The sequence below is a fragment of the Panthera pardus genome, unplaced genomic scaffold (genome assembly GCF_024362965.1).
Source record: "Panthera pardus isolate Hobbes unplaced genomic scaffold, ASM2436296v1 HiC_scaffold_3, whole genome shotgun sequence".
Classification (NCBI taxonomy): Eukaryota; Metazoa; Chordata; class Mammalia; order Carnivora; family Felidae; genus Panthera; species Panthera pardus.
The window spans coordinates 45,478,354-45,541,813 of record NW_026526876.1 but is presented as its reverse complement, the minus strand read 5'-3'; the positions used below and the strand labels follow the sequence as shown (position 1 = coordinate 45,541,813).

Sequence of the window (63,460 nt, the reverse complement as noted above, 5' to 3'; positions counted from 1 at the left end):
AAGAGGGAATTAGTGAATAATACTGGTACTTCATATACTAGTACATAGTACTTCATACAAAATATTATGCAGATATACAAATGGACTGAGTCTATATTTATTGACATAGAGAGATGTCCAGGCTAAATTGTTAGGTACTAAAACTAGGTTGTAAGACAAAATTTAGAGTATGCTCTTATCACATTTTAAAATACATATTATATCTAGGAGCAGCTGGTTAGCTCAGTTGATTGAGTGTCTGCCTCTTGATTTCAGCTCAGGTTATGATCCCAGGGTCGTGAGATCAAGCCCTGTGTCGGGGTCCATGCTAAATGTGGAAACTGCTTAAGATTCTCTCTCTCAGGGTGCCCGGGTGGCTCAGTCAGTTGAGTGTCCAACTTTGGCTCAGGTCATGAGTTTGACTCAGGCTGGTGAGTTTGAGCCCCGCATTGGGCTCTGGGCTGGCAGCTCGGAGCCTGGAGCCTGCTTTGGATTCTGTGTCTCCCTCTCTGTCTGCTCCTCCCCCATTCATGCTCTGTCTCTCTCTCTCTCTCTCTCTCTCTTTCTCTCAAAAATAAATAAACATTTAAAAAAAGAAGATTCTCTCTCTCTCCCTCTGCCCTTCTTCCCTGCTCTCTCTCTCTCTCCAAAAAAAAAAAAAAAATACATATTATATCTACATATAGGATATCAAATTGTTAAATGGGGTTATTTACGAGTAGTGGGATTATGAGGAATTATTTTCTTCCTGCTTATTTGTATGAAAAATGACAAGCCTGGAAAGAAAAAATTTACCCATAACCTCACTTGATTATAAGTGATTTTGACTTATTTTTATTTTTGCTTGTGTTCTCTAAATTCTCATGAGTGGAAATATATTACTTGTAGGATTAAAAAAGTATTTTCGGGGGGCGCCTGGGTGGCTCAGTCGGTTAAGCGTCCGACTTTGGCTCAGGTCACGATCTCGCGGTCTGCGGGTTCGAGCCCTGCGTCGGGCTCTGGGCTGATGGCTCGGAGCCTGGAGCTTGCTTCCGATTCTGTGTCTCCCTCTCTCTCTGCCCCTCCCCCGTTCATGCTGTGTCTCTCTCTGTCTCAAAAATAAATAAACGTTAAAAAAAAATTTAAAAAAAAAAAAGTATTTTCGGGGCACCTGGGTGGCTCAGTCGGTTGGCATCTGACTTCAGCTCAGGTCATGATCTCACGGTTCCTGAGTTCGAGCCCTGCGTCGGGCTCTGTGCTGACAGCTCAGAGCCTGGAGCCTGCTTCGGATTCTGTGTCTCCCTCTCTCTCTGCCCCTCCCCCACTTGTGCTCTCTTTCTCTCTCTCTCTCTCAATAATAAATAAACATTAAAAAAGTATTTTCAAAAGTATAAAATTCTAGAATCTGATGCACAAGGAGCCACTTGTCCAAGTTCACACATAATAAGTTGTTGGCAGAGCCAGGCTGGAAGAATGGCCTCCTCCTTCATGGGCTCCACTGGGCTCCACTTCCCTCAAGTGACAGGATCTGTGGGCATACCAGGAGGGTGTTCTGGATGTGTTGCTGTCCTTTGTTCCTCGGTCAAGATGTGGTCTGAGCACAGATGACAAGGGTGAGGGCAGGAAGGTGGCCGGGGTAGGAGGTGTGGCTAGACCAAATAACAGGGGAGCCTAACAAGGGCCCAAGGAGATGGACAAACAGCCATTAGTCATGGGGTACTTGTCCTGCCTGAGAATGGCAGCTGCATTGCCAGCGTTCTTCAGGGGAAGCACTATCTCATTCTATTCCAGAGCTATCCTACAGTTTAGCCCCAGTCCTCTTAACTGCACTGACCTGATCCCAGAGAGGCCCTGGGCTGTGTCACCTAACTGACCATTAACCACATCCAGCTCTGCTGTTTCCTGGTTCCTGAAATCCAGGAGCAGGTGGCAGGAGTGCTGAAGATAGCCGGCTACCCAGAGCCCAGAAGAAAGGGGAGGAGGAGAGGGATAGAGGAAGTTACCTTGGTCCTGAGCCTGTAGCCCCCAGGCTTTCCTGTGAAATCCAACGGTCTTCAGCCAGATTTCCTGTCCCTTTAGCCTTCGCCAAGAATGGGGGGGCTGCCAAGGGCCAGCGTACTGCTGGGGGTGGGGGACAACCCCCCGAGGCTGATCAGATTGTTACTCCAAGAGTCCCCTACACCTTCCCTCCTCCTCTGGGGTCACTCTATTTCCCATAGTTCCTTAGGCTCTTGGTTCCTGACTTTTGTCCCTTTCCAAGGATCCCTGGACACTAAATTTAAACAGAACTTTGGGGGCACCTGGGTGGCTCAGTCGGTTGAGCGTCGGACTTCAGCTCAGGTCACGATCTCACGGTTTGTGAGTTCGAGCCCCGCGTCAGGCTCTGGGCTGATGGCTCAGAGCCTGGAGCCTGCTTCCGATTCTGTGTCTCCCTCTCTCTCTACCCCTCCCCCATTCATGCTCTGTCTCTCTCTGTCTCAAAAATAAATAAACATTAAAAAAATAAATAAATAAACAGAATTTTGGAGGGGGGTTAGTTGCCTATACACCTGGGGACAACAATTGTCCAGGCACACAATGGGAGCTGAGAAACTCGGGTGGAATGCTAAGTTCAAAGGCTGGGCACAGTTCTGGTCTCTCCTTTCCTGTCCCTCTCTCCCATAGAAGCGATCACCTTCTGGGCACCCCAACCCCAGTGGGGGAGGAGAGAGCGTTTAGTCTCCAGGGGCGGGTTTTGTCTGCCCCCCCACTCCCCCACCCCCCACCCCCCCACTGAGCCTAGAGGACATAAAGGCCTGGATTCAGCTGAACCGCATGGCCAATGCCAGGTGAACTTCAGAGGTGAGGTCCTGAGGGGCTGAGAGACTGAAGCTGGTGAAAGAGGCGTGCTGTGAACCCCTCCGTCCAGGAGGTAGGCAGGACCCATGGAGGTTGGACAGGGGTATGAAGGTGGGAGTGAAGGGCCAGAAGGAGAGGGATGGTGGGGCTCTCTTCTCCCGAATGCACTGTGGGCTTTGGACTTACTGGGCTTGGGGTCTTGTTGCAGAGATGAAGCTGCTGCTGGCGCTTGCAGGGCTCCTCCTGGCCATTCTGGCGGTGCCCCAGCCCTCTGAGGGTGCCGGTCCAGGTAACAGGGCAGAAAGAAGGGGAAAAGGTGGTGTGTTGGGGGTGGTTGTGAGTCCCAAGGATCCCTTTCCTCAGCGCAGGCCACCCCGGCTCTGGGGCCCATTCCTGACTTATGTGACTCCTGTTCTGGACAGCTGTCCCGGAGGTGGTGGAGACCTCTGTGGTGCTGACCTGCATGGAGGAGGCCAAGCGGCTAGTGGACACGGCCTACAAGGAACAGCGGGAGAGGTGGGTTACTGGGCACTTCCCAGCTCTGGGCAAGGCTGCCCCAGGTCTTTCGGAGAAGGAACTTGATGCAGGGACTTCGTGGGTACGGATGGGACCCTCTGTCTGCCTGTCAGTCTTTGTGTCTTTGGGTTTGAGAACATCACTCCCCATGGCCTTGCCTCTGTCTGGATACCCAGGTCCGTAGTCCGTTTATAAACAGAAACCTGCTTCCTGTCCGTGGGTCTGTCTCCACTGTCCTGCGGGCTCTGCTGAGTGTCTCTGCCCCCACCTTCTGTGGCCTCACTCCTCCCTTCTGCAAACAGCATCAAGCAGCAGCTTCGCAGTGGCCTGGCCAGCCCCATGGATCTCCTGTCCTACTTCAAGCAGCCGGTGGCAGCCACCAGGACAGCCGTGAGGGCTGCTGACTATCTGCATGTGGCCCTAAGCCTGCTGGAGAGGAAGCTGCGGCCTCTGCGGCCAGGGCCCCTCAACATCACCGGTACCGTTGCCCCTACAACCTCAGTCTCCTGCTCTACTCGGGACCTCAGGCATCTCCCAGTGCCCCCCTCCGTCCCCCCCCCCCCACCCCGTCTTTCCGGGGGGAGGCTCAGGCACATCGGAATCTCCTCTCTGTGCCCCCAAATCAAGGCTCCCCAGCTTAGGATAGGAAATGGGGGGGAGGGACTCAATTCCCACATCCCTCTTTCCCCGGCCTCAGACGTGCTGACACCCGCGCAGCTGAATCTGCTGTCCAAGTCCAGCGGCTGCGCCTACCAGGACGTGGGGGTGACGTGCCCCGAGAACGACAAGTACCGCACCATCACCGGGCAGTGCAACAACAGGTGCTGCTGGCTGGGGGCGGCCCCGGGGCGGGCGGCGGACGCGGGGGTCGCGTCCGGGTCCCCCACCGGCCCGTGGCGCTATGTCGTGTCAGCGCCCCGTCCGATCCCTGCAGACGCAGTCCCACGCTGGGGGCCTCCAACCGCGCCTTCGCGCGCTGGCTGCCGGCCGAGTACGAGGACGGCTTCTCGCTGCCCTTCGGCTGGACGCGCGGGGTCAAGCGCGGCGGCTTCCGGGTCCCCCTGGTGAGCACCGGCCGACAGAGGGGGCGAGGCCGGGCCCAGAGGCGCGCGGGGCCCCAGGCGGCCCCTGACGCCCCGTGTCCCGCAGGCGCGCGCCGTCTCCAACGCCATCGTGCGCTTCCCCACGGAGCAGCTGACCCCGGACCAGGAGCGCTCGCTGCTGTTCGTGCAGTGGGGCCAGCTGATCGACCACGACCTCGACTTGAGCCCGGATCCCGGCGCCCTGGCGTCCTTCATCACTAGTGTCGACTGCAAGACCAGCTGCGAGCAGGAGCCTCCCTGCTTCCCGCTCAAGGTGCTTCCTCCTTCCTGCCCCGCCGCTGCCTGCCCGGTGGGGATAGGGGCCATGATTCCTGCAAGCGGCCATCTCCCTCTGTGCTGAACCCCTTCCCCAGCTCCTGAGTAAGGTTCACCCTGCTCACCCACTCCCCTCCGCCTCCCTGGCGCAGGACCTTCCTGCCTCCCTCCAACCTCCGCGTGTAGGTGCCGCGTGTTCAGTCCCCCTTTCCTCTGACCAGAGAGGGGCACCTTCCCGCATCCGGGCACATTGCACAGAGCCTGGGCTGTCCATTGCTGGAGGGCTGGAGGGCTGGAGGGGAGTGGGAGAGGAGAGAAAGGAAGGAGAATGGCAGAGAGAGAGAGAGAGAGAGAAGAGGAGAGATAGGCAGGGGCCAGAGTGAAAGACAGGAAAAGGACGACGGGGAAGGGTGGGGGGGGGGCAGGAAAAGAAAAGGAAGAAAAAGCCAACTGCGAGTGTAGGGACTGCATCCAGAGAACAGGGGAGGGAGGGGCAGACTGGGGGAGAGAAAGAGGGAGAGAAAGTTAAGGTGAGGACTGGCTGGCTCTTCTTCCGGGGGTGCACATCCCCCATTCCAGAGTCCTGGTCATCACCCCTTAGCTCAGAAGCACTCTGCAGGTGCAACCGCAGACGGGGATCGTCCGTGGGACTTGAGAGGCCTCCCTGCCAGCTGAGGGCGGCCAGAAGTCCTGAGGAACCCGTTGTGGTGTCTGGGTCTCCCTGTCTGGTCCTGGGTTCCAGGCTGCTTTGGAGGTGGGATCAAGGCCTTGGGGTGGGGGGTGGACCGGGGGAGAGCCACTCTGTCCCTGCCCTTGGTGAGCGGGGCTTGTCTATGTGTCACAGATCCCACCAGATGACCCCCGCATCAGGAACCAGCGTGACTGCCTCCCCTTCTTCCGCTCCTCCCCAGCCTGCACAGAGAGCAACATCACCATCCGCAACCAGATCAATGCGCTCACCTCTTTCATGGACGCCAGCATGGTGTATGGCAGTGAGGACCCTTTGGCCACTAAGCTTCGAAACCTGACCAACCAGCTGGGGCTGCTGGCCGTCAACACCCGCTTCAGTGACAATGGTCGGGCCCTGCTGCCCTTTGACAACCTGCATGATGACCCCTGCCTCCTCACCAACCGCTCTGCGCGCATCCCCTGCTTCCTGGCAGGTCAGCCACGAGTAGGAACTTGGGCTGGTGCATGGGCACACCCTGCTGGGGGCGGGGGTGCTGTTTGTGACTCTGTCCTCATCAACTTCATGATACTAATCCAGTTGCCTTGGTAACAAGTTGGGTGGAGCAAAAACCAAAACCAAAAAGCAGACCAACCCCCACCCCCAAACCAAAACCAACAAAAAACAAAAACAAAAACAGAACAAACCTAAGAAGGAGACCCAGGGATAGCCAAGGAGCTTCTTTTCCATCTGTCCATCCCTTTCTACATCTCTCCCTTTCCCTCTGGACTCTGCCAGAGAGTTGAGTCCCTAGGGACAGGCAACTAAGGAGACATGGCACCCTCACTCTCTAGAACTGCATCATCCACTATGGTAGCCACTGGCCACACATGGCTATTTGTATTTACATTTAAGTTAATTAAAATGAACTTAAGTTAAATTAACTTAAAAGTAAAATTCAGTTCCTCTGCTGTACTAGCCACATTTCAAGCATTCAATAACTTCATAGGCTAGTGGCTCCCATATAGGGCAGCACAGATGTAGAACATTTTCATCAATTCAGAAAGTTCTATGGGACAGTGCTGCTCCAGAATATCACCTCCTGCCATCTTGATTCCCTGTAATTAGAGAAGGTGAGATTTTAAATTTAAATACCTGGAAGCCCTGGGGATATGGTTGGAGCATTAATGGTGCCCATGCCCAGAAACTTCCAATGTTTTTTAATGTAAATCCAATAGTGGATCAAAAAAGGTCCTGAGGCCCTTCCCTCTGGCCTCCCAACTTCTTCTCCTGATGGCTGGCTCCCCATGGCCTCTCCCCCACTGGTCCTGGGCAGGAGGATCCAGGTCGGCTCCTGTGAGACTTTTCTGGGCTAGTGAAGGAAGAGCAGCACTCCTCAGCAACCTATGGCTGCCTCCATCCTGGTGTTGAGCCACATGTCCTGGGTCTGGATCATCGTGCCCTCTGGCAGCTCATGGGATGGTAAAGCTGCTCCCAGAGTTTCTTTCCCACCAGCCTCTAGAACTTATAAAGACTGAACCCAGTGTCCTGCTAAACGGGCCTGGTCCTAACTCTGGCCCTTCCAGAGAAGGCTTGGGGAGGACTGGAGGGATTAGGGGTCTCACTTGGTTTTCTTTTTTTTTTTTTCTAACAGTCTCAGATGTGGACTGTAAAAATCTACCCTCCACCCCGTTCTCTGGAGCCCGAGCAGGCTGCAAATTAGCATGTAGTAAGGGCGAGGATGGCAACTCTGATCAGGTGGCTAGTGGCTTTCTAGAGTCCTGTGTTAAGAAGGATTCTGAGGTTGCTTCCAATTTTAGCAGGAGAGAGTGCTGTGATCATTAGCTATGTCTGACATGGGCATGGAAGTAAGGAGTGCTAACATGCATGCTACTTTTTGGTCTGGCCTGAAGCAAGAGAATAAGTCAACCAAGCAATGTTTATGGATCTCCTGCTTTGTAGAAGGCACTGTGTTAAACTCCATGTGTCTGTGTGTGAGTTGGGTGGAGGGTCAGATACAAAAAGGGACAAGCCATGGTCTTCGTCTTCAAGGAGCTCCCAGTCTCAGGCATTAGAAGGTGGCAAGTCATGAGGCAGATCTGATGCCTATTGAATGAGCATCTCCAAGCAGCAGTGCCCCTAAACAGAGGAAGAATTTATCATGGTGGACCAGGGCATCAAGGGGGAACCTCCTGGAGGAGGTGTAAACTGAACATGGTGTGGAAAGATGGATGGAACAAAGTCTGGGTTTCAGATCTTGGCTGGGGAGGGGGTCTTTGTGGAGCAAGTCCTTTCTGATGGGGTCTTAGGAATGACAGTAGCTTTTGCTTCCCCAAGGGGACCCCCGCTCAAGTGAGATGCCCGAGCTCGCCTCCATGCACACACTCTTTTTGCGGGAGCACAACCGGCTGGCCACACAACTCAAGCGCCTGAACCCAGGCTGGGATGGAGAGAGGCTCTACCAAGAAGCTCGCAAGATCGTGGGAGCCATGGTCCAGGTATGCCGTCCTGAGTATTGATGATGCCAGGGATGTGGCAGGCTTGGGATGCAGATGTGCCTCTGCCACATCCTAGCTGTGTGACTTTGGGCCAGTGTTTTGAGCCTCAACATATTCATCCACGACACTGTAAAGATTAAATGATATATATGAAAACACCTGGCAATACTGAGTGCCTGATGAAGGTTACTTGCCTTCCATCCTCTCTCTCCTAGGCTTGCTCCTATTTCTTCTTTCCTGTCCATTGGGATGGTTTTGGGAGAATTAAAGGGGCGGGTCTGAAGTGCCTGGTGTGTAGCAGCTGGTCAATAAATGCCTCTCCTTTTCTCTCCGTGCCCCCGCCCCCCCCCGCCCCCCTCGCCCCCCCCCCCCCCCCCCCCCGTCTCCTGGCTCCTTCACCCACTCACCTCTTCATTTGGCTCTATCATAGCTCACCCAATCTCCTCACCTTTATTTACCCCTGCAAAATGTTCCTGGTTCTCTCTCCCAACTTTTGATACTTCAATACCCCCATCCTCTCCCCAAGACATAAACACACACACACACACACACACACACCTGCGTGCATGCACGCACACACCTTTTCAATACTCTCAGACTCCAGAGAGGGAGAGAGTTGCAGGTGCTGAGGGTAAGTTTTTGCTTTGCACCAAGAACTTAAGTGAGATTCATTTAAGCCTCACAGAAAATTCCAGACTCTAGAATCAAGAGTGAGACTGTTCCATATCTTCTCTTTTCACTGAGGAAATCATCTAGGGTGGCCCTTTTCTTTTTTGCCTCCCCCACCTCCACAAACGTATGGAACCTTACTGTGAGCCAAGTGCTTGCTGGGCACTGAGTAATTTCCAGAGAAATGAGCTACAACCCTTGTCCTCAGGAGCTTATAAATTAGGAGAAGCAAAACATTAATAACTCAAGGGCAAAGGAGCTATTGACTAAGAAAGCCCTTTGTTATTTAATCCTTTAAGTCAGAGGGCAGCATAATTATCCTTAATTTACATTTGAGTAACAGTGGCTCACAGAGGTTAATAACAGGCCCAAGGTCACACAGAAGGTAAGCAGTAGAGCTCTGTTTATAAGCCACCACTCAGAAGCCACTCTGTTGGACCCAGGTCCAGTGCTGTGGGAGACAACCCTGGCCATAGTCAATGGAGGGGCTCCCCAAGCCAGGAGTGCAGGTGGAGACTCTGTAGAGAAGGTGGCGTGGAGAGGCCACTCTGAGCGTGACTTTTCTTTAGATCATCACTTACCGGGACTACCTGCCCCTGGTGCTGGGACCACAGGCCCTGAGGAAGTACCTGCCGCGCTACAAATGCTACAATGACTCGGTGGACCCTCGAATCTCCAATGTCTTCACCAATGCCTTCCGCTATGGCCACGCCCTCATCCAACCTTTCATGTTCCGCCTGAATAACCAGTACCAGCCCATGGGGCCCAACCCCCGCGTTCCACTCAGCAAGGTCTTTTTTGCTACCTGGAGAGTAGTGCTGGAAGGTGAGCAGGACCTAGGCCAGGAGACAGTGGGCTGGCAGCCGAGGATGTGGTGGGGTGGGCTTGGCTGCAGGAAGCTAGGACAGGAGAAATACTCTGCCTTCCATCCTTGGGGATCCTATCTGACTTTCCAGCCTCGGTTCACCTGACTGCTTCTGTATATAATAACAAAGGGTGGGGTGGCTTGTAGGGAACTGGCTTCTTCTCGGGGACCCAGGAGACCAGGGCCTGAGTGCATCCCAACTTGCAAGTCTGAATGGCATTATACCTTGAGACCTTGATTCCCTGGTGAAGACCTGCCCACTGGGGTGACCTTGGCACCAGGAGCTGCATGTGCCCAGCCCTCTTCTGCCATCCCCCAACTGCACCCGGGACTTAACCCTGAGTCCAGTCTGAGCTCTGGATATGGAGCCAGATCCTTCCTCAAGTCTTGCTCCTCTTGTCCCAGGTGGTATTGATCCCATCCTTCGGGGCCTCATGGCCACCCCTGCCAAGCTGAATCGCCAGAACCAAATCGCGGTGGATGAGATCCGGGACCGGTTGTTTGAGCAGGTCATGAGGATCGGGCTGGACCTGCCTGCCCTGAACATGCAGCGCAGCCGGGACCACGGCCTCCCAGGTGAGGGGGCTGCAGGAGCCTCCCTGCCCCCCACCACTCTCTAGCCCTGCCCTCTCCAGTGCCCCGCAGCTGCCCAAGCTTCCCCACTGGCTGGAAAACTGTCTACATCACATTTCATTTTGCTTCATTTTACATGAACTTTGAGGGGAAGAGGTTATCATCACTTCCATTTTACTGATGAGCGAACTGAGGCTTGGAGAGCTTCAGAACCTGCCCAGGCTCTTCTCCAGCCAAATCAGGGATAGAGCTTGAATTTGAACCCAGGTCAGCCTAACCCCAAAGCCTGTGCCTACATTATGGGACAGCTAGTGTGGCTGAACCTTCTAGACACACTTCAAGCCTCAGATCTGAGATCTTCAGAGGGGGACAATGAGATGTCCCTATTCTTGGACCCCGCGGGAGTTCCGGGCAGTTTTGGGTTTTCCTCACAGTGGGAGGGCAAGGGAAAGAGAAGAGTCTTGGCCCCTCAGTTCAGGGTTCTCTCGGGGCTTAGAGCCTGGGAGAAGCCCCTCCGTGGCCTCTCCCTCACGTCCCTCTGTATGTGGCCACGGCGTGTTGGGGAGGTGAGTTTTGCGGAACCCACCCACAGCCCCCGCTCCCCGCCCCCGCAGGGTACAATGCCTGGCGGCGCTTCTGTGGGCTCCCGCAGCCCGGCTCGGTGGGCGAGCTGGCCACAGTGCTGAGGAACCTGGGCCTGGCCGAGAAGCTGATGCAGCAGTACGGCACCCCCGACAACATTGACATCTGGCTGGGTGGTGTGGCCGAGCCTCTGGAGCCCAACGGCCGCGTGGGCCCGCTCCTTGCCTGCCTCATTGGGACCCAGTTCAGGAAGCTCCGAGACGGTGACCGGTGAGGCATGGCGAGCAGTTCAGGCCCACCGTGTGGTTGCAGGCCTATTCCCCAACCTCTTGGGGCCCTGACTTTCTCCTGTGAAGTGAGGGGCAGGAAGGAATCCGTGACTTTCCAGTGTGTTCCGGGGCCTCCAGGTCATCCCTAAATGCGCCCTGAACTTGCTGGGGTACAGCAAGGAGGGGCCTGGAGCCATGGGTGTGAAGGGAGACATAGAAACTGCAAGTCTTACCGATGCCTTCCCTGGTTTCAGGGTGCCACCATACAGCAGTCACTCACTGCTGAACGGTCTCCAAGCCTCTCCTACTAGTGTCGTTTCATCGTGGCCCTGACATGTGTCATACCCGGTTCTTACCTAGCCTGTATTGTGCCCTTGGGAAGATTAGAGAAAGGTGTCCCTCTCTGGGTGGACACATTATAAACCAACCCCAAGATTCTTTCCACCCCCATGGTCACAGCCCTGGGCCAGGGCACAGGGGTCCGTGAGTGTGGGCCCAGCTCCCTGTGTAGCGGGGGGGCCTCCGAGGCCACGGGGTGGGGGGTGGAGGCAGAGGGGAGGCAGCCGGGCAGCTGTGCTTTGTACTGTGAGGAGGGCACCACTCCTTTGAAAACCCCTGGGCTGCCTGAGGGCCTGGAGCCATCTCCTGCTGTGGAGCGGGTGTGTGTGCTGGTCCTCTTCCATCCAGGGAGCAGCTCAAGCCCGCTGATGCCTTCCCAGCCAAGGACAGCCTCGGGTGCAATGTCCCTGGGTATCACCATGCAGGTTTTGGTGGGAGAACCAGGGCGTGTTCACCAGGCAGCAGCAGCAGGCGCTGGCCAAGATCTCCTTGTCCCGCATCATCTGTGACAACACGGGCATCACCACCGTGTCCAGGAACAACATCTTCATGTCCAACATGTTCCCCCGGGACTTTGTCAGCTGCAATACGCTCCCTGCATTGGACCTGACTCCCTGGAGGCAGAGTGACTAGAGGCTGAGTAAGGGGGTATGGTGGTGAGGTGAAGCTTGGGCGTCCCTGGGCTGGCCCACTGGGACCACAGGGATTTCCCTTCCCTAGGTGAGCCCGTCCCTGTTCTGACCAAGAACATGAATGACTAGACATTCATTCGTGTGTGTGTGTGTGCGCATGCATATGCAACGTATATAAATTGCATTTCATATGTGTGTGTTTCCTGTGAATGTGGGTAGTGTTTTGTGTGCTGCGTATATATGTCATTTATGTGAGTGTGTGTTTGCTGTTTATGTATTAAGTATAGGGAAGATACTAGAATGGATACAAGCTCAGGAGCCAGATTGCTTACGCGAAAATCCTGACTTCGCAGCTCTCCACTGTGTGACTTGAACAAATTACTCGACCTCGCTAAGCTTGAGTTTTCTTCTTTGCTAATAAAAGCTGTCTTGGCTCGTTAGTGGCCCCACTTACATCCTCTAGTTGTTTACCAAACACTTACTGACGGGCACTGTGTAGGCCTGAGAAACATTCAGGGAAAGTCGGACACTTTCTGTCCTCGGGGAGCTTACACTTGACAGTGAACCAGTGACCCCTGGAGGAACGGCCATTAGCAGTTAGGGTGTGCGTGGTGGGTGAGGTGTGGGCCCAGGTGAGCAGGACTCAGTTGGTGGCTCCCCGTTTGCTTCCTCACACTGTTCTCTTGCTTATTCACAGGAGCCCACCTGGAGAGGAACTGGGACGCACTGGCCCTTTTGTGCCATTTGTTTGTACCTGACGTCTATGATAATAAAACACCACTGATGGGAACCTTTACTCTGTCCATGTCTGCTGTGGGGCTGGAGCCTCAGCATGAGGCTTGCTCCGGGATCTCAGTTTGAACCAGTGTGGTCTGTGCCCGTAAACTGGGGGTGAGGTATCGAGGAGCTGTCCTTTGACCCACACATGGAAGGCAGTCAATTCTCAGAAGCCTCCGGGCCAGGTCAGACCATCCTGCCTCTCACCTTCCACCCACGCCACCCCGGAGAACAGAAACAGTGGTCCCCAGGCCCTTATGTTCATTTATTGCTCTGGCAAATACTTGCTACGTGCTCACTCTGTGTCAGGAACAAAACACTGTGTCCCGCGGGAGAGAAAGAACAGAGGTGTCATGGGAAAGGAGGTCCTTCCCAGATGATGGGGCGCCTCTGGATCCTGCACCCCTGCAGCCTGGCACGGTGGTTCAGAGGCCCTCAAGACAGTAGACTCCCTCTCAGTCTTGGCTTCATGTAGCCAGTTTCCAAGAGCAGAGACATCAGATGGCTGGGCCCAGGAGGACAGGGCCAGAGCTGAGGGAAGGGAAGGAGCGTATTTCTCAAATAATCTTGCCTGGAACTTGAGCCCTATGTCTGAGACTGGTTGATTCTCCCCTGCCTCTCTGGCTCCCTTTCCCTGGCAGCTGGGAGCCTGAAGGTGTGCAGGATGCTGAGGCTTATGTACCCATAGGAGCCCCAGGCCACAATAGGACCTCCCATAGCAGGAGAAATACTTCTCTCCATTTCACTGATGATGAGAGGGGCGCTCAGAGAAGAAAGAGACTCATCCAAAGGCTTGAAGAAGTGAGTGCCAGAGCCAGGACTGCAGCCAAGTCTTCGGGGTCCTGGGCTCCTCCCACAGGGTGGCTCCATCCACTCCACCAGTCAGGGGATCTGGAGGTGCTGACTGGGCTGACCTTACCCGGAGGGTCATTTTAAAAGAACACATGAATATGTATTGGGCAGCAGTACAAGGAACATTCTGGCCATGCCCCTTCAGAGATCTCACAGGCTCCAAGGACTGCCCTAGAAGAAGGAGGTATTTCCCAGAAGGATTTCTGGAAGAAAAATCAACTTTAGCTGTAGGATTATCCAGGCTGGGACAACCTTTCTGTTTGACCCCTTGATGGCACTTCAAACCCTCTCCCTCAATCTACGGCCATTGTTTCTTTCCCCAGGAGCCCCTTGCCTTCCACTTTTCTTAGAGAACTCTGAAATTTCACCAAACCATGCCTTCTTGCCCCACAGACCCATGCACACATCTTAGTGGTAAGACGTGTCTGCAGTGTAAACATCTAGTTACTTATTTGGCAGTGGTCCCAAGGCCTGCTTTTGGAAGGGAACAGTGTCACTGCCACCATCATCAGTCAATCATCAGATGTTTATTGAGCCCTTGCTGTGTGCTGAGCATCATGCTTGATGGCACGGGGGACACTGGGAAGCAGACAGAAGTCTCTGGCTCAAGGAGCTCACAATCTAGTTTGAAAGGAGAGGAAGAAAGTTAAGAGTGCAAAGACCATGGCCTCAGTCAAGACTTGCTGCGGGGAGAGGATGGGTGACATCCCACAGACAGAGCAGATGGCATGGAAACAGTGGGATTCAGGTGGAAGAGCTGGAAAGGCAGAGGTGCTGGCCTTGGGTTTGAGCGAGGTGTGCATCTGGTGAGTGTCAAGAAACCCAGTTGAATAGAAGGCCCTGGATGGGGTGTGCAGCTCTAAGGGACGGGGTCACTGAACTTGCCTGAAATGGCATCATGGACCAAAGGGAGCAAAACTGCACAGTGTGGGAGGCTGGAAAATCTGGGCCCCTAATTCTCTACTGAGGCCCAGGGTGAAAGGTCCAGCTTGTCAATGGCTGAGCAATCCACAAAGCCTTGAGGGTAGTTGTTGGCCTGGAATGGGTGCCGTGGGACCTTGGTGATGTGGGTGTTGTCACAAACAAGGCGTGAGAAGGACATTTTCTGTAGAGAGTCCTGCTGCTTCTCAGTGAAGACCCCAGGGTTCTCCCACCAGAATCTGCAGAGACAGAAGCAGGGTCTGTCCACACAGCTCAGGCGGTGGCCCCTCCCTCCCCACTGTGCCAAAGGGGAAGGAAGGAGGTCACTGGGAACACTCTGAGGTCTGGACTAGTCCTCACACAGGACTTGTCCACATCGCAGAAGGGTCTGCTCACCCCTGCCTTCCTCACAAGGTTTCACTTGCCTGTCTCCATCACGAATCTGCTGGAACTGCTTCCCCAGGAGGCAGGCCAGGAGAGACCCCACTCGGCCCCTCTTTACCAGGGGCTCAGCAATTGCCCCAACCCAGATGTCGATGTTGGCAGGGGTCCCGTAGAGATCCAGTAACTTCTTAGCCAGCCTCTTGTTCTTCAGCACAGCATCCAGCTCCTTGAGTGTCCGGGGCTGTGAGAGGTCACAGAAGCCTCTCCAGGAGTTGTACCCTAGGCAGAGGGGCTGACGCTGTCTCATCCCAGGAGCTTCTCACCACAGCCCCCCTTGGGGACATACCTGCCCCAGCTCCATCAGCCCCAGAAAGTCTGGACTCCTAGCCTTTGGGACGGGGTGAGCAGGGATCCATTGTTTTACACTCGCGGTACTTCAGGCATGAGACGGCTAGCAGGTTATGTGGTGCTTACTATGGGTCCAGGCACTATTCTAAGCGCCATAAAAATATGTAAATTGAAGAACAGAGATGTTCAGTAACTTGCCTAAGGTCACATAACTAGAAATGGCACAGCTGGGACTTGAACCCAGGCAGTTTGGCTCTTAATTACTACATTAAATTGCCTTTCATGGGTATAAAAGAAAGGTCCGATAGTCATTGGTTTCTCTCTATTGTCCTCTCTCTCTCTCTTTCTCCGTCTCTCTATTTTAAGTTTATTTATTTTGAGAGAGAGAGCTAGCATGAATGGGGGAGGGGCAGAGAGAGAGAATCCCAAGCAGGCTCCACACTGCCAGCATAGAGCCCAATGCGGAAGTTGAACCCATGAAGCCATGAAATCATGACCTCAGCCAAAACTGCAAGTTGGATGCTGAACCGACTGAGCTACCCAGGAGCCCCTCTATTCTCCTCTCCTGATTCATCTCAACACAGGCCCTACTGATCAGTCATCTGAATCGGCACTAGACATATACTATCTTTATCATCGCTGCTCTAGGTCTGTGACTTTTCTGGGATTTTAAACTGGTTTTACAAGTCAGTTGTTGATCTCTTTTTCATTTGAGGAGCTCCAAGATGGTATCAGATATGTTCTCTTGTCTCCACATTAGGGAAAATGGAAGATGCCATTTCACAGATGAACAAAATGAATTTTAAAAACTGGTATCTCTGCCTTATGTTTTAGAATTGGTCAGATCCTTAGGGTTAATGGAAGGGAGTCCCCAGGAACCCCAGAAAGAAGCTAAAAGTTCCCTGGGCCAGACAGGACCTCAGGCCCACTCACCGGGCATCCCGTGGTCTCGACAGCGCTGTATGTTGATGGCGGCCAGGTCGAAGCCGTGGATCTTGTGAGTGGGCTGGAAAAGCTTGCTGCGCAGTTCTTCTGTTATCATTTTATTCTGATTCATCAGCTTGGACTTCTTGGCCAGCAGGCCCCTGACCAGAGGGTCAATTCCACCTGCAAAGGAGAGCCAGAGGCCGTCCTGGGGATGTGGGTAGCGTGAAGCTATCTTCCACTGCTGGCCCCTCCCCCTCCACTAGACATTTCTTCTCAGTAAAAGTAGGGCCAGCTGAACATCAGCTTGGAGGCCGGGAGAGAAGAGCAAGGTGCAGCCTGCAGGGTATGCTGGGGTTGGAGGGCAGTCCAGACTGCCTGCCTGGGGCCTGGGGTGGGGAAGACAGAGGCATTACTGGGGCAATGGCCTGCCTATAAGCTTCAGAAGTTTTCTGGAGCTCTAGCTCAGAAAGCCTGCTCCTTCTCCTTCCATATGTTCCCCCCAGGAACTTGGAAGTATGAGAAGAGGTGGCGGAAGCCTACAGAGAATGGCCCTGACTTGTGAGGCCTGAAGCAAAGCCAGTTGCGACACAGCCCAACTCAAGGTAAAGGGGAGCTGGGGCCAACCTTTGGCACGTGATGGAGGTAGGAAGACCTAGAGGAGAGCAGGAAAGAGCAATTTATTTCCCAAGCCCATGAATTCTTTGTACAGGGGTCAGAGAAGCCTGAGGCAGGGAAAGCCCAGGCACCTTCGAGGCCAGAGGAGGAGAGAAAGAATAATAACTGATATATATCGACCACTCCCTGTGTGTCAGGAACCATTGTGGGGTGCTCTCACATTTATGCCACTTAATTTTTTGTATATCCTAGTGAGATAGGTACCATCGTCCCCATTTTACAAATGAGGCTCAATGAGGTGAATTCACTTGCCCAAGGTCACGGGGGAAGTGCCTGGAGTCTGGCTTCTACGCCAGGCTTCCCTAGAAGCAGGCCGCAGAGTGAGACTGCCCGGTGACAGTGCTTCCCCAAAAGGACGTACCCTCTTTGACCATCCTCCAGGTGTTGAAAAAGAGGGTGTGCAGGGGGAGCTCTGCTTCTGGACCCCAAGGCTGATAATTCTCATCCAGGCGGGACATGGTGGAGGGGACCTCCGAGTGGCCAAAGCGGAAGGCAAAGGTGAAGACATTGGAGATTCGGGGGTCAGCAGATTGGTTGTAGCCTCTGTATGGAGGGAGCCACTTCTGCATCTCATCACCGAGCACAATGGGTAGATAGTCCCTGAAGGTGATAATCTGGAGGGGGTGGGGATACATATCATGAGGAAAGGGTAAGAGAACACTTAAATCTCCGCAGAGTGAGGCTGGAGGAAGCTGCAGCTGAGGGGGATGAGTGTTCAAAAATCTAGGAGGGCAAATGGATAGCATATGTGCCCATTTCCCTTCCTGTGACCATAGCAGACATTGCTAATTGATCATGACCCTCTTTCTGCTGGCCGCTCGTGTTATAGATGGAATTGTGTCCCTTCCAAAGTCATATGTTGAAGCCCTAATGTGACTGTATTTGGAGATAGGGCCTATAAAGAGGTAATTAAGGTTAAATGAGATCATAAGAGTGGGGCCCTCATCCAGTTAGGACTGGTGTCCTTATCAGAAGAGAGAGAGAGAGAGACTAGGGAGGTACACATACAGAGGAAAGACCATGTGAGGACACAGAGGGAAGGCGGCCATCTGCAAGCCAAGGACAGAGGCCTCAGGAAAAATAAAACCTGCTGATACCGTGGTCTTGCAGCCTCCAGAACTGTGAGAAAATAAATTTCTGTTGTTTAAGCCTGTTGTTAATCAGTCTATGATATTTTACTATGGCAGCCCAAACAAACCAATATAAAACCTTAACTCAAATCATCTTTAGGTAGATACTTTTCATTCCTTGGATGATTTCCTACCAACATCTCCAGCAGCAAGATTTCTGGATCCAATTTAAAAATTAATATTGAATTATGGAGATTTTTGAGAAGAAATAAAGGGGATATGTCTCTTTAATGGTTAAAACTAAGTGCATGGGGCTTCTGGTCCCAGAACAAGATGGAGGAGACTCATTTCCCCTTAATCTTCCACACTAAATATATGTAAACACTCTGGAAATTATTCCATAGACAACATAAATAGACTTTCAAAGCTGGAAAGAAGGTGGACTGACTGACGACCTCAGGACTTGAGGAATGACAGCACAGTGAGTTCCTGTATGCCCCCAGACTGAGTGCAGGAGAGCCTGGCAACCTGGAACCCCCAATAGGAATACACAAAAGGAGCCAAAGGGAGCCTGCTCTTTCTCTCCAAAGGACTGGGATGGGGGAACCCAGCAGAAACCTAGTGGAGAGCCCCCAGACCTACTTCACAACCCAAGCTCTGAGCCGTCCACACCTCAGGCTGGTGGATGGTCTGATATGCCTGCAATGGTGGCAGCAGTGAAACCCCATATCTCTCTGTTCTTCACACAACAGCCATAAAGAGACCAGGTGCAGTGGCTGCTGCTCCCCTAGAAGGTTGCTGGGCAACAGAAGGCAGCCAGGAAAGGGCCTTCCTGCCTTGCAGACTGCATCAGTAGGCACTGAATGTGAACCCCAGAGTCACCAGAAGAATGAAGCAGACCAGAATAGCACTGCAAAGGCTCAGGAAACAACTGTCACTTGGGGTGGGGGCGCCTGAGTGGTTGAGTCAGTTGGGTGTCCGACTTTGGCTCATGTCATGATCTAGCAGGTTTGTGAGTTGAAGCCCTGTGTTGGGCTATTTGCTATCAGCAGACAACCTGCTTCAGATCCTCTGTCCCTCTGCCTGCCCCTCCGCTTCTCTTTCTCAAAGATAAATTTAAAAAAACTTAAAAAAAACCTGTCATATGAACTAAAGCCCACAAAAGTATGCCAGACATACATGTTAAACCCAAACAGACTTAAATAGGATCCTGAGTCTCCTAACATAATAACTAAAGTATCTAGGATATCATTTAAAAAATCACTCATAATGCCAAGAACCAGAAAAGCCACAGTTTGAATGGAAAGATAATCAATTGATGCCAATACCTACATGAATCAAGTACTGAGACGATCTGATAAAGATTTTAAAACCGTTGTCATAAAAACGCTTCAACAATCAATTACAAGTTACCTTGAAACACAAAACAGACCATCTCAGCAAAGAAGTAGAATTTATAAAAAAAAATATTGAAACTGTAGAATACAGTTGAAAAATACTGTTAGTATTGAAAAATACTAACTAAAATTAAAACTTGTTAGGAAGACCCAGTAGTAGAGTGGAGATGACAGGGTAGAACTAAAGACAGATCAGTAGAATTAACTCAATCTAAGCAACAGAGAGAAAATAAACAAAACAAACACACAAACACCTCAAACAAACCAGAACCTCAGGGCTCTGTGGGACAATAACAAAAGAGCTAACACTCCTATTAATGGAGTCCCAGACATAGAGAAGAAAGGGGTGGCTAAAAAAGAATTTGAAGAAATAATGTCTAGAAACGTCCCCAAATTGGTGAAAGACATACACTTACAGATTCAAGAGGCTGAATGAATACCAAACATTATAAACCCAAAGAAATGTACTCCAAGATGCATTACAATTAAACTTCTGAAAACTAAACACAAAGTCTTAAATATCGCCAAAGAGAAGCGACACACTATCTACAAATGAACACCAATGTGAAACCATGGAGCCCAGAAGGAAGGGGTATAGCATTTTCCAAGTGCTGAAAGAAACCAGAAGGAAGAGTAAAATAAACCTGAAGCAAACAGAATAGGCTAAAGAAGAAAAGTCTTATTAATGAAGAAAGACCTTAGATAGAATTCAACATCTGTTCATGATAAAAACTCTCCATACACTAGGAATGGAGCGGAACTTCCTCAACCTCATCAAGAGCATCCACAGAAGATTTACAACAAACATTACACTTTTTTAAAGTTCATTTATTTTGAGAGAGAGAGGAAGAGAGAGAGAGTGACCACAAGCAGGGGAGGAACAGAGAGAGAATCCCAAGCAGGCTCTGCACTGTCAGCACAGAGCCTGATGCGGGGCTCGAACCCATGAACCATGAGATCATAACCTGAGCTGAAATCCAGAGTCAGATACTTAACCAACTGGGACACCCAACCAACTGAGGCACCCCAACAAACATTATACTTAATGGTGAAAGATTGAATGTTTTCCCTCTAGGATTAGGAAGACAAGGATGCCAGTTCTCACCACTCTTATTCAACACAGTACTGGAAATTATAGCCACTGATATAAGACAAGAGAAAAAAATGTTTAAAAACATAGATTACAAAAAGAGAGATACAACGGTCTTTATTTGCAGATGACATGATTGCATAGAAAATCTTTTTTTTTTTTTTTTTTTTTTAAATCTTAAGGATTCTACAAGAAGAACTCCCCAAACTGAGCTCAGCAAGGCCAGGGTCAACATATAAAAATCAGTTACATTTTTATGCACTGATAAAGAGCAAGTGGCAGGTCAGAAAAAATGTAATACCATTTATGACTTACCCAAAGAAAGTGAAATATTCAGGTACAAATATAACAAAACATGTACAGGATCTGTATGATAAAAATTACCAAATGCTGATGAAGTACAGCAAAGAAAACCTAAACACTTAGGCACACTGCATTTACAGATTAGAAAACTCAATATTGTAAAGATGTCAATTCTTCCTATATTAATCTATAGTTTTGATACAATTCCTATCAGAATCTCAGCAAGGTTTTTTTTTTTTTTTTTTTTTTTTTTTTTGTAGATGTAGATAAGCTTATTTAAAAATATATAGGAAAGGGACAGACCTGGAACAGCCAAAACAATTTGGAAAAAGAATACAGTGGGAAGAATCATGGTTCCCCATAGTAAGTCTTGCTGTGTAGCCAGAGTAAACACTGTGGTGCTGGTATAGGAATAGACACATAGATTAACAGAATAGAATAGATAATTCTGAGATAAATTCATATTAACATGCCCAAAAAATTTTTGATAAGGAACAAAAGCAATTCACTAGAGGAGGGATAGCCTTTTCAGTAAGTGGTGCTGAACAGTTGGACACCCTGTGGCCAAAGAAAATGAGCCTCACCCTAACCTTCACACATTATACAAAAATTAACCCCCAATGGATCATGGCCTTAAGTGGAAAACATAAAAGTATAAAGCCTTTAGGAAAAACCCAATAAAAATCTTGGAGATCTAGGACTACAGAGAGTTCTGAGATTTGACACAAAAGCCCAACCCATGAGAGAAAAAAAAAAAAAGTGTCCTGATTGGACCTCATTAAAATTAAAAACTCTTACTCTGCAACAGATTCTGTTAAGAAAATGAGAGCTTGGGAGAAAATATTTATAAGTCACATATCTGATGGAAGATTTGTATCTAGAATATATAAAGAACCCTCAAAACTTAACATTAAAAGATAATCCATCTGAAAATGGGCAAAATATATGAACAGGTATTTTACTGCAGAGGATATACAGGTGGCAGATAAGCACAGGAGAAGATGTTCAACATGATTAGCCATTAGGGAAGTGCAAATTCAAACCACAATGAAATAACACTACATACCTATCAGAAAGAGTAAAATAAAAAACAATGACAACAAATCACGACCAGGATGCAGAGAAACTGGATGTTTCATACACTGCTGGTAGGAACATAAAATAGTACAGCTACTCCGGAAAATAGTTTGGCAGTTCCTTTTAAAACGCGAAATGGACTTGCGATATGACCCACTGCACTTGGGCATAGTTTTCCCAGAGAAAGGAAAACTTACTTGCATGAAGAAATGTATATACGAATGTCTATAGCAGCTTCATTCATAATAGCTCCAAACTGGAAACTCTCCAGATGTCCTTCACTGGGTAAATGGTTAAACCAGGGAATACTACTCAGCAACAAAAAGGAAGGGACTGTACACATACAACAGCCTGGATGAACCTCAGGGCAATTATGCTGAATGTAAAGAGCCAGCCTCAAAAGGATACATACTGCATGGTTTTATCTAGGTAACATTCACCAAACAGTACAGATGAAGAGCAGATTAGTGATTGTCAGGGGATAGGGACCTGGGAAGGGGGAGGGTGGATGTGGCTATCAGAGGGGGGCAGGAGGGAGTCCTGAGGTGATGGGAGAGTGAAGTATCTTTATTGTGGTGGTGGTTACATGAAACTACACATGTGATAAAATTGCACAGAGCTACACACACACACACACACACATGCACGCACACATGATTGCATTTAAATCTGGTGAAATCTGAATAAGACCTTTGGTTGGTGTCAATGTTAATGTCCTGCTTTTGATGTTGTACCATAGTTATGCAAAAACATTAGCACTGAGGAGGCTGGGTGTGTGTACTGTTTTTTTTTTTTTTTTTAACAACTTCCTGAGAACCTATAATAATTTCAAAATAAAATGCTTAAAAAAATACGTGCACAGTTAATTCTAGTTAGTCAATCAGCCAATCTACAATAGCAATGGACTCTTCCTGTGACATGTGGCTTGGGTGCGGAGAATTGAAAAAGAAGACAATCCAACTGAAATAACCCAAAGAGCTCTGCAACAGTCAGTCCCAGGAGAGACAGAGCCTTTGGTCCCAGTGATGGTGGCATCTGGGCAGGCACACTGAGTGACCAACAGACAAATGACTCTCCAACACTCTGAGTTCAGGGATTCATTTTGGGGCAGAGAAGCTAAAGAAACAAGAAGGAGGGCTGAAATAATGAGGCAGTGGGAAGGAAGTAGCGGAGGAGAAGGGAAGAGGAGGTGCGGGACACAGAGGAGGTAGCTGGAGGGTGGCTGTGGGCAGAGCAGGGGTGGCGGGGCGGGGGGCGGGGAGCAGAAGCTAGGTGGGTGAGGGAGGCAGTGCTCCTGGGCTTCTGTACCTGCATGAAGGCTCCCAGGATTTTCCGGGCTTCCTGGTAGAGCTTCTCTCCATCCCAGTGAGGGTTGAGTCTCTTTAGTTCTTTGGCCAGCCGGTTGTGCTCTCGGAGAAAGAGGGTGTGGGAAGCGGCCAGCAAGGTGTGCTCGGAGGCTCGGAAATCTCCTGAAAGTCCAGAATGCAGGAAGGTTGGTTCCCCCTGAGTAGCCCCAAAACCCAGTAACTTGCACAAAGAAATACACGATAGTGCGCCCAAGGGACCCTCTCCTAAGCCCCTCCTTCCAGTTAACCTAAGGGAAGTCAAGTGGAATGGGATGGGGGTTGGGATTCAGAGGTTTGAATCTCAGCTCCACACACATGATTTTTAGCTGGGTCACTTTGGACAAGTTACTTGGCATTTCTAAGCCTCAGTCCCTGTATCTGTGAAAACGGGGATAAGAAGGCTGACTGCACAAGACTGCTCAAAACTACAGATGACATGAAAAAGGAAAATTTTGCTAATTACAATCCCAACTCCTTCTAAGATGGGGCAGTACAAACAGATAAGGGCTTTTGGTGGAGAGAAACTTTGAAAAGTTTTATGAATGGGAGTTTGAGGGCAGGTTCCTAGGTAGGGTCGAATTTGTCCATGTAACAATGGGAGGAGTATCTAGAGATGGGGGCCTTTGGAAGAAAGGAAAGAAGAGAGTGACAGGATAGGAGGTCAGCTAACTGGCAAAAGACCAGGTGTTCACAAGGGGATTTCTTGTGTCCTCTAATCTTTAGGAAAAGTCTATTAAATTCCCAAATGCTTGGTCTTACCGGATATTTTTGTGGAAAACAGGAAAGGGCTCAGTTTTGTATCTGGATTGATGTGAGATATGTGTGAACACAGAATTGAAGAGATCTACCCAAGAGATCTGGGCCTATGGACTGGCTTTCTGCCATGTCCAGGTGGGTGGGGCGGGGGCGGGGGTTATCCTGACAGAGTAGATTTTTGGAAGAGGAAAGGCCTCCAGGAGCCCAAGGCAAAGAGGACCAGGAGGACATGAGGCCCCCAGAATGAACAGAATTGGGGGGCTTTGGTTGTGCACAGGTTGTGTGGAGCAGGGGCCTTGTACCAAGTTTATAAAAAGCCTTAAAAATATGCATTCCTCTTAATCTAAAATTTCTTCTTCTAACAAATTATCTTAATAAAATTATTAAAAATGAGTCCAGGGGCTCCTAGGTGGCTCAGACGGTTAAGCATCCGACTTCAGCTCAGGTCATGATCTCGCAGTTCCTGAGTTCGAGCCCTACATAGGGCTCCGTGCTGACAGTTCAGAGACTGGAGCCTGCTTCCGATCTGTGTCTCCCTCTCTCTTCTCCTCCCCCCTCCCCTGCTCGTGCTCTCTCTCAAAAATTAACAAACATTAAAAAAAATTTTTTAAATGAGTGCAAAGATTCATCAACAAGGATATTCATTACCTAAAAACAATAAAGTAAAAATTAAAATAAAAAAATAAAACATAAAAATAAAAAAAAACAGGAAAACTAGAAATGATTTAAGTGTTTCTAAATAGGATTGAGAAAATAAATCATGATAATGTATGTCAGGGAATATCAGGCAGCCAGTAAAAATCATGCTGGAGAATATTTAATGATGTGACATATTAAGTGAAGACATCAGGTTATAGAACATAACTGATAGTATAACCCCAATTATGTAAAACAATGTAGAACTATATCTATGATTTAAAAAAACCTGGAAAGGTGGGCATTAAAAATGTTAACAATGATCATTTGTGGGTGGTAGGTTTTTCTTATTTGTGCTTCTCTGGATTTAATTGTTTTGTTTGTTTGTTTGTTTGATGGTGAACACATGTTCTTAGATTCTGTATTCATCCGGGCCCTTCTACCAGTCCTGGACCAGTGCCAGAGGCAATGGGGGCTTGGTGTGCATTTTTCCAGAAAGCATGCGAGAAGCAGCAGCAGTAAAGCCTCTCTGGAAGCTACCTAGCAGCCTCCTGAAGTTTTTCTGGTCTCTCTCTGCTCCCAGTCCTTGGGCCCCTCTGTTCCCAGCCTGGACTCACCTGCCAGGAAGCAGGGCACTTGGGCGGTGGTGTTGATGAACTCACAGGGGCTTGGCTTCTTGATGTCAAAGGGCAAGTAAGCCAGTCCGTGGTCCCAGATCTCCTGGTTCACAGCCATGAGGCCCAGCGGGCTGCTGAGGTTTCGAAGGCGGCTGGCCAGGCTGGGCTCAGGACCGTATACAAGGCTGGCATCCAGGAAGGAGGTCAGAGCGTTAATCTGATCTCGAGCCAGGGACTGATAAGGTGGAGTGGGGCAGACGAACCCAGCTCGGAAGAAAGGCATGCACTTCCCTTGAGTCTTCACCTTGGGGTCATTGGGAGGGAACTGCAGAGAGATTGGGGGGGTGGGTGACTGGGCAGAGGTGGCACAGCTGGGATCTGGCAACCTCTCCCCAGGGTGGGTCTGGATGCGGCTGGCAAAGATGCTGATGGAGCCCTCCTGGGACCCTGGGACCAGACACTGATTCCAGATGCCTCCTGCTGACACTATACATCCTGAGCCACAATGCCCTGAAGTTCATTACATCCCACTGTGTAAAAAGTCTGAGGGGAATCATTCACTCTTTTATAGCAGAGGTTCCAAACTTTTGGTGGGGAAGGAGTCCTGAGATCCCTGGACAGGGAAGCAGGACAAGAAATAGGAAAGGCTTTGTTAATAACTACTATGAACGGAGTACTTGGGGGGTTCAGTCGGTTGAGCGACCGACTCTTGATTTTGGCTCAGGGCATGATCTCGTGGTTCATGGGTTCGAGTCCAGCGTTGAGCCCTTCCTGCACGAGTCCTCCCTCACGAACTCCCTCCTCCCATTAAGCCTCCCCCCAGTGAACACTGTGATGAGCCCCTGAGTCCAAGTCTGCTTGGTATTCTCTATCTCCCTCTCTCTTGACCCCTCCCCCATTTGCTTGCATGCACTCTCTCAAAAGAAATAAACAATAACAAAATTACTAAAAACAGCTACCATTTATTTATTTTGGATCTAACATGTGCTATGCATTATGCATACTTTATCTCACTTTGGTCCTCAAAAAATGTAAGGTAGATAATTCAGTTCCATTTTACAGGTGAGAAAATCGAGGCTCAGAAAGGTTAAGTAATTTGTTCCAGAACTTGTAAACAGGAAGGGAAATATATGGGATTCAGATCTAGACTGACTTCTCTCCACAGTCCGTGTTCTTTACACCACAGCACAGAGCCTTGATTTGTTTGAGTGAATAAATCACTCTCTAACTGTAAAATAAGAAAAAAATGGGGCACCATTGCAAGTGCCTCTCTCTTCCTGCTGCCCACAAATCCCTGCTCTCACTGATTCATCCATCAAATTGCAGCTCTTTCTGGGAGCAGCCGTCCCAGACCCCGATGACTTACAGCAGCGTTCTACAAACTTCACTGTGTATAGAACGAATCCTGGTATAACGTAGATTTTGTTTCCCAATGTCTGGGATGAGGCTTGAGATCTTACATTTCTAAGAAGTCCCCAAGTGATGCCAATGCTGCTGGGCCAGGCACATAGACGACCCGCCCCTCCCCAGAGCTTCCCAATTTCACCATTAGTGGTTACTTGTCCATTTCCCACACAGGCTCTCTGTCCTTGAGGAAAGGAACAGTGTCTTATTCACCTTTGAATCCCCAGTGCTTAGTGCCGTGCCTGGCACGGAGTAGATGATTAATGTCTATTTATTGAATAAATGGATGAGTGAATGAATGGATGTGTGAGGCTTGGGAAGCTGTCAAATCAGCATTCGAGATCTACCATGAGGTACCCTGCTAGTCAGGGAGGCAGGGGTTTTGTCACCAACAGCTGCAGGGGCCTACCATGATGGGGAAGCAGTTGTCTCCCTGGATACAGTACTTGTCACACTGGGCTTTGGAGTACTCGCTGCTCCCCAGCTCGGTGTCGGGGGCAAAATCCAGGTCATGGTCCACAATTTGACCCCACTGCATGAACAGCAAGGATGTGTTTTGGTCCAGAACACCCTCCTCACTCAGGTAGCCTGCAATCTTGTTGGAAACCTCCCGGGCCTACAGATGGAGACAGAAGGGGAGGAAGGATTGGAGGAAAAAGTGCTTTGAGGAGTCAGATTCAACTGCAGTTTTATTGAACACCCAGGGTATAACAGGTACATTTAATCCCCATGACAAGTTTGTGAGGTGGGTGGCATTACACCTTTTCCGAAGGTGAGGACACTGGAGAGGTGAGGCCAATTTCCAACGGTCCTGCAGCTACAAAAGGGGATAGTAGGGATGGGACTGAACACACGTCTGCGGGAATTGATGGCTTGCAAGGCCAGTGCCCTTTCCACTATGGAAATGGGAAAACAAAGACAGGCTGCTTGTGAAGCGACAGGGAGGTGCCAGGTGTCTGGGAGGAGGAGAGGGGCTCTGGGGGAGGGGCTGCCAACTCAGAAGAGGCCAACAGATAGGACCTCCGGGCAAACAACAGCTGATGCACCCCAGGGGCCGGGGCGGGGTAAGCGCGGGCAGGATGGGGCAGGGAGGCCATCTGCCTGGGAGACCCCAGGGTATCTGGCCTGTGGGCAGCTGGGACGTGACCAGCACGTGCCTGGGCTCCGGGCTCCGCTGCCCTCTAGTGGCACTTAGGGGAGCACGGCCCGAGCCCGTCCAAGTCTCCACCTCTCCCCGGCTGCGGGCCCCACCTCGCACCTCCGCCCTCCCACCTATTTCTTCTTCCGTTCCGTGCGCGTTTGGGGGCGCTTCCCGTCCTCTCTGGGCTCTCCCCCTGCACCCTCCCGCTCGGGGCTCGCGCGCACCCCGGGCCCGCCCTCACCGGCGGGAGCGGGAAGCCGTTCCGCGTCCTCCCCGGCGTCCACCCGAAGGGCAGGGAGAGCCCGTCCTCGTACTCGGCGGGCAGCCAGCGCGCCAGCGCCCTGTTGGCGGCGCCCAGAGCGGGGTTCCTCCTGAAACCGAGCAAGACGCGCCCTCAGCCTCGGCCCGCGCTCCGGGCTCCGCTTCTCCAAAGCCCTGGGGGACCCGTAGGGAAGGGGCGGGACTCCGCCCGAGGGAAAGGGGGCGCAGGGGAGGCGCCTCTCAAACGGGGAGGGGGGTCGCTGAACTGCGTCCGCTCTGAAGGCGGGGGACTACGGCGGCCCCTTTGGAAGACGGGGAAGCTCGGGAAGGTTCCAATATGAACGGGTTCCGGTGGGCCGCAGGCCCGGGAGTGGGAGGCAGCGGGGGTTCTGCCGGGAATGGCCAAGCGGCAAAACCCCTAGCTGGGCCGCCCCCGACAACTGCCCGTGCCCCCTTACCTGTTGTTACAATCTCCTGTAATGGTTCGGTAAGGATTGTCCTTGTCACATTTCACCACAGGAACGGGGGCACCACAGCCCACCTCCCAAGACAGTGCAGTCAAGTCCAGGCCAGGTTCTGAAACAGAAGGGACGCCAGAGGGGCTGAGTTCTTTCTCCATTCTGAGGCACGGCGGGGAGGCAGGAGACCGAAAGCAGAGGGGAACTTACTTTTCTGGGAATGCATTTGTCTGTTTTAGGTAAGCATTTCTCAGGTGGTTGCTTGTTTAATCCTGACAACTCATTGAGGTAAGAGGTTTAATTCCCATTTTACAGATGAGAAACTGAGGCCACAGCGCTCAAGGGACTTGCCCAAGGCCACACAGGTAGTAACTGTGAAAGTGCTAGCATTGTTAGTGATTTTTTTTTTTTTTTTTAATCAGGGCATTCGAATCAACAGATCTTTCTTTTAGAACGAAAATACCCCTGAGAGGTTAAGCACATGTTAGTAGGAGTTAGTCTGATAAGACTGCTTTTCTTCTTCTAAAGCTTCACTGACATCTAAAGTACCAAGCAAGCAGGAACCTAGATAAGGAAGATGTTGGGAAGATACAGGTAATTTTTAAAAACTGTTTATTATTGAGAGAGGGCAAGTGGGGGAGGGGCAGAGGATCTGAAGAGGTGGCTCTGTGCTGACAGGCTGACAGCAGCGAGCCCGATGTGGGGCTCGAACTCACGAACCACGAGATCATGACCTGAGCCAAAGTCAGATGCTCAACCGACGAAGCCACCCAGGTGCCCCGGGACAGGTAATTTTTAAGTGAGGGGCGCTGTGGTCCTGGGACGAGTAACATAGTGGGGCTTTACGCAGCAGAGGCTCCCGTGCTGGCACAGAAAGGAGAGAACTGCTAACCTCCTAAAGCAGTCTGTGATCCATCCTGGTGCCTGCATGAAAGAGAAGCAAGGGAATCTTGCTCTATGGGGGCTTCTTCAGGGGACCATCTGTGAAGGTTGGCAGGGGCAGGGGTTCAACCCTCTGTACCTTTTGAGTCTGAGTCTAAAGTGATCCCTATTTCTCCCTACCTCATCCCAGTTTCCTTCTTTTGGAACTTTGGAATTTGCTCAAGTCCTAAGCCTGCTATCTTCCTGGACCTGCTGTTTTCCCAGGAAGAACTTGCAGCCCCTTCCTCTGGTTGGGACCAAGCCCCTTCCTCCCTGACCCTCCAGAAGCTGTGACATTTGGTAGGGGTGGGAGTGGACGGGTTGGAGATCACAATCAATCCATCACTTCATTGTTTCAGCTCCATATTATGCAAGACAAGATGGAAATCTCATCTCCTGTGACATAATCCCAGTAAATCCCCCTGGTACAGGTGGCTTACATGTCTCCTTTATGGAGACATAAAGCAGAGTAGTGGTGACACTGGTTTGGGACAGGGAGCCCATGTTTGTTGACTTTAGTACTTCCTCTGGACAGAGGCTTTACAGATGGCATTACACAAAGAGCATGAATGTCCCCTTATTTGGAGTTGGCAGTGTGACCTTGCTGGGCTTGAGTTCCTTTCTCTGCAAACAAAACAAAACAAAATAAAACAAAACCATACTGGCACAGCTGTCCCCTCAGCCCCTCCTTGCTCTGCAAGCCCACGAACCTGAGCAGGGAGAGCCAAGAAGGTGCTCCTAATAGGGGATACAGCTTTTGGTGACTCCTGTTCTCTCCTGCAGGGTCATGGCCCCTTCCCGCCATCAGAGGGTCAGTGGGTTTTCTGTACCTGTGGCATTGGTCAAGGCCACTTTCTGCCTCAGTCTCTTTAAGGATTCCTCCCACACCTGCCCGTTGCGGATGGCTGTGCGCGCCTGGCCTTTGGCATGCTTGAGGTACTCCGAGAGCTGTCGAGTGGTGGGTGCCTCTGAGCTCATGGCGGCCTTTAGCCTACAATGGAGAGCGATAGGAGAGTCAAGACTGGGCCCTCCAGCTCTGAAGCTTTAGAAGGGGTGTGAAGGGATGTGTGTATGGGGAGGAGCCACAGGGGGTGGCGGCAGCGCGGGCAGGAGACAAGCACTCCCGCGCTCTCAGAATCTTTCTCATTTCCTTTCTGATGCCTCTGGAAAATCTCTTCTGGGAGGAGGAAGCTACAGTGTGTCTTTAAGCTTTGTTGGGTCTGGTTCTGAGAAAGGGCAGGCAGATGGAGGTGAGCGCTTCCTGAATTAGAATCAGAGGGTTGTAGCTGTGCTGGCTGGGTCAGAATTAATTAGAGAAACTTAAAAACACCTAAGCCCAGGATGTCCTGACTCAGACTGAGGAACTCCTGTCATGTAGGAGTTTAGAAATAACAAGAGAATTCTAGAGATAACAAGCCTAGGGGCCTTCAGTTCTTCCCATGGAAACATCCTTAACTGCAGCTAGCCCTGGAGTTAGCGTGGAGTTTGCTTCGATGTGGGCTGTAGCATCCAGCCTCTTGCTGACCATTTTTGGGGCAAGATGTTCAGCCTTTTTATTCTTAATTTCCCATGTGTAAAGGGAGAAGCCCGAATCCCTGCTACTAAGAAGTTTGGGACAAACACAGAGATGACTGAGTGCAAGGTGGTGTTAGAAAAGTGCCTCCATGAGAATCCACCACCCCTTCCCCGTGCCTCAGTCTCCACACATGTGGGAGGAAGGGTTCCGTGAGATGATATCTATGGCTCTGAGACTCTGAAACATTGGAAGTTGCTCAGCTTCTCACAAAAGACAGCTCTGCTTTTGGGGTACAGTTCGCTGGCTGCAACAGCTGGCCTGATCTATAGGTTAGGTTCTTACCTATTTCCAGGGTGAGGGGGCATGGTGTCTCAGTCTGAGGGACTTCCTGGGCAGGTGGGACAGGGACAAGGATGACTGGGATGATTGCGCTCTACTTGGCAGGCCTACCCCCGACCAGCCTCCCCCAACCTCAATTAAAAAGACCCAAGACAGTAAGCCAGACTGTCTTTTTGCTGCTGTTGCAAGAGACTGCGTGGCCCAGTGGCCAGGAGGGCTACACTGTCCAGTATGGTAACTTCCAGCCACAAGTGGCTATTTAAATGGAACTTCATTAAAATTAAATTAAATTCAGTTCCTCACTGGTACTAGCCACATTTTAAGTGCTCAACGGCCACACGTAGTTACTGGCTCCTGTATTGGATGGCCCCGACACAGAAAACCATCACGGAAAGTTCTGTGGGCCCGCACTCACCTGGAGTTGGGGCTTAGGAAGCAAGATTTGAACATTGGCTGGTTTGACTTGTGACTGCCACTTACTAGTTATGTGCCCTTGGGCAAGTTACTTAACCTCTCTGTACCCAGCTTCCTTATCCATAAAATGAAATAACGACATTTCGTTGAGCCATGCTACTTGATCATTTTGACCTCAAAAACAAGCTATTTCATGTAGTTCAATTTAGCATTTCATACGGTTTGGGGGAGGAAGGGCTGTAAAGCTCCTTGAGCTGTATCTGGCGTGGAATACACACGTGTTAGCCTCAGCGCCACCGTCCTCATGGGCCAGGGCCCAAAGGGTCCCCCACCCAATAAACAAGGTGCGCTGCTGGGCCTTCCAGGGCTCTACCTGGAAGGTCCCACGCAAGGTTCTGCACGCTCCTTCCTTCCTCCTGTGCCCTGGGCTCTGCGTGCTTCTCCCGCCTGAATGCGGGATCCCTCCTGCTTTGCTCAGGGCTGGGCTCCGTGGGATCAGCCAGGGTTTGGGAAGAAGTCTTTACCCATCTCCAGGCCTCCACCCTCATCCTAGTTACCGTCGCCTTTATCTGGACGGCTGTAGCGGCCTCCTGACCAGGGCCCCGCCCCACTCCCTGTCTCTCTCCACCCCCTGCTGTCTGTTCCCCACACGGCTGCTGGAGCGCACTTAGAGTCAAAAGCAGACCATGGCACTCTGCTTACCCTGGGACATGGATGAATCCATCTGCTTATTGCACACACACTCCTATTGTGGTGCCATCACTGCCTGTACCTAGTTCCAAAACATTTTCATCACCCCCCAAGGAGACCCTATACCCATTAAGCAGTCTCTTCCAATTCCTCCCCTGCCCTCCTCCACCAGCAACCTCTAATCTGCTTTCTGACTCTATGGCCCTTAGCGTCCACCTCTCTGGCCTACCTGCACGGTGTGCTCCTCCCTGTCTACCACTGCCACCAGCATTGGGCTTCTTTCTGTTTCCCGAGCACCCTAAGCTCTTTCCCGCCTCAGCACCCTTGCCTTTGTCCTTCCCAGTCCCTGGGATGCTATCCTCCCGGCTCTCTACATGGCTGGCTGCTTCTCATCCTCCATCAGGCTTCCCTGATCCCTGGGCCTAGAGTAGCAACCATCGCTTTGTTTATTTCCTTCATTGGATTGTTTGTGTAACAAGATGGTTATGTGTGATTCTTTATGTCTCCATGAGGCCCCTAAGTCCAAGAACTAACCAATACGAATGAAGTCCAAAGCATGGCTGGTCAGTGCACAGCTTGCAAAGGAGGTGATGAACACTGATTTTGTGGCCTTTACTGTATCCTTACCTTGGGCCTATAAAAGGATTGAAGTTAAGGATGGAGAGAGAATTTTTGTTTGGAGATAGTTACTGAAATACCAAGTACTTCCCTACTGCCACCATGGGGCTTCATCTGTGCTTTAATTCTAGTGATAAGGGACTTAAGAGGTGGGCTAGAGTCATGGCCAGTGGCTGATACCTGCCCAAAGAGCCTACAGGAGTGGAGGCTGGCACCACGCACTTAATAGAGTAAGCCAGACAGGGCCACACTGCATGGGATCTGTATATCCTCCAGCAGCAGGGTGAAGCTTGTAGTCTTCTGGAGCCTGCTTAAAAGGCACCTGGCTCAAGAGGGTGTGGGGAGGTGAGAAAGTGAGCCAGATGCTTCTGTACTGAAGGTTGGAGCTGTCAGCTACTGGCCAGAAACTTCTCTGGGTCAGGGAGCTGGCAGCAGAATCTCTGAGACAGCCAACAAGTGCCCAAGGTGGGGAAGACCTTCTGACCCCTTCAGGGCACTAAGTTGTGAGGTGACTTAGACCTTGCCCTTTGCTATCTCTCCTCCACCGCCCCCCCCCCCCCCCAGCTTAACCCTGAGGAGTCAGAAACCTGTGTTGGGGGATTGGGAAGAGTCCAGGAAGGAGGAACTAGCAGACTGTGTTCCATTTCTCATTATAAACCTAATAAAGCAGCTCTGAGCCCAGGGATGTAGGAAGCTCTAGGCTTTGTCTTCTTACGCTGACATTTAAATTCCTGAAAGGATACTGTTCTTGGGACTAGAAGTGGCTGGAGTACCTCTTGTCTTCTAAAAGTAAAAAAAACAGTATGGAACTGCTTAAAAGTCATTCAAGGGCCAAGGAGGAAGGAAGCCCCAATTCTAGTGCAAAGAGACAGCAAGAGGAAGGAATAAGGTTGTTTTCTGCTCAACACAGTGGTTATTCTTGTCTGTATGCCTGCCTCTAGCTTGATGGGCATCCTGAGAGCTGGGACCCAGTCTTCATTGCTTATTTCAAAGATCCCAGCCCCTAACATGTGGTTCGAGGGTGGCTGACTCTGCTGGTGGGCTGTGGGATCTCCAAGTGCCCTTGGATCATTTTATGGCATTGGGGTGCTGCGCCCCCTAGCTGCTTTGGGTGTAGTTGCTGACGGCTCACACCTGTACCCTTGTGTGATTACTGAGCCAATCCTTGCTTAACTTCCTTCTTTGACCTTTCCAGCTTTGCCCTCTCACTTCATTTACAGCTCTCCCAAGAGTAATTCTTAATTAGTCACCTGCCCGTGAATCCATGTCTCAGGTTCTGCTTCTAGGGAACCGGGCTTATGTCAGTCAATATTAGTTGAATGAATGGAGAAATTCTACCAACAGGCTTTCTGAGACTCTGTAATGCATGACCCAAGGAAACATCCGGCCATGTGGAAGAAAGTGCTTCCAGGATTAGATTAAACATCCTCTTAAAGGTAATTTACAGGCTAAGGATTTTAAGACTCCTATTTGTCACACACTCAGAGTTGGGGGGTGGTGGTAGCACAGTCTGGATGATTGCTTTCTCACTGGCTTGTCAGGGCTGGCCTAGATGTGCTCGTCATTAACTGGAAGCCTAGCAAGGGGAGTACGCTGTGTCTGTGTCTCACGTACCTGGTCCTGGAATCCAGGAAGGCCTTGTTGACTTGGATCTTGACCTGATTCACAGCATCAGAGATGGCAGCAGTCGTGGTGGCCCGTGCTTGGAGGAGGAGGGACAAGGAGCAGAGTATCTGACACCATTCCTTTGAGATACCCTCTGCTTCTGTCTCCCTCTTTCTCAGCCATTACCCTCACCCCTCAAATCCAAGCAGGCAGAAGATTGAGATTAGGAAACATTCACAAGAATCCTCAAGGAGAAAAAGAATAGAATGGGAAGAATGCTCTCTGATCCTTGATAAGATGTCGGAATTGCTCTTCAGAGGTCCACTAGAATACCCAGGGATGGGATTAAGGTGTGTGACCATCCAGGTTGGCTTGGGCTACTGGGCTGTGGGGATTTTTCTGGGTTTTGGTGAGGTAGACACGTAAGTGTCCATCAAAGGACTTAGCTGATCACCAGGGCCCTGAGGTAGAGAAGGAGCGTTAGGAATTCTTGTTCTCACTTGTATTGGGGTCTGGAGCATGGGAGGTGGGGTGTGGTGAGTTAAATGGTGTCCCCCCAAAATACATGTCTCAGAATGTGACCCTATTTGGAAATAGGATCTTTGCAGATGTAATTAATTCAGATAAGGTCATAAAGGTATAGGATTAGGGTGGGCTCTAGATCCAATGACTGGTGGTCTTATAGCAAAAGAACACACAGGATACACACAGAGAAGTATGTGAAGAGAGGCAGAGATTAAACTGATGTAGCTATAAGCCAAGGAGTACCAAGAATTGCTGGAGCCACCAGAAGCTAGGAAGAGGCAAGGAAGGATTCCCTTCTAGAGACTTTAGGACCCTGCTGACACCTTGACCTTGGACTTCTAGCCTCCTGAACTGTAGAATACATTTCTGTTGTCTTCAGCCACCCAGTTGTGATCCTTTGTCACAGCAGCCCCACGAATTCAATATGGAGACACTTACCATTTGTGGCCAATGCTGCCGCCTGAAGCAAGGTCAGGAAAGCTAAGAGGACTGAGAGATGGAGGGCTTGCATTGCTGAAACGAGACCCAGGATCAGATATGAGCCTTGTAGAGCCCCCATGGGAGGGACGGAGTCACAGAAAGGGATGGTAAAGCATAAAAAGCCCAGGGAACAGCAGATGCCCTAATATTGGAGTAGAGGTGGGGAAGCTACAATAACTTAAGTTAGCATCAATCATCTGTGCAGACCCATGCCTGCTATTGGGAGACATGGAAAGAAGCAGGGCTGGAAGGGAAAGAACTCAGGCTTCAGGGTCAGGAGATCTGGAGTTAAAGTTCTGCATTTGCTACAACTAGCTCTGTGACATTGGGCAGGTTACTTAACGTCTCTGGGCCCCTGTCCTGGCAAGTGAGGGCCAAGTGATACAGGATGTCTGATTCTGCCCTGATAGCCTGTGACCTGAGATCCTGTACCTGTCTTGTCACAAGTGTGAGAAATGCTGTTACCAAACCTGGAACAGGTCTTTGGAGTTCCCCTCCTTCCTTCCCCTGGGGATGTATTGCATCCGGGGAGCATGCCTGAGAAGCACGCACTCAGCTCCTCCCTTCAGAAACCAGCAAGGGCTTCTACCCTTCCTCAAAGAGCCAATTTGATGGGAGCACATGAATGAAAGTTGTGACAAAGCTCAGGGCTCCCCTGGGCCCACAGCTGTGCCCCAGGCTGCCTGGAGAGATTCCAGATCTTAGATTAACCCCTTCATTGTGAGCTTTAACCCTGAATGTAAATCATCAGACAAAAATACCTGCAGCTTTGTTGGCTGATGAGGGGCTTTAGGGGGTAGAGTGTTCATGAGATTTGGTGGTATAGAACCAAAATTTAAAAAAAAATGTTTATTTATTTATTTTGAGAGAGAGAGTGAACATAGGAGCAGGGGAGCAGCAGAGAGAGACAAGGAGACAGAATCCCAAGCCGACTTTGCACGGTCAGCGCAGAGCCTGATGTGGGGCTCGAACTCACCAACTGTGAGATCATGATCTGAGCTGAAATCAAGAATTGGATGCTTAACTGACTGAGCCATCCAGGTGCCCCTGAACCAAAATATGGGTTTTTAAAAAAATTTTTTTTAATGTTTATTTATTTTTGAGACAGGGATTGACAGAGTATGAACGGGGGAGGGTCAGAGACAGAGGGAGACACAGAATCCGAAACAGGCTCCAGGCTCTGAGCTGTCAGCACAGAGCCCGACGTGGGGCTCGAACTCACAGACTGCGAGATCATGACCTGAGCCGAAGTCGGACGCTCAACCGACTGAGCCACCCAGGCGCCCCCTGAACCAAAATATGTTTTGAGGAGATTCTGGCTCCAGCCCCAGGAAGCACCCACGGCATGAGATGGAATGATCATTTGTTTCTATCATGTTCTCGACAGGTCCCTCAGATTTCACAGGTGGGCATGGGTTCTTCCCTCAGTGTGCATTCACTGGTTGGATTCCAGAAACACACCAGGGAGAACATCTCAGATTGGCTGCTCCCTCCATATCTACTTGAAGCTTCCTAAGAGAAATTGTGGTTCTGGAGCTTTGCCTGAGAGGCCACCTAGGTGGTCTTATGGACACCCTCTTAGATACTCTCCCCTTGAATTCGGCCAGTCCAGAAGAGGACTATATCTGGACCAGGTAATTTTGGTCTCCGCCACACTTCCCCAGTCTTTCCCTCTGTCCTTTTATGATTCCTCTGACAATTTTTATCTTGTTGAGTGTACTTTTTGTAAGCTAACTCTAGAAAAAAAAGGCAAGGTATGAATAAGTACCTCTCTGGCCAAGATTCTCCTGGGCACTTCCATTTATTTCCAAGAGGAGTTCTCAAATGGCTTAACCCTCGATGGGATCTTGTTTTTACACTTCTATGATCCCGAGTAGAACCATAGTCTTCCTCTTTGTAATTCGAGGAGAACATTGAGCCAGCCAGAAATCTGCCCTTTCAGGCATATAAAGTGCATGATGGGTTTGGAGTAAAATGTATCACTGATATATATATATACATATATATACATATATATATGTATATGTATATATATATATGTGTGTTTAATTCTGGTAAAAACATGTAGTATAATATTTATTATCTTAACCATTTTTTAAAAGTTTTTATCTATTTATTTTGAGAGACAGAGAGAACAGGGGAGGGACAGGGAGAGCAGGGGAGGGGCAGAGAGAGCGGGGGAGGGGCAGAAAGAGAGGGAGAGAGAGAATCCCAAGCAGGCTCTGCACTGACAGCCCCAACTTGGGGGCTTGAACTCAAGAAACATGAGATCATGACCTGAGCCAAAATTAAGAATAGGACAATTATGGGTGGCTCAGTTGGCTAACATCTGCTCAGGTCATAATCTTCTGGCTCAGAAGTTCGAGCCCCACATCAGGCTCTGTGCTGACAGCTTCAGATTCTGTGTCTCTCTCTCTCTCTGCTCCTCCTTTGCACACGCTTTGTCTCTCTCTCTTCCTCAAAAATAAATAGGATTTATTTATTTATTATTTATTTATTCATTACAAAATACATTAAAAAAAAGAGTAGGACACTTAACCAACTGAGCCACCCACGCACCCCTGTTTTAAACCATTTTTAACCATACAGTACATAGTAGTGACAAGTATATTCATATTGTTGTACAGCAGATCTCTAGAACTATTTCATCTTGCAAAACTAAAAATCTATACCCACTAAAGACCAACTCCCTTTTCCTTCTTCCCCTAGCAACAACCATATCATTGATTTTTAAAGAGGGCTGATGGGCACACAAGTATTCATTATACTGCTCTTTCAATGACTAATGTATTTTGTAATAAATTAAAAACAAAAGTAAAAGGTTAGTCTATGAAAAAAGACATCATCTGAGATAGAGGAAGAGAAATATCGTAGTTGAAGACATGACAGTTGAGAAATCTAAACAGGAAAATCAACTTCCATGCTCATTTCTCTTCTCCCTTCCTTGGACCCCCTTCCCCCTCATACTCCTCTCACTTGGAAGGCAGGGAGAGACCTCAAGGCCAAAGCCAAATTATTTTCCATGTCTTGGCCAACTTCCCTGGTGTGTGTGAAGGAAGGATGTGGGACAGAAAGCAGAGCCAGGCAAATGAAAGGTTATGCCACTGCGCTGGAAAAAAAGGTATGCTAAAAGATCCTGAAGGGACACTGTCTGCAGCCAGAGCCAAGCAGGGTGGAGGGTGGAAGACATAGGGCTTCAGGTGTAAGAGGTCACCAAGAGGCTTCTGTGATGTTTGGATATTTATCCACATTCTTATCATCATGCTCAGTGCAGAAATTATTTCCCAAGCCCTTTGGTTTGCAGCAAAGCCTGGGGCCTTCTCTGGGACATGAAGCAATATCCTGAGACAGAGTCATAGCCTCTGCCCCTCTAATGGCAGGGCTGGTCCACAATTCCTTGCCTCTATTCACATCCTCTTATGCAGTGCTCTCTCTGCCTGATGAACTATTCATTCTTCAACAGCCAGGCCAAATTTTGCTTTCTCTGTGAAGTGTAGCAGATTTCTCCACGCAAAGTTAGGTCATTCATTTTTCTGTCCTCCCGTTGGACTCCACTCATATCACATATCACTGTTTTCATGTCTGTTTCCCCTATCAGACCATGAGCTCCTCAAGGGCTATATCTTATTTTTGTTTTTTTCCCATGCCAAGCCTAGTGTTGGTACATAATAGGTGTTGGGTTCATGCTGAATAAATGAAACTCCAAGGGCAGAGAAGTTCAGCATCTGGAAGGCACAGAGAGTCATGATGGTGACAGTCCCTTAGCCCACACCTTAATGTGCCTACTAATCACCTGGGGACCTGATTGAATGCAAATTCTAACTCAGAAGGAAACAGAAGGGCCTGAGAGCCTATATTTCCAACAGGCTCCCAGGAGATGCTCCTGCTTCTGCTGGTCTGCAGTCCACACTCTGAGCACCAAGGCCTTCCAGAGTCTGGCTCTCAAACTTGCTGAGAAGTCACCAAGAGGGGCTTCAGGAAAGCCTGAGAAGGGAAGGAATCAGTGGGATTCTTTTCCATGAGTGGCAAGAGCTCTGTTGAGGGTGGTAGGATGAGCCATAGGAAAACTAACAAACACGCCGTCACCCCCGAAAAGGTTCTATTTGATCTTTTGAGTAATTCCAGGATCAAGAGGAAAATGGTCAAGAGGAGAAAGTTCTTATCAAGATCTCTTATTTTTTTAGTTAAAAAAATTTTTTTTATACTAGGCTTCATGACCTATGTGGGGCTTGAACTCAACCCTGAGATCAAGAGTTGCACACTCTACCAACTGAGCCAGCCAGATGCCCCTATCAAGATCTTCTTGGAAGAAACAATCCCCTACTTCAGCCACAGGGTTTGGGACACCCAATCACATAAAACACAATATGATTCAACCACTCCATTCTTCCAAAATGAAGGCCATCTCATATTGCTGCAATTCATATATCTGATTGAGATTCAGGTGTCCACAAGAGCATTGAAGACATATGGGACTAGGCATTCAGGGCTAACTAGATGTTCAGATATGCTATAAATACCAGGCATAAGATGCTGGAAACAAGATAAAGATCTGAGAGCCCTATCTTAGGAAACTCTTAAAACACTGTAAATTTTCACTCTAGTTTAGAGGTTACATGATAGCAATCTTAAGAACACCACTTGGAGCATCATTCTGTTATTATTTATCCCCAACTCTGTGTGTTATCTCTTGGGCCTCAGTTCCCAAAAATGGTGGATGAGAGGTCTTATGGTACCTTCCAGCCCTAAGAGTTTATGATTCTGTGACTGTTTTCAGACTTGGAAAATCTGCCTTGCCCCACATGGATTTAATCACATTCTCCTTACACCAAACAGGAATGATCTGCCATTGTGGCAGCCAAATCTGGCACCAGAAAATGCCCACTGAAGACAAGTCCAAATGCAGTACCAAGCTTTCTGAGAAGCCTTTAGGAAATTTCATCATCAACTTTGCAGAAATCATGAAAGATTAAAATTAATGAGTCTTACCTGCCAAGTGCCTGGGCCTCTGGTGGCAGCCAGTGGAGTTATTCTGCTAGGAAGAACTGGTGTTTTATAGCTTCCACCAAGAATTTATTTCTGGGAAAGGCCAAGAAGGGAGATTTTGAGGGACTGAGGTGGCTTGGAGGTTCAGCAGGAAACACCCTGTGACTCCAGGCAGATGCATGAGGAAACTGCAGGGATTGGTTGATGCAATATCACTGATTGGGTGGAAACAGAACCTCTTCTTCCCATTTTCAAGGTTAAATACATGGTCCTGCTGTAGTTGTGGAAGGCAAAACTCCAAATTCTGAGCACGCTTGTCCCTCTTAAGCCCTTTATGGCATCTGAAAAACTCTTAAATTGGGAACAATTGAATGGCCCTCTTCTCCACTCATTTATTCACTGCCTTTTGATCCCTCCCTTACCTTTCACCTGATTCTTTGTAGAAGGAGATAGATTTGTCCTGGATTTAAAGCAATAAAAAAAAACTGACTTTTTTTTTTTCTGTGAATACTGCCCCTTCTTTTGGCCACCAGAGAGGTCACAAGAACCCTGAACTTGTCAGGGTGGTAGGTTAAGTCCCCATTTCTGTCATTTATATGGCTCTGGGAAAGTCATTTCACCTTTTGGTATATCACATTCTCTAGTTAGAAAATTGATAGTTTAAATGATTACTAGGAGTCTGTAACTTCATGCCTTCTATAGGATGGCCATTAAAAAACACCAATATCTGGGAACTTATATGTAATATACCACCCTTACCTCAATGACTTTGAAATTTCAAGTTAACTCCACAAAGGAAGGAAACAGGAAGTTTCCTGAAATTTCAGGGAAATGAAATTTCATTGAAATGTATTTTACAGACAGACAGATAAAAACATAAGTTCTTGGGTGCCCAAGTGGTTCAGTCGGTTAAGCGTTTGACTTCGGCTCAGGTCACAATCTCACAGTTTGTGAGTTTGAGCCTTGCATTGGGCTCTCTGCTATCAGCACAGAGTCTGCTTCAGATCCTCCGCGCCCCCCTGACCCTCCCCCACTTTCTCTCTCTCTCTCTCTCAAAAATAAACACTTTTAAAAATAAAAAAAAACAAAAACCCCATATGCTCTTCATGAAATTATGCCTTGGGTTGAAAATACTCTGAGAGACTGTCAGAAATTCAACAACCATGTACCAAACCCCTGGGTTTACCTTCCAAAAAGTGATATCCCTTTTCTTCAGCTTATGGAAGGTAGTTAAAAGCTGCTCCTCTTGTGATTTGCCCAGGCAAATGAGCTGGGCATCCCAGAAAAAGGCAGCCGTCCAGGAAAGGGGAGTGAGGGACTTTAGGCTCTTGTTTTCTTTGAAAGACATTTCTGTTCCTCAGCCAAGCATTGTTTTTCTTTGTGTGACCATTCCTTGAACTTTGGAACATGCTTCTCCAGGCTCTCACCTCTGGGTTTCATGCTTTATGGGTTAACAGAGCTACATCATTAGATGAATCTGACCTAGTTGGTTTCAATTGATTTCAAGATGGAATTTCCTTCTAGAAGATCTATGAGATAACACCACTTTCCCATGTGCAATATATAGTGAACTGCTGGAGTCAGGGTAACAGCAAAAGGCAGGTCTGACTGTTCTTGGGTCTTGATCATGTTATAATAAGATGTGATATGTCCTAGGTCTGACCTTTTTGTAATGGGCAAGGATGGGGCAGTGTCTGCTCCAGACCAGTGTGGCCCTTGCTTTGTTCTTAGCGTGAAGTATACCTGGAGGCAGTCACAGCGGACATATAACTGTCCTGTGGCTAATTTGTGTTTTCAGAACTTTGTTGACATGCAATGACATGTTATCATGGACTTATCTCAGGATAGTTAAATCTGTTTAGCACAGTTATTTGTCTTCCAATTAGGGAATGGCAAACTGGCCTGAGAAATGGAGACAGGAAGACAGAAAGTCCAGTAGAAGGCTAAAAAGGCCAATAGATTCTCATATAAGAGCACAGAGATTTCAAGATATTTTAGTAATAGAGCATCAGCAGCTGGGAGTATTCAATGAATATAAAGTCCATTCGACCTCAGACATGGTTGCTTTTTTCTATTGCCTTCCAAAATTAGAATTCTGAATGCTACACACAAAACCTTTGGCTGATCAAAGGGACACTCATGGTCAGTGCCAAAGTGGCCACTGTTTCTATGAGGTGATTGTAGCTCTCACCCTGTCTCATGGCCTCCCCACCATCTCCACCATTTCAGGTGCCATCTTCCTTGGAAGCATTGCCAGTCCCTTCCTCAGATGTCTGTTTGCAATGATCTCCCAGTGGCTTGGCTGCCATTCAGAGCTGGATAGTTTATTTTTTTCTTTCCTGGTTAAAATGCATTTCCCCTTCTTGTTTCCCAGAACACCAAACAAACAGACTTCTTGTCCCCAGCATGGCTCCATATACCCATGTTTACCCTGTCTGGGCATTGTCCATTTGTTCTACCCCAGGGAAGGAAGGAACCTTAAGGAAGGTGCTCTGGCTTGAGCCATCCTGGCCTCTGGAGTGGGGTAGAGATGATTAAGCTTCTCTGAATCTGGTCTCTGGGCAGCGCAGGCCCTTGAGAGGCATGGCACATTGCCAGGCGGAACCCATCAGAGCAAGGAGGGATTTGCAGAAGATAAAAATGTCTGGGATAATTTGTGTGCCTCCCTCAACAGACAGGAAGGGGCTCCATTGTCTTTTCAAAGTATTTTGTAGTGGGAAGATTCGCCAAATGTTTGGTGGTTTCTGAGATTGGCATAACATAAGGATTCTGAGTGACAAACTTCATATCAATGAGTTTTTCCAATTAGCCACAGTATGCTGGGAACTAAAGTGCTGGGTCTTGTTAAGGCCTCCTCAGGAACCTTGGTGGAGTGGGTAGAATGTTACCCCTTCCTTCTCTTCATTCAGTGAAAATCCTTTTTTTGGTCAAGACCATTCTCCCTTTTCCCCCAATGTCCTGTCCTTCCTTCCTCTTATTCTCTGCCCTCTTGGATATTCATTGAGCACCTGGCCTTATGTGTGTCCTGTTTTGTTTTGTTTCTTACTCTCAATTCTTTCTCTTCTTAGCTTACATATTATAAATTTTTGTAAGTTTATTTCAACTGAAAAAGGCATCAGATCAGTTCTGTGCCTTGGGAGGGTAATGTAGGGATAGGACTGGAAGAAGCACAGACCTCAGAGTTCAGCCAAGACAAGTTGGCCCAAAATAAATCCAGAAACAGTTGAGGTAGAGATGGGGAGATAAGCTAACTATCATATATGTCATGAATAAACTCAGAATTTTCAACAAAAGCAACCTTAAATTATTATTGTTACTATGTGAGGAGTCTAATGAGGTATACCTTGGGGGTAAATACACAAGAAAATATCATTCCAATAAAATTCCCGTTGCTCAAGCAAGCCTGCGTGTGCACATGCGAACACATAGATGAAACATTAAGCAATAAGTGGAAGAGCAAGGAGTGCTGGAGTAAGACTCAGAAAGTCAGGTCCTAGTCGTAGCTTGCTTCACACTGGCTGTGTGACCTTGGGGAAGTCACTCTTTATTTGCAGGTCTCAGTTTCCTTATCTGAAAAGAGAAGTGGATCCACTAAATAAGTGTGATGCTTCCCCTAGGCTCTGATGTTTAGGATTCTGTCATCAGATCCAGTAGGTCCCAGTACCAGTCTGCCCCTGCCCCCTTGTACAATCCTGTGCAAGTCACATACCCTCACCTACCCTCTTTACACAAATAGGGGGCCAGAATCCTATGTTATTCACTTTCAGGACCAGCTGAGGTGGGGTTTTCTTTAGTTCTGGGGGACAACTGAAATAAAAGATGAGAGGAATCTTGTTGAGAAAGAGGAAGAAAAATTCTGCAGGGATGTGATCATTCTCTCAGTCACTCAAGTTGGAAACCAGGGAGTCCCCCTGGATGCTCTTACTACTTCTACTTTTCTCCTTCTATTCCTCCTCCTCCTTCCTCTCCCTTTTCTCCTCCTCTTTCTCTTCCTCCCCCCTCTTCCTTCTTCCCCTACTTCTCCTTTTTCTTTTCCTCCTCCTTCTTTTCTTTCTCTTTTTCTTCCTTCTGTCTCACATCTCAGTCACCAACTCCTGTACAATTGTCCTCCATAAATCCCTTCCTATGTCTCCAAGCCCATCACACATCACCCCTCTACCCAAACTCTCCATTCCAGTCAAATTCACCTGCTCCTTTTTTCCAACATGCTAAGCACATCCTGCTCCTGTGCCTTTCCTTCTGCCATCCTCCATACCTGGCTTGTTCTCTTCCTTCTTTTCCAAGTCCAGTGTTCAGCTCAAGCCCTATCTTCTTTATGAAGCCTTCCCTATCTGCCAAGCTCCAGAGAGCACTGTCCATTGGTTTATTTTCTCTCCCTTTTGCTTTTCCTATTTATTATCTCTTTATGCATCTTTTCTGTTGCCAAAATCAGATTCTCAATATCTTAAGAGCTCTAAGTTATATTAGGTAATCAATAATATTTTTTTTATTATAAAGATGATGACAGTGGTGTAAAAATCACTTGGCTTAACTTAGTCATTGAAGTCCAAGTTCTTGACTGTCAGTTCTAAAGCTGTTTCTAGAAACCATTTCCTAGACTGATTAAAATTCTGTGACTATTTAAGGTGTAGCTAGAGGAAATAATTTCTGGATTTTTCTCTTTTCTCCTTTACTTTCCCCAACTTACAGCCCCACTGCCCATCCTAAGCTGCACAAAAATAGGGCCAAGTGATCATAAGGAACATCTGAGTCTTGGTCCTTTTATAGTTGGGAGAAAAGAGTAGCTTAAATACCCTTCTCAGGTAGAACTTCAATGTCTATTTCCCAGATGGCTGAAGAATCTTTCAGAAGCAGCAGGACCCATGTGACCCCAGTCTTGTAAAGTTGCTTAGGTCTCTGTGCTGGACGGAGGCTGGAGTACTGAATGGACATCCCTGAGAAGGCACCCTGCTCCCCTGCTGACTAGCCCACCACTGGTGGGTGGTGCACGCTGGGTGCCAAGATGTGTGCTTCCCAGACTTACTATAAGTGGATGAGTTCTCACTACTTCTTGATGGCGCTCCATCCAGATTTGGGGGTGTGCAAGAATAACATGCTCTGGAAGATTGTTGTGGAGGCTAGAATATGGTGAGGTGCTTCAGCTAACTCTATAATAGAATCCCTTCCACTCTGGTGGGAACCTGGGGAGGGCTAAGTGGTTATTTGCCTCTTATTCTTCTTGGGGTGCTAAGAAGGGACAGAGGCCCAGGGAGGGCAGTGAACAAATATTTACTATTCTGCCTTCTTGTTCTTCCCTTAAGAAATAAGAATTCTGTATAATGTCCTTCTACTCTGCAAACAATAGGGCATGGGCAAGCTTTTGAAACATTGCCTCTGTGTACCTCTAACAAAAGAGTACTATGAGCGTGTGTCCCTGGAAGAACCTGAGATTCTACAATTTCTTTAATATCTCATACTTTTTAATAGAACTTTTACTTCAGAACACTTTTGGATTTCCAATATTATTGCAGAGGTAGTACAGAGTTCCCTATACCCATATGCAGTTTCCACTGTGATTAACATCTTATGTCACTGCAGTACATTTATCTCAATTAATGAACCAACATTGTTACCTTATTATCAACTAAAAGTTTGATATCTCACATTTTAACTTTAAAAAGATTTGCTTTCATGCCCCGCAGAAGTGATCTGTGTTTGTTTTTATATAAACATTTTAAATTTACTTACCATTGGGGCACCTGGGTGGCTCGGTTGGTTAAGTGTCCGACTTCGGCTCAGGTCATGATCTCACAGTTTGTGAGTTCAAGCCCCACGTCGGGCTCTGTGCAGACAGCTCAGAGCCTGCAGCCTGCTTCAGATTCGGTGTCTCCCTCTCTCTGCTCCTCCCCTGCTCATGCTCTGTCTCTCTCTGTCTCTCAACAATAAATAAACGTTAAAAAAATTTAAATTTACTTACTATTTAGCTAAAGCAGACACCCCAGTATGAGGCACATTTAGCCTGTGTTCTGGTTCGTTGGGCTATTCCTGCTCCCCTGGAGAGGTGTCCAGCTAGCTTGGGCAGAGAGGGAACTTGGAGTGGGGCCAGCAGATCTCACTGGATCCTAACAACCCTGCTCAGTAGCTGTCACTTGGTCACTTGATCTCTGAACCTTGGCTTCCTCCTCTGGCAAAAGGGAGCAGTAGCACCAGCATATGTCGTAACCTGAGATTGTGTGTGCAGACACATAAAGCACGATTCACATGTCATACCTAGTTATCAAGAAGAGTTCTTAGTCATGGGGGGGAGCAGCTACTGCAGCGTGCCCTTGTTCTTGAATCATCACGTTCCATGTTCTCATAGTCTCTTCTGGCTCTCAAGTTATAGTCCCAAGGAGGGTCCAAAGCTGAAACTAAGAAAGGAAACTGCTTAAATCCTACGTTCTCATTGCTGGGTTGCATGTCACAGATGTGAAAGAGGGAAATGGAAAAAAAAAATTTTGGCTTCTGCTGCTGGACTTCCTGTTTGCCTTGGTGACTGTAGAACCCCCCTGTGGCCTACTTGGTGTCTGATGAGAAAGACAGAAGTAATGAGGACCATGGAGACCACCCTGTTCCCCAAGGGGCCAGCTCTCGGTTTTCCTTTTGAGGGGATGTGGATGTTCACAGCCTAGGGGATAGCAGCTGGCCCAGACGGGATTTCTGCTCTCGAACCCAGCAACCCAGGCTAGCTGCTCCCATCTCTCAGAAGTCCCTGTGGGCCAACTACTGCGCAGGTGGTGATGCTTGTCTCCTGGAAAGCAGCCTAGCAGGGTTTCCTAGCCTTACACTTCAAACCAATCTGCAGTGCTGATAGCAACCTGTGTTTTCTCTTTTCTCTTCTGGCTGCAGACCTTAGAAGGCCCACCTTCATCTAAATACCTGGGCCTCTGAGTAGATGGCCTCACTGTTACCCTCTCCTGTCCAAACCCTGGAACTTCCTCCTAAACTCTAGCCAAGTCCCTGGGGCACTGCTCCTCCTGATAGTTGAATTCAGTTCAGTACAAGCCAAATAATTATGCATTGAGCAATTGTTTGGGTTATCTGAGGATACAAAGATAAATTGAATTTGGGTTCTTCCTCTTATAAAGCTCACTGGTTAGTGGAGCAGAAAGACATATAAAAAGATAATTGTTCATTTATTGAGCAAGTGCCTACTATGTGCTGGGCTCTTAAGTTCTGGGAATGCTTTGGAACTCAAGATAGACATGATTTCTGCCTTCATGGAACTTAGAGTTGATAGTAATTTTTTTTTAAATCACACTTTTAATTGTGCAACTTCAGCTGTATGAATAGTAGGAAATAAGGGTACATATGATCTGAATGCACATGGCAGGGGCCTAATATAGTTGAGGGCGAAGGAGGCTGCCCTGAGCAAGGGGAGGTGTGAGGCAAGTATGAAGGGAAGTGGGCTTAAGTAGGGAAGTAGAGGAATAGATATCAGACAGATATCTATCAGATATCAGACAGATATCAGACAGAAGGGGCACACTGTATTTATGCTGACTGAGAACTTCTTGTGTGTTGGGAGGACACTAGCCCTGCAGCCCAGAAATACATCCCACTTGATCATGGTGAATAATTCTTTTACTGTTCTGTTGGATTAGATTTGCTAATATCTTTTTGAGAAATTTTGCATCCGTGTTCACCAGGGATATTGTCCTACAATTGTCTGCTTTTGGAATCAAGGTAATGCTGGCTTTGTAGAATGAGTTTGGAAGTTTTCCTTCTATTTCTATTTTTTGGGGAAGAGTTTGAGAAGAATAGGTATGAACTCTGTTGGTTTTTTAAAATGTTTATTTATTTATTTTGAGAGAGCAAGAGAGAGAGAGCATGCAAGGGGCAGAGAGAGAGAGGCAGAGAGAGAGAGATTCCACACTTTCAGTTCAGAGCCCGATGCGAGGCTCAATCTCATGAACTGTGAGATCATGACCCGAGACGAAATCAAGAGTCGGACACTTAACTGACTGAGCCACCCAGGTGCCCCTTGACTCTTCTTTAAGTGGCTGGTAGAATTCCCCTGGGAAGCCATCTGCCCCAGGACTCTTGTTTCTTGGGAGATTTTTAATTACTGATTCAATTTCTTTGCTGATTATGTGTCCGAGCAGCTTTTTCTTATGGTGAGTTCACTTATTCACCATTCACTTGTATTTTCTATAAATATGGAGATACTCTAAAAAGTTGACCAAGATAAACATAATTGCATTATCAGAATTCCAGCCATTTCTTTATTGTAGTTCACAGACTGAGAACCTGTGTTAACAGAGATGTATTTTCTTCTTTCTCTGTTTGCACACAGGCCAGTGTGAGGCTAAGCATGTCTCTTGTAAAATCTTACCCGGGGTTATAAGTTGCTAACACATTCCAATACCCTGAATTTTGCCCACTATCCTCCTGATGCAACAGCCCGCATGATATAAGGTCCCTCTTTCAGGGTACATGAGTTTAATTCCTTGTTATTCAAAGTGTGTTCCAACATTGGCATCACCTGGGAGCTTGTTAGAAATGCAGACTCTCTAGGGGTGCCTGGGTGGCTCCGTTGGTTAAGCGTGCAACTTCAGCTCAGGTTGTGATCTCACAGTTTGTGGGTTTGAGTCCCACATCAGGCTCTGTACTGACAGCTTAGAGCCTGGAGCCTGCTTCCGATTCTGTCTCTCTCTCTCTGCCCCTCCCCCTCTTGCTCTCTGCCTCTCTCTCTCTTTCTCTCAAAAATAAATAAACATTAGAAAAAAGAAAGAAAGAAATGCAGACTCTTGGGGCACCTGGGTGGCTCAGTCGGTTGAGTGTCTGACTTAGGCTCAGGTTATGATCTCAGGGTTCATGAGTTTGAGCCTTGTGTCAGGCTCTGTACTGACATCTCAGAGTCTGGAGCCTGCTTTGGGTTGTGTTTCTCCCTCTCTGCCCCTCCCCTCTTGCACTCTGCCTCTCTCTCTCTCAAAAATAAATAAACATTAAAGTAACCTTAAAAAAAAAAGGAAATGCAGACTCTTGGTCCCCACCCTAGACCTATTGAACTGGAGTTATTTGAACGAGACCCCTAAATTATTATTATTTTTTTTTTGCCCATTAAATTTCAAGAGGCAGATAAACCAAGTATATCACAATCACCTAAAAAAGGATTGCTGACTTTCCAGCCCATGATCAACCCCTATCTCTTCAGTTCAGCCAATTCCATCAGGCTTATGATCTGTTTGTTCATTTAAACATTCCTACTTATTGCTACCAAATTCTGCATTACTTATCATGCATTTGCTGGGTCCACGTCACCAAAAAGCCAACTCAAGTTGGCCTAATTAATAGGGAAATTTTTAAGTTGGATGCTAGATACACAAGTAGTCATTAATACTATTTGTTCCATATTTCTATCATTGTAACTTTTTAAAAATTGTGGTAAAATATACTTAACATAAAAGTTACCATTTTAATCATTTTAAGTGCACAGTTCAGTATTAAATGTATTCACGTCATTGTGCAACCAATGTCTGTTCCACATTTTTGATCATCTAAAATACACATTAAAAAAAGAAAAAAATCTAACCAGAAGTCTAGAGATAAGGCGGACTTCAGGATTGACTTAATTCAGTGGTTCTGGCTTCCTTTACTCTACAGTTCTCCTGGCTTTGCCTTCTCCAAGCTTCTAGCCATCCTTCCTTTGGAAGCAAGATGGCACACAACCACATTCAGAGACAGGCGGAGAATCTCACAGAAGAGAGAGAATAGCTTTCCCAGTAATGTTGGCAAGTTTTTTCTCACATCTCGTTGGCCTGAATTGGATCACATGCTGGTTTCTTAATTGGCAAGGAGATTTTAAACCTCATCAGATTATTGCCTTAGAGAGGTCACTCTGGTTTCAGTATGGAGAAGAGTTGGATGGGGAAAGACTATAGACGGAGAGGTCAGGTGGGAACCTATTGCTGTCATCTAGGCAAGAGCTAGTGGTAACTTGAAATAAGATAGTGATTGGTTGTCCTGGAGGTGGGGAGCCAAAACAAGATTCCAGAGATATTTATGCGGTAGATTAACCTGATTGAGGCCTTAACTCTATCTTCTTCTGTTGAAAGAATAAAAATACTTTCCCCTCAACCCTTCCTCAAGAAAGCAATTAAAGTTTTGTGTCTTGGTGGATTGCATTTTCCTTGCCTCCTGGGAAATTAATAAGCGTTTGTTTTACCTAAACAAGCAAATAAATTAACCACCCCTGCACCCCCACCACCACCACCACCTCCACCGCCAACAACAACAACAACAACAACAACAACAACAACAACAACAACATAACTGACAAACGTAGCTCACAAAGGTTAGGGAGCTCCGTCGAGGTACTCAGGGGAGGAGGGAAAGTAGAAAGGAGACAGCTTGGTTTCTGAAGGCTGAAGGGATGGAGGGATTGCTAGTTATGTTGGAGATGCAGGGCCAAGAAACAGGGAACTTCAGCTCCTTTTCAGCTTTCCTAGATGGGGCAGGACCTCTAATGGGGTGGCACATGGATATCTGTGGCTAATCCCTAAGGCTGGGGATTAGTTAGTCATGAGGAAGTTAGTCATGAGGAAGATGGACATGAGTTAGTCATGAGGAAGATGGACATGATGATCAGAAAGCAGCTGCTCCTCGGAGAGTGCAGACCATGACCATCCCAGTAATGACCATGATGGAGTGGATGTCTCTCCAAGGCAGGGGGACACTACTCCAGGGAGTGGAAAAGGCTGCTAATATTGACTGACACTGGATTTCCATCAGCTTTGCTGAGTGGAAGCTTGGAACCAGATCTAATTTAACAATGTATACTATTATAATTATTCACATAATACAGTTGAGAATAAATACAATGCATACCCATGCTCCATCACCCAGATTTGCATTGTTTCCTCTGCTTGGAATGCTTATTCTCCAGATATCTATGTGGCTTGCTCCATCACCATCTTCAGGCATTTACTTGAATATCACAGTTCCAGTGAATGTTTTCCTGATTTCCCTTAAAAAACATTTCAAACTCCTCCCACAATTCTTATCATCCTTCCTTGCTTTATTTTTCTTCACGGAACTGACCACTATATATTGTACCATGTTTTACTTTTTTGTTTACTTTCTATTTACCTGGACCATAATGTAGATTCCATGAGGTCAGAGACTGTACATCCCCAGGGCTTAACACAGTGCCCCACACATAGAGGCTAGCAATAAATATTTGTTAAATGAATAAATGAAGTGAATTAATTGATGAATGGTGGAACAAACTCATAACCACCACATCTTGGGCTTGGACAGAATTGCTGAGAATCCTTACTCAAAGTAATTTCATCACCGTCTACTTTCAATACCAATAACTGTAGCCAAGTAATTTTTTTTGAGAGAATAGCCAAAACTTTGAATCAAACTTATTGTGTAGATATGAATATAGACTGTCAAAAGGTCATTTCTGATTTGGGAAAAGTCAGTAGACTTTAACAAGATTAAACTTGAAAGAGTCCTGCAGCTGGCAGAAAGTTCTGCCACTTATTAGAATTTATTGAAAACTTTACTTTCTTTGTATTTCCAGGAGGAAATACAAGAAAGGGAGGAGCGTGAAAGGTGAATTTTAAAGTCTCTGTATTTCTAAAAATTGAAGCATCTTGGAGGGGGAGGGACCATAGAAGCCAATGTCATCAGAGTCCTACTATTTAGAACACTCCTACTGATAGGAGTGAACAGTCACTGAAGACCTGGGCTAACCTGTTGGGACACACTGTAGGGAAAATGAGGCTGCTCAAGATAAAAGCAGTTAATTACCAGAAACTGAGTATATTTCTTGTGAAAAGGCATTTGAGATCTGACTGGGGCATATGAGTGAACTGATTCAGAAACTGAGCTTCTAGGGGCGCCTGGGTGGCTCAGTTGGTTAGGCATCCAACTTTAGCTCAGGTCATGATCTCACAGTTCATGAGTTCAAGTCCCACATTGGCTGTCTGCTCTCAGCACAGAGCCTGCTTTGGATCCTCTGTCTCCCTCCTTCTCTGCCCCTCTCCCACTTGTTTCTCAATCTCTCTCTCTCTCTCTCTCTCTCTCTCTCTCTCTCTCTCAAAAATAAAACATTTTTAAAAAGAAGAAGCTGAACTTCTGGGTACCACTGACGTATTTTCTTCTCCTACCAACTCTGGTAATGTCAGTGTGGAAATACCCATGTAGTCTTACCTATTCCACCTGTTGGTACACTGTCTGAGTGGGGATGCCCTGAGCAAGTTGGCCTGGGTTTAGTGCCACTCCCATACCAGTGTTTCCTAGGATCACATCCCTCAAATATACTTGTAACAGATGCTGTTGGTGCCCTGCCCAGGTCCACTTGATTAGCTGCTGAGCATGTTGTCTGTCAACAGCTAATACATGCACATGTCTCAGGATTGCTCTTGGCTGATGGGTGCTTCCTAGCCTAGAGCTGCCTAAGAGGTTCTATTCTGCTTCTTTCAGGGAGTCAATCAATTCTTCAATGAACACTGATTGCTTTGTAATGGAGTGGTATGGTAGTTAGAAACCAAGGTTTGGGTATGGGAGGGCTTATTTCTACTGGGGAGTCATTACGTCTAGGCTCTCTCAGTGGACAGAGCTAAGAATGCTATGTATGGATGCCAACTCATGCATACATATGTACCTACATTCATTTCTGACCCAGTTTTTATACATATTTTTACATACCCATGAGTTTTTATTGCTAACTCCAACTCTAATTCAGCACCACAGGGTTCATTCTTGCCTTCACCCTTCCCCTTATTTGTAATTTCTATCTCAGGCAGGGAGAAATATGTCTCTCATTATTTACAATATATTTACGTATTAGTTCAAACTTAGTATACACATAAATTAGTTTCAGAATTGCTAACCCACACCCCCCTGAGAAAGAAATTTACCAACTATAGTACAGCATTTGTGTACAGTTCTTTTTACTTTAGCCTTGGGTTTCTAATCAAAATACTGTTTTCTGAGGTTATTTAGGTTGGCTGTCTTTTCCTTAAGTGTGATTAAGTGAATAACTTATAACACAATTCAATTTCTTTGTCATACTCTGCATTACAGTTTAGGTACCTGTCACAATCTGGTAAAGAGTTTACATACAATAAAATGCACTCATTGTCACACATGGTTCTATAGGTTTTAATAGTTCCATTACTTCTCAAATTCCCTCCACTGCCCCTTTATGCTCAATGTCTTTCCAACCCCAACCCCAGGCAACCACAGATCTGTGTTCCATCTTTATAGTTTTTATTTTTTTTTAGAATGCCATATAAAAGAAACCACACAGAATATATCACTTTGTGTCCAGCTTCCTTCACTTAGCCTAATGACTTTCGAAGATTCATCCATGTAGTTTTATGTATCAGTAGTTACTTTGTTTTTAATGTGTAATATTCCATTGTATAAATACTATACAATTTATTTAAATATACACATGCTGGTGGACATCTGGGCTGTTTCCCATTTTTACTATTAGGAATAAAGTTGCTATGCATATTCACATATAAATCTTTGTGTGGACATATGTTGACATTGCTTTTGAGTAAATAATTAGGAATGGGATTGCTGGATCATATGGTAGGTAAATGTTTCCCTTTATAAGAAATGTCTAGTTTTTCCAAAATGTCTATACTATTTTGTGTTCTGACCAGCAATATCGTGAGTTCTAGTTGCTAAACATCCTTACCAGAATTTGTTATTTTCTACTCATTAAACTTTAGCATTCTAATAGGTAGAATAAATGTGCAGTAATGTCTTATCTTGGTTTTAAAATGCATTTCCTTGATAACTAATGATGTTGAACATCTCTTCATGGACATATTGCCATTCATATATCTTCACTGGTGAAATATCTGTTCAAATATTTTGGCCATTAAAATATAAGATTGTCCTATGATAACTGAGCTGTGAGAGTACTTTATTTTTCTGGATATAAGTCCTTTATCACATATGCATTTACAATTTTTTTCCAATATGTTTCTCATCTTTTTGTTTCTTAACAGGTGTTTTCTAAGAACGGTTTTTCATTTTGATAAAGACCAATTCATTAGCTTTTTTCTTTTGTAGTTTGTACATCTTGAGTATTAGCTAAAAAATATTTTTACCTGTCAACTATAATTTTTTTAAAAAGAGAGATACAATAAAAAGATGTTAAGAAAAAAATTTTACCCAACTCAGGATCTCACAGATTTTCTCTTGTGTTTTTGTCTACAAGTTTTGTAGTTGTAGCTCTTACTTCAGGTCTATGATCCACGTTGCTTTAACTTGTTAAATTCTATGAGGTAAGGTATTGATTTTGTTTTGTTTTGGGTTTATTATTTTTATTTTTTATTTTTTATTTTTTTGCATATAGATATCCAGTTGTTCTGCATTGTTTATTGAAAATATTGTTTTTCTCCATAGAATTACTTTGGGACCTTTGTCAAAAATCTAAAACCTATTGATTGTAGGGGCACCTGGGTGGCTCAGTTGGTTGAGCGACCAACTTTGGCTCAGGTCATGATCTCATAGTTTGTGAGTTTGAGCCCCGTGTCTGGCTCTGTGCTGACAGCTTGGAGCCTGGAGCCTGCTTCGATTCTGTGTCTCCCCCTCTCTCTGCCCCTCCGCTGCTCATGCTCTGTCTCTCTCTCTCTCTGTCTCTCTATATATAATAAATAAACGTTAAAAAATTTAAAATCTATTGATTGTATATGTATGGATCTATTTTGGACTCTATCCTGTCCCATTGATCCATATGTCTACCTTTATGCCAATGGGACACTGTAGTAATTACTGTATTTTATATTGCCTACAAACCAAATATTGTAAACTCTCAACTGTTTTTCCTTGTCAGATTGTTTTTGGCTAAGCTTTTGCATTTCCATGTAAATTTTAGAATCAGTTTGTCAATTCTCCAAAAAACCTGGTAGGATTTTTATTGAGACTTTGATCATTTTGGGGAGAGGATTTTTTTGAGAGAGAGAGAGAGAGAGAGAGAGAGAGAGAGAGAGAGAGCGCATGAGTGAGCATGAGCGGGAAAGGGGCAGAGAGAGAGAGGGAGAGAGAAACTTTCAAGCAGACTCCATGCTGTCGGTGAAGAGCCCCACTTGGGGTTTGATCTCACAAACCATGAGATCATGACCTGAGCTGAAATCAAGACTTGGATGCTTAATCGACTGAGCCACCCAGGTGCCCCAGGAGACTATCTTAATATTAATTTTTCCAATCCATAAACCTGTTACCTCATTCAATATACTAGGTCTTTATTTTATCTTACCAATATTTTGAAGTTTTATAAGTCTTGCACATGTTTTGTTAATTTTTGTTTCTTTTTTTTATGTTATTGCAGATGGCTTTAATATTTAAAATTCAATTTCAAATTGTTCCTAATATATGGAAATGCAATTGATTTTTGTATATTGATCTTATATTCTGTGACTTTGCTAACCTTGTTAGTTCCAGTGGTATTTTTGTAGATTATTTAGGATTGTTTACATACATGATCATGTTGTGTATAGTTGGTGAAAGCAAATATTCTTCTTGGTTTCCAGTCTTAGGGATAGTGTTCAGTATTTCACCACTAAGTATGATGTTAGCTGCTTTTTGTGTGAACGTATGTTTTTAATTCTCCAAGGTAAATATCATAAGAGTAGAATTGCTGCATTATATGCTAACTTTATTTTTAACCTTTTGAGGAAATGCCAGGCTGAATTTCAAAGCAGCTGCACCAATTTGTATTCCCTCCAACAGTGTATGAGAGTTCCAATTTCTTGACATCATCACCAACACTTATTATCTATCCTTTTATTATAACCATCCTAGTGGGAGTGAAGTGTATATCACTGTGGTTTTACTTCGCACTTTCTTAATGATCAGTGATGTTGAACATCTTTTCATGTACTCTTTGGTCATTTGTATATCTTCTTTGGAGAAATGTATACTCAAATCCTTTGTTCATATTTTTACTTGAATTATGTATCTTTTTATTATTGATTTGTAGGACTTCTTTGTATATTCTAGATACAGGTACCTTGTCAGATACATTATTTGAAACTATTTTCTCTCATTTTATGAGTTGTATTTTCATTTTCTTAATATTTCATTGTCCTTTGAAGTGCAGAAATTTTGAATTTTGATGATGTCCAATTTATTTTTTTAAATCATTTCTATTTAGGTGTCATGTCTAAGAAGGCTTTGCCTACTGTAGTCATAAAGATTTATGCCTGTTTTCTTCTAAAAGTGTTATAGTTTAACTCTTACATTTATGTCTTTGATCTATTTTGAATCTTTTATAAATGACCTGAGGTAGGAATCTAACTTCATTCTTTTGCATGTGCATATCCAATTGTCTTGGCACCATTTATTGAAAAGACTACTCTTTGCCGTTAAATTGTCTTGGCATAGTTGTCAAAAATCAATTAACCCTAAAGGTAAAGGTTTATTTCTGGAGTCTCATTTTATTCCATCAATCTATATGTTTATCTTCATGTCAGTACCACACCATCTTCCTTTAGCTTTGTAAATTTTGAAATCAGAAAGTGTGAGTCCTCCAGCTTTGATTATCCATATAAATTTTATTTTATTTATTTTATTTAAATATTTTCTAAATGTTTATTTATTTATTTTGTTTTTTTTCTTTTTTTCTTTTATTATTATTTTTTTGTTTATTTATTTTTGAGAGACAGAGCATGAGCAGAGGAAGGGCAGAGAGAGAGAGGGAGACACAGAATCTGAACCAGGCTCCAGGCTCTGAGCTGTCAGCACAGAGCCCAACGTGGGGCTTGAACCCACAAGCCATGAGATCATGACCTGAGCTGAAGTCAGGCGCTTAACTGACAAAGCCACCCAGGTGCCCCAGAGTATCCATATAAATTTTAAAATAAGCTTGTCACTTTCTGGAAAAAAAAGTGAAGCTTGGGATTTGGGTATGGATCATGTTGAGTCTGTACATCAGTTTAAGAAGAATTGTCATTTTTTAAAATTTTGTTTTATTTTTTATTTGAGAGAGAGAGAGACTAAGAGCAGGAAAGAGGGGCAAAGGGAGGGAGGAAGGGGGAGAGAGAGAGAGGAAGGGAGGGAGGAGAGAGAGAGAGAGAGAGAGAGAGAGAGAGAGAGAGAGAGAGAGAGAATGAGAATATCTCAAGCAGGCTCCATGCTGTCAGTGAAGAGCCCCCTCAGGGTTTGATCTCACGAACAATGAGGTCATGACCTGAGCTGAAATCAAGAGTTGGATGCTCCAACTGAGCCACCCAGGCTCCCCAGAAGTATTGCCATCTTAACAGTATTAAGTCTTGGGATATCTTCCATTTATTTAAGTCTTTTTTCATTTTTTGCAATGATATTTTGAAGTTTGCAGTGTTTAAAGTCTTGTGCTTCTTTTAATACATTTATTCCTACATATTTTGTTTTCTGTGATGCCATTGTAAGTGGAATGTTTAATTTAATTTTCAGATTGTGCATTGCTAGTGTATAGAAATATAATTGAATTTTTATATTGAGCTCATATTCTACAACCTTGATGAACTCATTGATTAGTTCTGATAGTTATTTTGTGAATTTCTTAAGATTTCCTGTAAGTATGATCATGTCTTCTGTAGAAATAGGCTTACTCCTTCTTTCCCAGTCTGGATGCTTTTTATTTATTTTTCTTGCTTAAATGCCCTGGCTAGACCCTCAAGAACAATGTTGAATAGAAATGATGAGAGACATCCTTATCTTGTTCCAAATCTTGTAGTGTTTCATTATCGATCATGTTAGGTATGGTTGGTTTTTTGTTTTTGCTTTTGTTTTAGGTGTCCTTTATCAGGTTGAGGGAGTTTCCTTATATTCCTAATTTGTTGAGTGTTTTTCCCATGAAAGAGTGTTGGATTTTGTCAAAAGCTTTTCCTGCAACTATTGAGATGACCATATGGTTTTATCCTTTATTCTATTAATATGGTGTATCACACTGATTGATTTTTGTATGTTGAGTCTTACATTCCTGGGATAAATCCTACTTGGTCATGAGGTATTAGCCACTTTATATATTGCTAGATTCACATTACTAGTAGTTTTTGAGGATTTTTGGATCTATATTTATAAGGGATATTGGTATACATTTTTCTTTCCCTGTTTTGTCTTTTGTGTGGTTGTTATCTTGGTAATACTGGCTTCATGGAGTGAATTGAGAAGTGTTCCCTTTTCTGTTTCTTGGAAGAGTTTGTGAAGGATTGGCATTAATTATTTAAATGTTTGGAAGAATTCACCAACAAAGTTATGTGGCCTGAGTTTTCCTTTCATGGGAAGATTTTTTAAATTAGGAATGCAATTTATTCATTATAGGTCTATTCAGAGTTTTAATTGATTCTTTGGTCATATTTGGTAGTTTTTTTTTCCTTTCTAGGAATTTGTCCATTTCATTGAGGTTATTGGCATACAATTGTTCATAGTAATCTCTTATAATCCTTTTTATTTCTGTAAGGTCTGTAGTAATGCCCCTATTTAATTCTTGAATTAAGGAATTATGTCTTCTTGATGGATTGACCTTTTTATGATCATAAAATATCCTTTGTCTTGATAACAATTTTTGTCTAAAGGTTTATTTTGTCTGATATTACTAGTAGAGTCATTCTCTCTCTCTTTTGGTTACTGTTTGCTTGGTATACCTTCTCCCATCCATTTACTTTCAACCTATTTCTCTTTGAAACAAAAGTTTGTCTATTGTAGACAGCATATAGTTGGATCATGTTTTTCCAAATCATTCTGCCAATCTCTGCCTTTTGATTGGTGTATGTAATCCATTCACATTTAATATAGTTATTGATAAGGTGAGGATTTACATCCGCCATTTTTTTTATTTTTTATTTATTTATTTATTTTTTAATATATGAAATTTATTGTCAAATTGGTTTCCATACAACACCCAGTGCTCATCCCAAAAGGTGCCCTCCTCAATACCCATCACCCACCCTCCCCTCCCTCCCACCCCCCATCAACCCTCAGTTTGTTCTCAGTTTTTAAGAGTCTCTTATGCTTTGGCTCTCTCCCACTCTAACCTCTTTTTTTTTTTTTTTTCCTTCCCCTCCCCCATGGGTTTCTGTTAAGTTTCTCAGGATCCACATAAGAGTGAAACCATATGGTATCTGTCTTTCTCTGTATGGCTTATTTCACTTAGCATCACACTCTCCAGTTCCATCCACGTTGCTACAAAAGGCCATATTTCATTCTTTCTCATTGCCACGTAGTATTCCATTGTGTATATAAACCACAATTTCTTTATCCATTCATCAGTTGATGGACATTTAGGCTCTTTCCATAATTTGGCTATTGTTGAGAGTGCTGCTATAAACATTGGGGTACAAGTGCCCCTATGCATCAGTACTCCTGTATCCCTTGGATAAATTCCTAGCAGTGCTATTGCTGGGTCATAGGGTAGGTCTATTTTTAATTTTCTGAGGAACCTCCACACTGCTTTCCAGAGCGCATCTGCCATTTTTTAAATTTGTTTTCTATATGTATTCTTTTTGTTCTTCTGATCCTTTATTACTGCCTTATTTTGTGTTAGATATTTTCTAGTGTACCATTTAAGTTCCATTACTGTCTTTTTTACTACGTTAAAAAATTTTTGGAGTTATTTTCTCAGTGATTTCTCTAGGGATTATAATTAATATATTAATTAATTAATTAATTTAATGTTTATTTATTTTTGAGAGAGATGGAGTGTGAGTGGAGGAGGGGCAGAGAGAGAGGGAGACACAGAATCTAAAGCAGGTTCCAGGCTCCATGCTGTCAGCACAGAGCCCAATGCAGGGCTCAAACCTACAAACCATGAGATCATGACCTGAGCCAAAGTTAGATGCTTAACCAGCCACCCAGGTGCCCCTATAATTAATATCTTAACTTATAACAGCCCAGTTTAGATTAATTCCATTATTATTTCAATAACATACAAAAGCTTTGCTCCTGTATAGCTCTGTTCCCTTCCTCTTCCTTTATTGTCCTACAAATTACATCTTTATTCCTGATAAGTTCATCAACACAGTTTTAAATTCTTCCTTTATGCAATTGTCTTTCAAATCTGATAGAAAGAAAAAAGATAGTACAAGAAAAAATTGTACTTTTTTTCAGCTTTATTGAGAAATAATTGGCATACATCACTGTATAAGCTTAAGGTGTAAAGCATGGTGGTTTGATTTACATATATTGTGAAATGATTACCACAACAGGTTTAGTTAACATCCATCATCTCATATAGATACAATAAAAAGGAAAGAAAAAGAAATTTTACTTTGTGATGAGAACTCTTAGGATTTACTCTCCTAACAACTTCCCTATATAATATATAGCAGTGTTAACTATAGTCATCATGTCATACATTACATCCCTAGTACTTACTCTTCTTATAACTGGAAGTTTCTCATTTGTCCACCTTCCTGCAAGGTGGATTAATTAATTAATTAATTAATTAATTAACTTACTTATGAGAGAGAGAGAGAGAGAGTGCGCCGGGAGAGGGGCAGAGGGGCAGAAGGGGGAGAGACAGAAATATATATATATATATATATATATATATATATATATATATATATAGAGAGAGAGAGAGAGAGAGAGAGAGAGAGAGAGAGAGAGAATCTTAAGGTCTTTCCTAATTTCCAATATGACTTCTTTCTTGAAAAATTATTTAGAAGTTAAATATCAAATACTTGGAATTTTCTGGATCTCTTTCTGCTTTTGATTCTATTTTGGTCTTGGAATGTATTTCGTATGATTTCAATCTTTTAAAATTTACTAGGACTTGTTTTATAGCCCAGAAATGGTCTTAGTCAATGTTCCATGTCCATTTGAAAAGAATATACATTCTGCTGTAGACTGAAATGTTCTACAAATGTCAATTAAGTCAAATTGGTTGATGATGTTGTTTAGGCCTTCTATAAGCTTACTGATTTTCTCCCCACATATTTTATCATCTGCTAAGAAAATATGTTATACCTCTAACTGTAATTGTGGATTTTCCTATTTCTCCTTTCATTTCTATTAATTTCTTGCTTTATGTACTTTGAAGTTCTGTTATTAAGTATATAAACATTTAGGTTTATGTCTTCTTGATGAATTGCATTTATCAATATATAATTAAATTTATAAAATACACCTCTTTATCTCTGCTAATATTCCTCATTTTTAAGTCTATTTGCCTGTTACTAATATAGCCATTCCAGCTTTCTTTTAATATTTGTATGGTATATCTTTTTCCATCCTTTAACTTTTAAACTATCTTTTTATTTAAAGTGGGTTCCTTGTAGGCAGCATATAGTTGGATTTTACTTTTTATCTAATCTGACAATCTCTGATTTATAATTGGCATGTTTAGGGGCACCTGGGTGGCTCAGAAGGTTGAGTGTCCAATTTCGGCTCAGGTCATGATCTCATGGTTCATGAGCTTGAGCCCTGCATTGGGCTCTGTGCTGACGGCTCAGAGCCTGGAGCCTGCTTCGGATTCTGTGTCTCCCTCTCTCTCTCTGCCCATCCCCTGCTCATGCTCTGTCTCTCTTAAAAATAAAATAAACATTAAAACAATTTTATAATTGGCATGTCTACATTTCATGGCCCCTTCTTCCATCTTCAAAGTTGGAGAAAAAGAGAATAAAGCAGAAATCAATCCTATTACGCCTCCTAAGGTTGTTTCATTCAGGAGGATCTCTTCCTGGGACTGGTGAGTTTGAGGGATATTTATTAGGCACACAGCATGGACACTGGGGGACCGAGACAAGTTTTTGAAGAACTATAATAATGTTCTTCCTTTCATGCTTTCCCAAAGTCTTATTAAGTAAGGAGTAAGGAGAGCCCAAGTAAGCTATAAAGTACAAGTTGGGGAGGGGAAAGGGACAGTGTTGGACTGTTCTGATGTGGCTCACTGGTTTTGTAATGAAAAAATTAGGGAAGGGGTTGGGGCAGGAGTAGATATAAGGAAACAGCACAATTCAAAGGAGAGCCCAAACTCCGTGCTGACGGCTCAGAGCCTGCAGCCTGCTTTGGATTCTGTGTCTCCCTCTCTCTCTGCCTCTCTCTCTCTCTCTCTCAAAAATAAACATTAAAAAAATCAAAATGCAAAGAAAAGCCCACAGACTGGAGTCAGAACACCTTTAATATAAGCCCAGGTTCTGTGCTTCCTTGTCATAAGAATGTGAGAAATTTAATTAATGTCTTGGTTTATAAATATGTGATATGAAGGCAATATTTGCCCTTCATGATGGTTTGTACAAATGCTTTCTAAACCAGTTTCTCCACATGATGGTGTTATTTTAGGGAGAACACAGTAAATGTCAACTCTGAGCCATCCAGATGAGGGTGGTAGGGTTGCTGGTGATGGTTCAAGAGATTTTGTCCTTTATCCGATACAACCCGAACTTTTGACTCTTAACAAGATGTCAGTATATATGTGTAGTGGGAAGCACACCATTCTTGATATCACAGTACAAACTCCTTTCAGAATCTGATAAAAGCCATGAACTTGTTCCAGAAAATGCATGCCACAAAATTCTAGGGAAAGACTTAATAGACCCATTGAGCCTCAGTCATAGACCCCAGGTTTAAGAATCCTGATATATAGATACCAGTAAACAAAGAGAAAATACAAAAATCTGGTTTACCAGTATAAAAATAATTCATTTATAGTTACTTATACAATAACTTATGTTTCCATACCATGTGGTACAGTTCCTATTTTGCTTATAATTATGTCAGATTGACTTGGCTATAAGTTTGATTTGGTTGCAAACTAAACTTTTTTTTTTTAACGTTTGTTTTTGAGAGAGAGAGAGAGAGCACACACAGGCAGGGCAGGAGGCACACACACACACACACACACACACACACACACACACACACACACACAGAATCCAAAGCAGGCTCCAGGCTCTGAGCTGTCAGTGCACACGAGCCTGATACGGGTCTCAAACTCACAAATTGTGAGATCACGACCTGAGCCAAAGTCAGGCACTTAACCAACTGAGCCACCCAGGTGCCCCAATAAACTAAACTCTTGATGCATCCTCCACCTTTATCATTTGTTGTTCATGTGGCATAGTGTTGTCTATTTACAACTTTAAAAGGAAAAATTAGACCATTTCTTAAGAGCTAGAATTCTGCCTCCAGTTTCATCTGTTGAAATAATTATTTCTCACATTGGAAACTGTGTGCTCTTATGAAAT

General features: G+C 45.9%; 2 protein-coding genes and 1 long non-coding RNA gene across 5 annotated transcripts; 2 read left to right on the top strand and 1 right to left on the bottom strand.

Annotated features, from left to right (window-relative positions):
- The first annotated feature begins 2,770 nt into the window (after nt 1-2,770).
- MPO (myeloperoxidase) lies at nt 2,771-12,554 on the top strand. Of its 2 annotated transcripts, none has more exons than XM_019415648.2 (14): nt 2,771-2,869; nt 3,005-3,085; nt 3,219-3,312; nt 3,615-3,790; nt 4,010-4,133; nt 4,247-4,376; nt 4,462-4,668; nt 5,515-5,833; nt 7,675-7,835; nt 9,074-9,329; nt 9,775-9,945; nt 10,557-10,794; nt 11,558-11,772; nt 12,462-12,554. In XM_019415648.2, exons 2-13 carry the CDS (start codon nt 3,007-3,009, stop codon nt 11,763-11,765), a joined length of 2,163 nt encoding a protein of 720 aa, XP_019271193.2. In that variant the 5' UTR covers nt 2,771-2,869; nt 3,005-3,006; the 3' UTR covers nt 11,766-11,772; nt 12,462-12,554. The 2 variants fall into 2 exon arrangements, with proteins under 2 accessions (XP_019271193.2, XP_019271190.2); XM_019415645.2 differs by having other exon boundaries at nt 2,868-2,907.
- A 1,346-nt stretch (nt 12,555-13,900) lies between these two features.
- LPO (lactoperoxidase) lies at nt 13,901-40,904 on the bottom strand. Of its 2 annotated transcripts, XM_019415650.2 has the most exons (13): nt 40,302-40,901; nt 35,271-35,345; nt 34,317-34,404; nt 29,956-30,116; nt 28,205-28,322; nt 27,727-27,856; nt 26,754-26,960; nt 24,941-25,265; nt 22,894-23,054; nt 17,010-17,262; nt 15,980-16,153; nt 14,740-14,977; nt 13,901-14,553 (listed from the first exon to the last, which is right to left on the bottom strand). In XM_019415650.2, exons 2-13 carry the CDS (start codon nt 35,341-35,343, stop codon nt 14,346-14,348), a joined length of 2,136 nt encoding a protein of 711 aa, XP_019271195.2. In that variant the 5' UTR covers nt 35,344-35,345; nt 40,302-40,901; the 3' UTR covers nt 13,901-14,345. The 2 variants fall into 2 exon arrangements, with proteins under 2 accessions (XP_019271195.2, XP_053748801.1); XM_053892826.1 differs by lacking the exon at nt 14,740-14,977 and having other exon boundaries at nt 40,302-40,904.
- Nucleotides 28,319-29,395, top strand: LOC128774233 (uncharacterized). Its single transcript, XR_008418744.1, has 4 exons — nt 28,319-28,443; nt 28,520-28,569; nt 28,733-28,798; nt 28,883-29,395. It is a non-coding gene; the product is annotated as an uncharacterized LOC128774233 (long non-coding RNA).
- Nucleotides 40,905-63,460: the final 22,556 nt, after the last annotated feature.

Excerpts from the sequence above, each read along its gene's own strand:
- MPO (XM_019415645.2), top strand. The coding sequence starts at position 2,883 with ATGGAGGTTGGACAGGGGTATGAAG. Across the intron at positions 2,908-3,004 it reads GGTTGGACAGGGGTATGAAG|AGATGAAGCTGCTGCTGGCG; the intron begins GTGGGAGTGAAG and ends GTCTTGTTGCAG. Across the intron at positions 3,086-3,218 it reads CTCTGAGGGTGCCGGTCCAG|CTGTCCCGGAGGTGGTGGAG; the intron begins GTAACAGGGCAG and ends TGTTCTGGACAG.
- LPO (XM_019415650.2), bottom strand. The coding sequence starts at position 35,343 with ATGCAAGCCCTCCATCTCTCAGTCCTCTTAGCTTTCCTGACCTTGCTT. Across the intron at positions 28,323-29,955 it reads GGCCTTGACCAATGCCACAG|AACCTGGCCTGGACTTGACT; the intron begins GTACAGAAAACC and ends CTTCTGTTTCAG. Across the intron at positions 25,266-26,753 it reads ACAACTGCTTCCCCATCATG|TTCCCTCCCAATGACCCCAA; the intron begins GTAGGCCCCTGC and ends ATCTCTCTGCAG.